The 66,414-nt window shown below is 39.3% G+C and overlaps 4 protein-coding genes and 1 pseudogene across 4 annotated transcripts; 3 read left to right on the top strand and 2 right to left on the bottom strand.

Annotated features, from left to right (window-relative positions):
- Positions 1-23,577: 23,577 nt before the first annotated feature.
- Positions 23,578-25,529, top strand: LOC110200591 (olfactory receptor 52A5-like; annotated as a pseudogene).
- Positions 25,530-34,142: 8,613 nt separating this feature from the next.
- Positions 34,143-35,411, top strand: LOC110200592 (olfactory receptor 52A5-like). Its single transcript, XM_020975960.2, is given in 2 exon segments — positions 34,143-35,134; positions 35,137-35,411. Coding segments are annotated over 2 exon segments (930 nt in total). The 5' UTR covers positions 34,143-34,329; the 3' UTR covers positions 35,262-35,411.
- A 10,414-nt stretch (positions 35,412-45,825) lies between these two features.
- LOC110200500 (olfactory receptor 52B4-like) lies at positions 45,826-47,405 on the top strand. The gene has a single exon (XM_078146616.1). The coding sequence runs from the start codon at positions 46,452-46,454 to the stop codon at positions 47,394-47,396; it is 945 nt and encodes a 314-aa protein (XP_078002742.1). The 5' UTR covers positions 45,826-46,451; the 3' UTR covers positions 47,397-47,405.
- A 6,450-nt stretch (positions 47,406-53,855) lies between these two features.
- Positions 53,856-54,581, bottom strand: LOC110200553 (olfactory receptor 52B6-like). Its single transcript, XM_078146615.1, has one exon. The coding sequence runs from the start codon at positions 54,579-54,581 to the stop codon at positions 53,856-53,858; it is 726 nt and encodes a 241-aa protein (XP_078002741.1).
- A 10,646-nt stretch (positions 54,582-65,227) lies between these two features.
- On the bottom strand, positions 65,228-66,175 carry LOC110200498 (olfactory receptor 52H1-like). The gene is given in 1 exon segment (XM_020975882.1): positions 65,228-66,175. A coding segment is annotated over 1 exon segment (948 nt).
- Positions 66,176-66,414: the final 239 nt, after the last annotated feature.

The following is a 66,414-nucleotide window of genomic DNA, read 5'->3' as shown; positions in this document are numbered from 1 at the left end:
AATCCCTATACTACCAATACAGACCTCAAAACGCCCTGGAGGACACAACAAATGTATTATACTAGAGTCCGATCATTTTACTGCCCTTCCTTTTAATTAGCCATTACCTTTACCATCACAATTGCTCAGACATAACATTGATTCATAAAAAAAAGAATAACATTTTAAAAAATGCTGCCATACCAAATACTCATAATCTGTCTACATGGAACAAAAAAACCTTTTCAAATATAAAGACCAACTTAGTTGACAGGGGAAAGCAGTTATCAAAGTCATATGAAAGCAACATTGTTATCTCTTTTGTTTTGTATGTTTCTGGTGTTTTATAGAGGATTCGGTCAGGAGAGGTTTGCCTTCATTGAATTACAACAGAGTAGTTACTTTATTAATTTGTGAAATTGTTCATGGAACATAAACTACAAAAGAGCAATAGCAAGATAGCAACTTGTCCAGTGGTGTGACCTTGGGGAAGTCACTTAACCTTTTGATTGCTTAGTTTTCTAATCTGTAAAATATTGAGGATATTAGATTTGTTGGCCTCTCAGGTCTCTTCCAACTTTAAATCAACATCACCATTTTCTTAAAAACACTTCTTCCCACAATATCTTGATAGGGTATGAAAAGAAATGGTGCATATTGTTTGTCTGTTGGTTTTTATCCTAGCTCCTACTACATAACTAGTCTGCCTCCATTTCTAGTTATCCAGCTCTGTAATAACAACTACAACAAAAATAACAATAATAACTAAAATTTAACACTTATGTTTTATGCACTGTGCTAAACATTTTAGAAATATTATCTCATTTGATCTTCCCAACAACCCTGGGAGGTAGGTGTGATTACTATCTTCATTTTACAGTTGAGGAAACTAAGACAGGCAAAGTTTAAATGATTTATCCAGGGTCACACAGCTAGTAAGTGTCTGAAGCTGGATTTGAACTCAAGTCTTCCTGACTTTATGCCCAGTGTTCTATCCACTGCCCCACCTGGCTACCTGTATGACTATTTTCCTGGGCAATATCTCACATCTGATTAACTCTCATCATGTGCCCCATACTATCATATCATGTCATATTCATGACATCTTACTTAAGTAAAGTTCAAAATTATATAAAATTCCATGAGAAAAATAGGAAGGATTATGACTGACTGGGGAGGATATAGTATACAGTATGGGTAGTTTTTTCATTAGTGGAAGTGGAGGTACATATGTGGGCAAGTAATTTCAGCCATAGAGAGCTGCAGGAGCCAATGCAGGTAAATCAGAAACACCGGCTATGTTTATAAGGGCCAGGTATCAGACACAACAACATTCACAATGCTCTGAGTTCTGAATCTGTTTGGGTGCTCATCTCACCTTAATCCTACTTAACAGCACACCCTCTTTTCCTATGTGACAACCAGAGAGAGCTCAGAAAATGCTGATTCACGTAAATGGTAGCAGATAAAATGTGGTTAATGGGCCTTCACCATTGGCCCCTTTTCTAATCCCAGCACTCATGGATCACAGAGAGACTTAGAACAGAAAGCAACCAAGTCCCTGAGGCATATGCACATTCTTACACACAAATTTCATGACATTCTTTGGGTTGCCAACCCCAGGTGTCCATACTCTTATTCTCTTAGCTTTAATACAAGAAATCTTTCTCATACTCCAGATGCTGATTTTTCAACGCACTCTGTTTTTGACTACACTGGCTTTCTTACACAAGTGCAAGGCATACAAATTCCTCAAATTATGATCTTTCTCTCTCTCCCTCTCCTTGCTTTCCCTTTTCTCTTCCTTCTTTCTCTCCATCTTCCTCTCCCCTTCTATTACTTTGCTTCTTGGCCTCTCTTACGCTCTTATACAGCTTTCCTCATCCTCAACCATCACTGGCTTATTCTACACAAATGTTAGCACTCTGCCCCTAATTCATATCACCACAGACAGGACCCTAGTTTCAATCAAGATGACTCTACACACAGTGAAGAGAGTATGTCCTGTCACATTTTAAACAGTCCCAAGGATTTATTGGCATTTTAAAGTATTTATGGCCCCAACACCTCCCATGTTCAGCTGTTTCCTATTTGAATGAATTTTTAGAATATAAAAATGGTTAATAATCTAGATTGACTTGATTTTGAAGTATGTGGAGGGGTAGTATACGAGAAAAGTCTGGAAGAGGTAGGGTTTTGTCAGGTGGCTAAAAGCCATGAATGCAGAGCTAAAGACTTTGAATTTGATTCAACAGAAAATAAGGAATACTTGAAGGATTTGGATTAGGGGAGCAACACAGTCAGATTTATGTGTAAGGAAGATAAATTTGACAATAGTATGAAGAATGGTTTGGCTGGGGAAATAGGAGAAAAACTAGTTAGGAGGTTATTGGAATGATACAATTTTATAGTAATTAGAGACCATACTATAGTTCTTGGAAGTAAAAAAAAAAAAAGGAAAACAATTTGAGAGATAGAAAGGAATTTATGAATGATGTGGTGGAAAACTGTAGAAGATAAAATAATCAAAGATAAAATAAAGGCTTTGAACATGGAAGACTGAGTAAATAAATGGTGTTGCCACTGACAGAAATATTAAAACAGCAGAAATATGTTTAGGTAAAACTAAAATGGTTCAGTTTTAGACATACTGAGTTTGAGGTGGGAAAAACAGTCAATCAACAAACATTTATTAGACACCTACTATGTGTCAGGTACTTTGCTAACATGCTGATAATACAAAGGAAGGTTAAAAATGGTTCCTGATGCCACAAAGCTCACATTTTTAATGAAGAAGCAATGTGTAAATAACAATGTACAAATAAGGGGTGTGTGTGTGTGTGTGTGTGTGTGTGTGTGTGTGTGTGTGTGTGTATTATATATATGATGGATATAATCATCAGAGGAAAAGGCACTGGAATTAAGAGGGATTGGGAAAGCTTCATATAGTAGGTGAGCTTTCAGCTGGGTTTTGTAGGAAGCCAGGGAATCCATGAGGCAGAGATGACAAGGGAGAGAATTCTATGCATGAGGAACAGTAAATGAAAACGTGGTGGTTGTCAGACTCCTATGTGAGAAAGAGCAATGAAGTCAGGGTCACTTGATCAGAGTACACTGCATGAAGTGAGGTGTAAGAACACTTGAAAGACAAGAATTTGGCTTTGGCTTTGAATGCCAAACAGAGGATTTCATATTTGGTCTTTGAGGTGATAGGGAACCACTAGAGTATATTGAATGGGGTTGTGGCTAATATGTTCAAACTTTTGCTTTAGGAAGATCATTTTGATAACCGAGGGAGGCATGGACTGGAGTAGGCAGGGAGACAGGGAGACTAACCAAAAGACTACTTCAGTAGGCCAGGTCTGAGGTGATAAGAGTCTATACCAGAGCAGTAATGGTGTCAGAGGAGAAAAGATGGTGCATATGAGAGATGTTAGGAAGGTCAAATTGGAAGTGCTTGGCAACAGTAGAACTAGAGAGAGAAGCAAGAGTGAGAAGTCCAGGATGACAATTCATATGAGATTACAGAGTTACAGAATTTCAGAAGTCAAATTTACAGAGGTCATCTGTTTCAATGAACTTCAATATTTTTATTCTTCATTAGTGTGTGATCTCATGAAATGATTACTCTTTACAACAATGCTGATTCTAATTGATCCATGCCCCCTCATCCTATTTAACTTTTGTCCATTTCCTCCTATGAATTATAGCGGGTTTATTCAACATGCATGGAGCCTTCTTCCACATCTTTTGCTATTGAGTAGCTACTAATGTAACATATAAACTATCCATTGATTATCCCCCTTTCTTGCCACATGACTGGCCCACCAGTGTTTGGAGTCACACATTGCCAGGATAACATCCTTTACACAACTTGTCTGTGCAGTGTTTTATTGGTTACTGTCTACTCTTGCCTGCCGTGTTTCTTTACATTGCTCTTAGGAGTAATTTTCAATTTTAATTTTATAGAGACTGTGGTTATCCCATGATTCCCAACCATATAGTGTCATCAGAAGATGTTTATTATTTTTTTTTACTTTTATTATTTTTAAAAGAACTTGTCTGATAAAAGTTTGAATCCAAAATATATAGAGAGAATTCACAATACATATGTGTATGTGTATAACCAAGAACCATTCCTTAATTGATAAACAGTTTTCAAAGAAAAAATATAAACTATTAAATTATATTTAATAAATATGTAATTGACTGTCAGGGTGTAGGGTGTGTTCAGAAAAGACTATTACATCTGGTGTAAGGGCTACTGAGCCCTTTTCAGGGCTGCTTTTCATATCTGGTATCTACCTGATCCGCCTAAGTCTCACCTATGGCTACAAGAAGCTGTAGCATACATAGTGGCTGCATCCTGGCAGACTGTTTTGGCAGACATAGTAAACTGTTTTGGCAGACGGGCTAAACAAGACTGAGGATAACCAAGGAGTCTCAAACCCATTGGTGAGTTAGGGGGGTGTCTACCCCAAGCATGTGAAGACTTCCCCTGGTGGAATGAATGGATAACAATTTGTTCCAACAGTCATGAAGGCAGCTGAAGCAGGTGTTGTGGAGTGCTTAGGGCTTGGTTAGACATCAAAGATGCCAAAGTTATCCACTGCATCTCAAGCCATCACCAATCATTTTGACTGTGTCCTGCCACTGGACCATGATGACTCTGGAAGAGAGAAGACAATGACTTCATACAACTCTGCCTCACTTAAATCCAATTTGTGTATGAATCAAAAGACATCATCCATATAATTTTATCATTTTTACCTATCTCAAAGTCCTGTGGTAACAGGCAAGTGAGAAAGAAACAGGTGTAGATACACTGGGAGCTATAGTCACAACCCTGCACACAGGTGGCTCAGGCCTTAAGGTCATCTTAATGGAAGCAGCAGTGGAATTCACCAGCCCACCTGGGTGTCTGAGCAGCCTTTTAAGGACTGCACTGCTCACCACCTGGTGTGAGGAAGGGACTAGAAGAGGTGCCCCAAATATTGTCTGATTACCCAACCCTGGCCTGATTACTGTGGCAGGCAGGGATTCCACCCTATGTTTGAAACACCAAAAAATGTACAAAACTTCTGCAAAGATAATTTTACTCACAATCCATATGTGGAATGTGTTCACTCTTACAGACAACACAAAATCCAGTACACCTGAAAGATGAACAGCTCTTGTTGTGAGAGAACTCAGCAGGTATTATATCCAAATATTAGCCTTGAGTGAAACAAGGCTGGGAATGAAAGCTAGCTTACCAAAGTTGGAGCTGGATATACATTTTTCTGGTGTGGCCACGGTGAAGGGGAGAACCATGAAGCTGTTGTAGGTGTTGCAATCAAAATTAATCTAGCCAACAAGCTTGTGGGCCTACCAAAAGGAGTGAATGACAGCCTCATGATAATGTGATTGTCTCTTGCAGGAAAATGCCATACCACCATCATCAGTGCCTATGCTCCTACCATGACAAACCCCGATGAGGTCAAAGAAAACTTTTATGAAGACCTAGAGACGCTCATGATCAATGTGCCAAAAGAGGACAAGCTTATAATTCTAGGTGACTTTAATGCTAGAGTAAGCTCAGACTACTACATATGGCAGGGAATCCTTGGGAGGAATGAAGTTGGAAACAGCAATAGCAATGGTCACTTACTTTTGTTTTAGTTTTTATTTGGTATTTGATATTTAAAATATTTATATTTGAAAGTAAAATTTTCTATTCAGCTCTGGTTTTTTCATCAAGAATGCTTGACAATCCTCTATTTCATTGAATATCCATTTTCCCCCTGAAGGATTATACTCAGTTTTGCTTGGTATGTGATTCTTGGTTGTAGTCCTAGCTCCTTTGTCCTCAGGAACATCATATTCTAAGCCCTCTGATCTTTTAATGTAGAAGCTGCTGAATCTTGTGTTATCATGACTGTGGCTCCAAGGTGTTAGAATTGTTTCTTTCTGTCTGCTTGCAATATTTTCTCCTTGACCTGGGAGCTCTAGAATTTGGATATAATATCCCTGGCAGTTTCCCTTTGGCAATCTCTTCCAGGAGGTGATCAGTGGATTCTTTCAATTTCTGTTTTACCCTATGGTTCTAAAATATCAGGGCAGTTTTCTTTGATAATTTCTTGAAAGATAAAGTTTAGACTTCTTTTTTTGATCATGGCTTTCAGGAAATCCAATAATTTTAAAATTGTCCCTCTGGGATCTATTTTTCAGGTTAGTTGTTTTTCCAATGAGATATTTCACAATCTTCTATTTTTTCATTCTTTTGCTTCCTTTTTTTTTTTTGTTTCTTGAATTCTCATAAAGTCATTAGCTTCCATTTGCTCCATTCTAATTTTCAAGGAATTGTTTTCTTTGGTGAGCTTTTGGACCTCGCTTTTCCATTTGTCCAGTTCTGATTTTTAAGGCATTTTTCTCCTCATTGGCTTTTTGGACCTCTTTTACCATTTGGCCTATTTAGTTTTTTAAGGTGTTATTTTCTTCATTTAAAAAAAAATATGTCTCCTTTGGCAAGCTGTTGACTTGTTTTTCATGATTTTCTGGCATCACTCTCATTTCTCTTCCCAATTTTTCTTCTACCTCTCTTACTTGATTTTCAAAATCCTTTTTAAGCTCTTTCATGGCCTGAGACCAATTCATATTTTTCTTGGAGGCTTTGGATTTAATAGCTTTGATTTTGTTGTCTTTTTCTGAGTGTGTGTTTTGGTTTTCCTTGTCACCATAGTAACTTTCAGTAGTCAGAGGGTTCTTTTTTCATTGTTTCCTCATTTCCCCAGCCTATTAGTTTTTTTTTTTTTAAACTCTTTGTTAAAGTAGGGCTCTGCTTCCAGGGTGGAGGGTGTACTGTTTCAAGTTTCAGGAATTTTGTGCAGCTGTTTTCAGAGATACTTCTAGGGATCTGTAAGTTTTCAGTTCTTCCAAGGTCATATGATATAAATAGAGGTATTTACTCCTGTTCTGGCCTGTGCTGTGGTCTGTGAGTGACCACAAGAACTCTTTTCTACCCTGGAATTGTTAAGAATGTTCTCTTTCCACTGTGCCTACAAGCTCTGCTTTGCTAGTGCTCCTTCTTGCCCTGGGACTGCCACCAGGACTTTCACCAACATCTGAGTACAGGGAAAAAAACAACAGAGTCCTGCCTCAGTTCTAGCAAAAAGACTCCTGTAATCCCCTTTTAATCAGAAGTTTGACCCCCTTACCATCTGTAGGCTGGGAGCTCCAGAAGCAGCCGTTGCCACTGCTGATTCAGTGGCTTCCTAGGCCTGCTCCTAGTTTGCTGGGGCCTGGTCTGTACTGGCATGGCCTATACTGGTCTATGCTCCTCTCTCACCCTGGTGCAACAGATCTTTCATGCCAACCTTCCAAGTTGTCTTGGGCTGGAAATTTGCTTCACTCCATCTTTTTGTGGGTTCTTCTGCTCCAGAATTTGTTTAGATTCATTTAAAAAAGGTATTTGGAGAGGTTTGGGGGACAGTTCAGGTGAATCCCTCTGTCTTTATTCCACCATCTTGGCTCCACCTCTGCAATGGTCATTTGCTATTGAAGACGTGTGCATCACATGACCTTCTCATCACCAACACTGTCTTCTGTTTACCTAAACACAATAAAACTTTTTGGATGCACCCTCACAGCAAACATTAGCATTTAATAGACTATGTCATTGTAAGGAGAAGAGACAGGATGTGAGAGTGACAAAGACATGTATGACACAGAGTGCTGGACTGATCATAGACTTATCCTCTCCAAGCTTAATATTCACATGCAACAAAAGCAGCAGCCCTAAGGCAAGATGACTAATAGAATATTTAATGTCAACAGAGCAGAGTACTTCTCTGAGGTCATAGCTAACTTGGATAGAAAGTTGAGCCAACACACCATTGGCAATAATGGAGCAGAAAAGAAGTGGGCAGCTTTCAGAGATTTGGTGTACAGAACTGCATTTGTTCATCTGGATTAGAACACTTGCAAATATCAAGACTGATTTGATGAAAATGATGAGGAAATTCAGAAGCTGTTAAATAAAAAATGAGAATTCCAGCAGGACAGTTCATCCATCTCTAAGAAAGGAGCATTTAATTCCATCAAAAATAAAGTACAAGCTAAACTCGGAGAGACGCAGGATTCCTGGCCCAGTAAGAAGGCAGACAAAATTCAGTTTTATGCTTGTAGTAAAAATCCAAAGTTCTTTTATGATGCCCTGGAAGCTTATTTATGGGCCAAAGACATATGGTACATCTCAACTACTCAGGGCTGATAGAGCCACATGGATTAGTGAGAATGATATGATCCTGGAGAGATGGGCTGAACACTTCCATAGTGTTCTCAACAGACCATCATTAACCAATGCTGAAGCCACTGACTATTTACCTCAGGTTGAACTCCATTCCTCTCCAGTCAAATTTCAAACTGAAGAAAAGCTTTTGAATACCATTAGGGTCTTCTCCTGTAGCAAAAGCATCTGGTGTTGATTATATTCCAGCTGAGATTTACAAGATGGTGGGGGTCATTGCTCACATAAAAACTGACTGAAATTTTCTGGGTTATATGGCAAGAGGAGGTTATCCGCCAGGAATTCAAGGGCACCTCCATTGTCCATCTCTATAAAGGTAAAGGAAATAGATTGTCCTGTGATGATCACAGCAGGATCTCTCTCTCTCTTAGTCATTGCTGGCAAGATTCATCTGGAAGGTGGTCATCTACCTGAGAGTCAACATGGCTTTAGAAAGGGTCAAAGAGCAGTCAATATGGGATTTGCTGCCAGACAACTCTAGGAGAAATGCCAGGAGCAGAAAAGAGGTCTGTACACAATATCTGTCAATCTGATCAAGGCCTTTGATGCTGTCAGTTGTGAGGGCTTATGGAAAATTATGTCAAAATTTTGCTGCCAAGAGAAGTTCATCAGTATTGTATGTCAGTTTCATGATGGCATTCTTGCTCAGGTTGTGGATAAGGGACAATGCTGTCCTGCTTTCCCAGTCACAGGTGGAGTAAAACTAAACTGTGTACTTGCTCCCACGCTTTTTAGCATGATGTTTTGAGCTATGCTATCGGGCACCTTCAATGAGAACAAACAAACAGGGCTTCAAGGTTAGCTAACATATTGATGGTAAATTATTCAACGTGAAAAGGCTACAAGCCAAGACTAAAATGGAGGGAGAGTTGGTACATGATTTTTTTGTTTGCAGATGATTGTGCACTTAATATAGCCTCTGAAACTGAGATGCAACAAAGTATGGATCAGTTCTCTGCTGCTTGTGCTAATTTTGGCCTAACAATTAACACAAAAAAAGAAGGACAGGTGCTCTGCCAGCTAGCATACCACCACCCATATGTAGGGCCATCAGTCACAGCAAATGGAGAAGTTTTGAACACTGTGGATAAATTCACTTTCCTTGGCAGTATACTTTCTAGGGATGTACACATTGACATTGAGGTTGACACATGCAGTGCAAGAACTAGCTCAGTGTTCGGGATTCTCTGAAGGAAAATGTGGGAGAGAAGAGGTATTAGACTGACTACCAGACTGAAGGTCTATAGAGCTGTTGTTCTGACATCACTGTTGCATGCCTGTGAAACCTGGATGGTATTCCAGCAGAGTGCAAGGAAACTAAATTACTTCCATTTGAATTATCTTGGGAAAAGTCTGAAGATAAGCTGGCAGAATAAGATACCAGTCACTGAGGTCCTTTCTCAAACTTAACTGTGAAACATTCAAACTCTGCTGTAGAGAATGCAACACTGATGGGCTAGCCACGGATGTTCAAATGCCAAACATGTGCTTGCCTAAAAGACTATTTTATGGAAAACTCACACAAGGTAAGCACTCACATGGTGATCAGAAGAAGGGATATAAGGATACTCTCAAGATTTATCTTAAGAACTTTGGAACTGATTGCATGACATGGGAGACCCTGGCACAGGACCACCCAGCATGGCACACCCTCATCAAAGAAGGTACTATGCAGTATGATAAAAGCAGAATTCCAATAGCTCAAAAGAAATGAGATGCACAAATTCAGAGAATCCACCCCAAATGTTCACATGGACTACTTGTGCCCAACCTGGGGTAGAGCATTCTGAGCTCATACTGGTCTGATCAGCCACAGTCAGACACACTGTAACTTGACTCTAACAAAGTGATGTCATTTTGATCCTCTTCAAGAATGAAGGACAACAACCAAATAACTATCAATAAGAAAAAAAATGATCCAAATCTCTAAAAATAAAAAAAGTTCTGATTTAAACAATGAGGTTTCACCTCACAGACAACAAATAGGCATGAAAGATATAATAATAATGAATCTTAGGATGGACTATGGGGATATTGGTACAAATTAATTAGAAAGCAATGCACATCATTCCTGAAAGAAATTTGCAGTTAATTATACAAAGAATATATGTGTGAGTATACATGTACACATACATATATATGTACAGACACATGTCTATGTAGTATGTGTGTATATACACATATAACCTTAACAGCTAGAAACATAACGGGTGCCTGTCAGGGGAACTGCTCAGCAAATTGTGATATGTGAATTTAGTAGAATATTATTAAGCCTTAAGAAATGAGGGATTTCAGAGAAAAATCAGACCTTTATTAACTGATGTAGAATGAAGTGAACAGAACCAGGAGATACATAATGAATAATGCAAATGAAAACAACATTAAAAGGTAACTGAATCCATAACAATTTCAGGGAACACACTTTTTTTTTTTTGTAGAGAGGTGGGGAACTATGGGAACACAATGCTTACTATGTAATTAAGACTCATTTATTTTCTCATTTGATCTAATTTACTTGTTTTTCTTTGATAGACTATGGGGGTTATAGATAGAAAAAGAAAGCGAGTATAATAAACAAAAGCCATAAAGAATTAGAAGCAAATGGTAATTTGTTTCAGGGAGAAGCATGGAATCATTACAAGCACTGCAGAGTTTGTCTAATTCAATCCTGCTCATCCTTCATTCTGTTCAATTCTGGGTGCAGCTCATTGTCTAGCCTGAGTCTTGGCACATTTTTAAATATTCATAATATATAGAGATTAATAGAAATATATAAAATAAAGTCATTCTTCTACAGACTAGCAGTCAAAGGATATGAGCAAATTGTTTTCAAAGGAAAATGTAATCTATTCAAATCAATCCAATTATAATCAACAAATATATGTTTGAATGTCAACAGCTGCATTAAAATCATTCAGATCATAAATAATGAAACTCAGACTTGTTAACAGTGAAGAGGATTCTCTGATAAATGAGCACAATGGATTGTCCATTCAACTGAATGAATTAGGTATTCTTTGTCCACTGGCTTTTTTATTTGCTTTTCCTGTATAGATAGGCCTAACTCTTATGAGTGATTATGATTATCAGTCAGTTATCTCTCCAGTGCTCTAGGGCTGGAAGCATCAGCATAATGTCATCCAAAAACAGGAGCATCTGAAGGCCCTCATAATCTGTAGTTAACCTTTCTATCTAGACTCTTCTCTGGACTTAATCCATGATGACAACATGTATCTCCCATTTTTATACGTCATTTGTTACTCACAATAAGAGAGTATAAACAAAATTATCTCTGCTGCTACATCTTTCAAGGAATCTTCAACACACATATAGGAGGGACAGGGTGGAAGAAAGGCTTTTAGATTGGAATTATCATCTAGCTTGTCAAATGTGTTCTTTTTCTTTTAATTTTTTCTATTTTTTCTTTTTTTTTGATATAAATTTATTTATTTGTAGTTTTCAACATTCATTTCCACAAATTCTTGAGCTCCAAATTTTCAACCCATCTCACCCTCCCCCCAACCCAAGATGACATGCATTCTGAATATCCCTTCCCATAGTCCATCTTTTCTTCTCTTCCCCCTTCTCTTATCCCCTTCCCTTCTATTTTCCTGTAGGCAGGATAGACTTCTGTACCCCATTTCCTGTATTTCTTATTTAGTAGCATGTGAAAACTTTTTTTTAAATATGTTTTTAAAACTTTAGGTTTCAAATTTTCTCTCTTCCTCCCCCCACCCACCTCATTGAAAAGGCAAGCAACTCAATATAGGTTGTACATGTGCAGTTATGCAAAACACTTCCATAGTAGACATGTTGTGAAAAACTAACTCTATTTCCCTTAATCCTATTTTTCCCTCCCATTTATTCTATTCTTTCTTTTGACCCTGTCCTCCTCAGAAGTATTTACTTCTGATTACACCCTTTCCAATCTGCCCTCCTCTCTATCCCCTGCTCTCTTGTCCCCTTCTCCCCTATTTTCTTGTAGGGTAAGACAATTCCATACCCAATTGAATGTGTATGTTATTCCCTCCTTAAGCCAAATCCTATGAGAATAAGATTTACTCATTCCCTCTCACCTTCCCCTGCTTCCCCTCCACTGTAAGAGACTTTTCTGTTTTTTTTTTGAGATAATTTACCCCATTCTACCTCTCCCTTTCTTCTTCTCTGAGTATAATCCTCCCTCATCCCTTAATTTTATTCTCCAGATATGACCCCTTAATCTTCAACTCACCCTGTGCCTCTATCTATCTATCTATCTATCTATCTATCTATCTATCTATCTATCTATCTATCTATCTATCTATACATATAATTTTTTTCCTCCAACTACCCTAATACTGACAAAGGTCTCATGAGTTATAAATATCATCTTTCCATGCAGGAATGTAAACAGTTCAATCTTAATAAGTCTCTTATGATTTCTCTTTCCTGTTTATCTCTTAATGTTCCACTTGAGTCCTGTATTTGAAAGTCAAATTTTCTATTCAGCTCTGGTCTTTTCATCAAGAATGCTTGAAAGTCCTCTATTTCACTGAATGACCATTTTTTCCCCTGAAGGATTATACTCAGTTTTGCTGGGTAGGTGATTCTTGGTTGTAATCCTATCTCCTTTGCCCTCCGGAATATTATATTCCATGCCCTGTGGTCCTTTAATGTAGAAGCTGCTAAATCTTGTGTTATCCTGATTGTGTTTCCACAATACTTGAATTGTTTCCTTGCCCTGGGAACTCTGGAATTTGGCGACAATATTCCTAGGAGTTTTCCTTTGGGGATCTCTTTCAGGAGGAGACCTGTGGATTCTGTCAATTTCTATTTTGCCCTCTGGTTCTAATGTATCAGGGCAGTTTTCCTTGATAATTTCTTGAAAGATGATGTCTAGGCTCTTTTTTTGATCATGGCTTTCAGATAGTCCAATAATTTTTAAATTCTCTCTCCTGGATCTATTTTCCAGGTCAGTTGTTTTTCCAATGAGATATTTCACATTGTTTTCTAATTTTTCATTCTTTTGGATTTGTTTTACAGTGTCTTGATTTCTCATGAAGTCACTAGCTTCCAATTGCTCTATTCTAATTTTTAAGGAAGTATTTTCTTCAGTAAGCTTTTGGACTTCCTTTTCCATTTGGCCAATTTTTCTTTTTAGGGCATTTTTCTCCTCATTGGCTTTTTGGACCTCTTTTGCCATTTGGGTTAGGCTATTTTTTAAGGTGTTATTTTCTTCAGTATTTTTGGTGGGTCTCCTTTAGCAAGCTGTTGACTTGTTTTTCATGATTTTCTTGCATCACTCTCATTTCTCTTCCCAGTTTTTCCTCTGCTTCCCTTACTTGCTTCTCAAAATCCCTTTTGAGCTCTTCCAAGGCCTGGGACTGATTCATATTTTTCTTGGAGGCTTTGGATGTAGGAGCTTTGACTTTGTTGTCTTCTTCTGGTTGTATATTTTGATCTTCTTTTCACCAAAGTAAGATAATATAGTCTGACTCTTTTTGCGCTGCTTGCTCATGATCCCAGCCAATTACTTGAGTTTTAAACTCTTTGTTAAGGTAAGAGTCTGCTTCCAATGTGGAGAATGTACTGTCCCAAGCTTCAGGGGTTTGTACAGCTGTTTTCAGAGATACTTGTAGGTACCCGTAAATTTTCAGTTCTCACATGGTGGTATGATAAGGGGAGAGGTTGTTTACTCCTTTTCTGGCCTGTGACCACAAGTATTCCTTTCTGTCCTGTAACTGTGAGGAGGGGCTCCTCTCCATAGCCACTGCAAGCTCCACCATGCCAGCGTCCTCTCACCCAGCACTGCCACGAACTGTGACCCAGATCCAAACATGGGCAAAGCAAGAGATTCCTGCCTCAGCACTGGCAAAGAGATCCCTGCAGTCCCTCTCTGATCAGCCACTGGATTCCCTCTCAGTCTGTGGGCCGGAATCTTTGGGAAGCAGCTGCCCCCCCCTTCCCCCCAGGACCACGCTCTTGAGGAATGAAGCTGAGACCCTGCCTTCCTTTCTCAGCATCGACAGAAACAGACTTTTCTCACTGATCTTCTAAGTTGTTTTTGGCATTAGAGGGTTGAGGAGTCTGGAAACCTCTACAGCTGCCCGTGATTCACTCCTCTGAGGCCTGCTCCAGGTTTGCTGTGGCCTGCGCTCCCACGCTCCACTGTGCTGCGCTCCCAGCCCGGCGTGATACACCTTTCTGATCAATCATCCAGGTTGTCTTGGGCTGGAAATTTGTTTCACTCTGTCTTTCTGTGGGTTCTGCTGCTTCAGAATTTGTTCAGAGCCATTTTTTATGAGTGTTTGGAGGGGGTTTGGGGGAGAGCTTAAGCAAGTCACTGCTTTCACTCCGCAATCTTGGCTCCACCCCCCCCAAATGTGTTCTGATAGTCAAACAAACATGAAGCAGAAATCATATGTTCTCTGCACCATTTAGTTATTTGAATGGCTGTAAATATGTCCTTTATAGAATATTATTGTCAAAAGCCTTCCTCTTCCCTTCTTGCCCTACATCAAGGATGAATTCTATAGATTTAAATTATTCTCATATAATTTTTGTAGGAATGAGAAAGTAAATACATGAATAGTTAATAATATTCTTTCCATTACTGTTTTTTTCTTGCTAACAATTTCCACAGTTTTTTTTTTCACACACTGTTGTTCTCTCCTCTTTCAAGTACCTTCAGAATAACTCTTTCAATGATCACAAAATTGTGTCACTTCCTGCATCAACTTTTTCTCTGTATGCTCAGAATGGTCCAAGAGCTTTTCCCATCTTTGCTTTCTCTAGTGTTATTTTTATTTCATCGTGCATCTAGTTCAGAACCATGATGCTGGAGTCCAAATGTGACTGATTATCTATCACTGATGGATATTAAGAGGATGATATAAGAGTCCTTATGTATCTTTTCCATTTTTCATCTATCTCCTCATCTTCAATTTTAATCTTTAAATATCCTTAGGCTCATTTTGCTTTGATGGGTCTCTGGTCAAGCATCCTATGGATACATTTTCTTCTTCTGTTGTTTCTCAAGCAGGCATGAATAAAAATCCCCTCTATAATCATACTGACTAACAATTATTCAGGTATTACTTAAAATATCTGTTGATAATTAAACCATTACTTCCCAAGGAAGTCTTTCCAACTTTTGGACAGCTCTGATGATTCAGATGCTTAGCTGTACTGTAGAATATGCCCTTTCAACTCCTTCTACCCACTGCTTCTAGGTCTACATTCTGGGCCAAATCAGGAGAAGAGTAATCCCCTCTTTCATCAGACACCTCCCCATGTTTATGAAGAAAGCCACCATTTTCTGCTTTTGTTGTTATTGTTATTGTTCATCATGCTAAATGTGATTGGTTCTTTCAGTCATTCCTTACATGCCATCATCTCTGTAGCTTTTATCTTTCTGATCACCTCCCTCTATCCTCACTAGTTTTAAAAATCTTTTTAAAATGTTGAGCCTAGAACTGAACATACTTTTTCAGATGTATTCAGACTGGAATGGAAAAGAACAATGCAACCTAAAATCACATGAAATCTCTTGCTTGTCAGGTCATATGGTACACTCATATTGATCCTGTAATGTACAAACAAAACTTGTATATTTTGATATAAACTATTGATTAGCTACACCTGCCTCCATCCTTTGTTTAATTCTATTCACTTTTCAAGCCAAAGTGCCAAATGTTAACTTTATCTGTACAAAATTTTATTCTGTTCTAACCTGTCAGGAAACTTTTGGATTGTAACTCTGCTATTCAATGTGTTAGGCATCTCTCCCAGCTTTGTGTCACCTGCTAATTTGATAAGCATTCTATTTATTCCTTTAAAGTCACAGATAAAAACGATAAAAAGCACAAAGTTTAGGTCAGGTCCCTAGCATACTCCATTAGAGACCTCTGTCTAAGTTAACATCAGTCCATTTATGACTATTTTTTGTGTCTGGTTGCAAAATTAGTTTCGTTTCTACCTAAAATCCTATTATCTAGAAGCCATCTCTCTTCCTGATCCACAAGGATAGCATGACAGACTTTGTCAAATGATTTGTTGAAATTCCAGGTATATATCTATATTACTCAAACTTTATACCAGTCTAGTGACTATCAAAAAAGTAATGTGTTTAATTTGACATAATTTGCTCTTCATAACATGGTTCTGATTCTCTGTGATTACTGTTTCCTTCTGTATATGTGAGAAAGCATCCCTTCGATACTATACTACAGGTGTTTTTTTTTTCCCCCTCTTGGACAAAGAAGTCAAATTTGCAAGCCCAAAATTTGAAGAATTTACGTTTCCTTTCTTTAAAAAATCAGATTTTTTTTACATTTCTAGTCTGACATCATCTTTGCTATTTTCTGTGATCTTTGAAAAATTAACTGTGTCTCAGCAATCACCACTGCTAGTTCTTTCATTAGGCAGAAATGTAGGAATTCTAGGTCTTATGAATGAATGACTGAAAAATGGGAACATGATAAGGAAGTGAATCCCCAACACTGAAGGTATTCAAGTGGAGGTTAGAAGGCCACTTCTAAGGAAGGTATGAAGTAGATTCCTGCACTGGGTAGAACATTGCACTAGATTATTTTTGTGTTGTTTTCCAATTCTGAGATTACTTTATTCAGTGATTTCCTCCCTAATATGCTCAGCACAGTTCTAAGCACATGGTAATTATTTGAGAAAGACATCTTTAATAGAATTAAGTTGATCCAGGTTGAGTTGGAGGAGCTTATTATGTGATATCAAGATTGATCTTTCACTGAACCTAAGAGATGAGTGAATAGATTGACTTAGAAGATTGGAAACTGACTTCACATGCTTTGAAAATAGCCCTCTTGGGATTCAGGAAGCAGGAACAGAAATATCTCTGCTGCTGAGAAGCAGCATTTATTTGAGTTTAGGACAAAGGAGTGGGAGGTTTAGTGAAGAAGGAGGAAGCACTTAGGGATTTCTACAGAATCTAAGAAAACAGGACCTGCTTTAAAATTATCTGATGTCCCAGGTGACTGAGTTAATTACCTCATACCTGGGCCTCACCCTCCCTAAACACACAATCATTTGGTTTATTTAGTATTAATAACCAAATGGTCTCCTCTGGTCTAAGTTATTAGATCCCAGTTGTCTTCCAGAAGCACTTAATCTCTAGCTCAATGCATAGTACAACACCTGGAAAATAAATATACACTTAAATTCTTCTTGACTTACTGCAGGTCCTGAATGAAGGTAAGTCTGCAGATTCTGAGCAGCTGTCAGGGGAAGGCAAGGGCCAAGAGAAGAGTGGAGTGAAGAGAGAGCACAATGCTAAGTTATCTAGAGTCTTCCTGACCAGTGCAACGTGGAGATAGGTAGATGTGTAGTTAAAAATGGCTGAAAATCTGCTGAGTTCTAGGTTTGATCCATGCCTTTGAGTTAAACACTGCTTGCACAGTGCTCTTTTAAAAGACAAATTTTTGTCAGGCAGACCATTAGGTCTGGTGATACATGTTGATTATTAGTGACTTTTAAAAAAGCAGTTTCAGTAGAGTAGTCACAATGAAACTAGATTGCCCAATATTGAGAATTCAGTCAAGTTAAGACAAGTAAATAACCATTTATTAAGTAACTACTATATGCCAGACACTGTGAGAAATATTGGAGATGCTAGGAAAGTAAAAAACAAAACAATAACACTACCACCAAAAACAAAGAAAACAAAAAAGTCTGTCCCCAAAGAGTCCACAATCTAATGAATCGACATGCAAACAATTATTTGCAAATAAGACATATATTCAGGCTCAATTAGAGATAATCTAAAAGGGATTACATGCCTCACATTAAGCAGCATTGGGAAAGGCTTGTTGCAAAAGGTGTGATTTTAGCTGGAATGTGAAGGAGTGGTTGGTGAGGAAATAGAACAGAAGTCTGACTCCAAAGGAAAAAAAAAATGAGGGAATGAATAACAAGGTAAAAGGAAGAGTCTTTGTTTTGTTTTGTTTTGTTGTAAGGTTAGGAGAAACAAAAATGTTTGTAGGTTGAAGTATAGGAGCTACTGGAGGAGGAATACTGAAGTTTCATGAGTGATGAGAACATTGAAGAGTGGAGATTCCAGTGGCAGTAGGAGGTAAGGTCAAAGGCATCAAAAGAGTTAGCTTTAAGGAAAGAATTCATCCCTTCATCCTCTGATAGAAGTGAACTGTTTTCAAGGGGTCATAATATGCACAGTTCCAAGATAGCATGAAGGAGTTAAAGCTGGAAGTTTAGTGTCTTAAATGCAAAAGAGTAAATTATTATGGTGGTGGGGTGGTCAATATGTGAGGCAGCCAGTAATTTCAGGCATTCACTGTTGTTTAGTTAGTTATGTCTGACTTTTCGTGACCCCATATGAGCCATATGAGGTTTTCTTGACAAAGACACTTGGAATGATTTGTCATTTCTTTCTTCATCTCATTTTATAGACGAGACAGTGAGGCAAACAGGGTTGAATGACTTGTCCAGAGTCACACAGCTAGCGTCTGAAGCCAGATTTGAACTCAGGTCCTCTTGACTCTAGGGCTGGCAGTCAATCCACTGAGCCATCTAGCTGCCCATTCCAGGCATTGAGGATAGCCTAATAAAATGCTCAGAGGAGAAAAATACTATCTTATTTGGGGAAGAGTAAGGAGGCCAGTGTTACTGGATCAAAGAATATGTCTTAGGGGTAAGGTATAGGAATAGTGGAAAAACTTAAGGCAGGATGACCAATTAGAACAAATTTGAATGTCATTATAATATAGTCCGGGTGAGGGTTTGAACTACAGTGGTGGCAATATGACTAAAGAGAAGGAACTGAAGCCTAGAGCATTTATGTTACATGTCCAGGGGTACACAGGTAGTAGGTATCAGAGATAAGATTTGAAGCCAGGTCTTCCTCCTTCAATCTGTTTTCTAGTTCATTATGAAGATTCCCTTTGTACGCCACATTTTCTGTAAAACTATAAATTATAGATTGTGTAGACATTAGCCCATTTCTTTTATCATTAGTGACTAATAAAAGCCACTTTGACCTTAAGCCTAATAGAAAAAAAGAGAAGATGGACATTCTACAGAGTTAGGCCCAAGGACGGCTGATAAAAGTTTTTAGAAAACCTAATTCATAAGAACTTGAGCACTGTCATTACCAATTATAATTATATTCACATAAATATATCAGTTTAAGGACTGCAACTATAGGAAATGAAAAAGTTCCCAGATAAAATCTTTATTCTTTTTCCCATTAACCTCTCCCATATATAATTAAAGCCTTTTCAGATAGCAAATATTTGTTTGCAAATTTAAGTCCAGACTTATTTTGGAGGCAAGATAGGGGACAACTCATCAGGCATCCCTTTGCATGTTATATTCATCCCTCAGGTTCATACCAGCAATAAACTAGGACTATCTAACATGAAATAAATTCTCTCATAAGGTCACTGCAAGCAGAGGTTGAATGACTACCTGTCAACATCATTATAAATGGGGTTCATGATTCAGTGAGACCTATTAGATACCTCCACACTTCTAATAACTGTTTCAATTAAAAAGTATTAGGATTCTCCATGTAGGAGAAATCCCCACGTGGAAGGAAATCATCTGTCAAAATGATGATTTACCATAGGCCATTTTTGTCCAACTAATTAATATCTGACTAAGTACCCATCTACAAAGCACAAACAAGGGATTAGTCAGCCCCTGCTTGAATATCCTAAGGAAGGAGAACCCGATAAATCTCAATACATTCCATTTTGCTTTGAGTCAGTTTTAATGGTTAGAAATGGTGTGTTTTAATCAAGCCAAAATTGACCTCTGAAATTTCCACACAGTACTCTGAGTTCTGCCCTCTGGGCCAATCAGAACAAATACCTGTTTCACAATACAATCTTTCAAATAATTGAGTTTTCCCTTATTCATTCTCAACATTCCCAGGTCCATCAATTGTTCCTTCCATGACATGATTTTAAGGCCTTTAACTATTTTGATTGCCATTTACTTTTTCGCTTGATCTCTAATTTATTAATATCTTCCCTGAAGTGCATTCAAAACTGAACACAATACCTTAGGTGTGTTCTGATCAGAATGGAGCACAGTGGAACTGTCAATAGCTACATTGTAGATATTTCTCTCTTGATATAGCCTAAGATTCAATTAGCTTTAATGGTTTTTACATCATGCTGTCGAAAAATCTGGAGTTTGCAGTCTACTACAACCCCCAGATATTTGTCATATGAACCGTTATCTAGCCAAGTCTATGCCATCCTATACTTGTGAACCTCAACTTTTGAACTTAAGTGAAAACTTTTTCATTTTCCCAATAAAATTTCACCTTATTAGATTTGATCCAGCCTGCTGAGATCTTCTAAAATTATTTTTCTTTAATACATCTTGTCAGCTAAATCTGACATTTATACCTATATACAAATCATTGATAAAAACATTAAATGGTGTCAGGGCAAGAAGAGATCCCGATTGATGAGTTTCTTGTATATCTACTTTGGGGCAAGAGCAAAATAAGACACAGATGGATAGTTTATAGAACTATCTCCAAGGCTGTAGATGATTTGCATAATTGTAGAGTTTAGGACACTGGAAAACTGTCCTTCACCCACATTACATTCCTTGGGCTCATACCTGTCCCCTCTGCCCCCCAATACTGAGTTATCTCTAAGAATTCTCAGCATGTAGTTTATGTCTAGCTGGAACTACATAGATGTGGATAAAAAGTTCCCAGCTCCCATGCAGAAAGCATAAAATATGCATGAGTATGCATACTTAAAGTATCAGTGCATATCAAGTAAAGAACAGTATTTCTTTACCTATAGAAAATGCAGAAAATACGTAGAGGATGCACAGTAGTCTATAAACAATAAATGTAACTTTGCTTTTTCTCCACTAACTCCTACCTTCCCACCCCTTAGGGAACGTATAGCACCTCACATTCATGGCTCCTCTTTGGACTGTTTTTAGGTTTGCTAAGGAGGCAAATCCCAAATCCCTGACATTCAGGTGAGTCCCTTGATTATCCCCAGGAAATTATACACTCATCCAGCATCATGATCCAACTCTAGAGATTGGCTTCCCTTTAAAAGGAAATACTCTTGGCATTTCCTAGAAGATCTGCACCATTTGAATTATTCACAGTGATAGTGCATGACATAATCCATATTGTTTTCTCCTTCACGTCATGGATGTACTTTTCTTCTAGATACATGGGTTAGGTTTTCAGTACTCCTCTCTACAAGGAGTGGTCCTGCCCAAGAGCTTCTCTGCTCTCTCCAGGCAGCTGGGATCTTCAACTCTTAAACTTGGAATTGAAAGCAGGCTGGTCCTAAACAGAAATTCCCGTTCTCTCTCTAGAAGACTGGGTTTCAGTAACTCCAGCTATTTGTTGGTATGTTTCTACTCCCTCGCAGCCTAGTGGGGGAGAGCATACACTATTTCTACATACTTCTGTCTCTGCTTCTTCTGGGAGGAGTCCAGACATTCAGATCCCAGAAAATTAGGATCTAGATGCTCTTAATATCCCACCACTAACCCTGCTGTTGATCTGAGTGAATCAATTCAACTGACTGGTTGGTCAGTCTCTGGTTGGCTTTTCTACTACACGTGTTTCTCAAGGACCAAAGCCCCCTATGATGTCTCTGGCCTTTGACCTATGCTCAGAGAAAAGAAAAAGGGGGAAAAGGTTCATTTAGTCCGTTGTCTCCTTTTTGATAGGTTCTACACAAATGGGAAGGTCTCACCCAATGTGCGAAATCAAAGAATTAATTACCTATCACTCATTTGTTGTTGTTCGTCATTCAGTTATGTCCAACTTTTCATGACCCCATGGACTATATAGCACACCAGGCCTTCTATCCTCTACTATCTCCCCAAATCTATACAAGCTCATGCTCATTGCTTCCATGATACTATCTATCCCATCTTATCCTCTGCTGTCCACTTCTCCTTCTGCCTTCAGTGTTTCCCACATCAAGGTCTTTTCCAATATGTCCTATCTTCTCATGTAGCCAAAATATTTAAGCTTTAGTGTCAGTATTTGTCTTTCCAATAAAGAGTCTGAATTAATTTCTTTGACTGATTTGATCTCCTTACTCTCCAAGGAACTCTCAGAAGTCCTCTGCAGCACCACAATTTGAAAGAGGTGGAGCTTAGTTTTCCCTATGGTCCAACTCTAACAGACATACATTACTACTGGAAAAACCATAGCTTGGACTATTGCCTTTTGTTGGCAAGGTGATGTCTCTGCTCTTTAGTATACTGTCCAGATTTGCCATAGCTTTCTTTCCAACGAGAAAGCATCTTTTAAATTTATGGCTACAGTTACCATCTGCAGTGATCTTTGAGTCTAAGAAAACAAGATCTGACACAGCTTCCATTTCTTCTCTCTCTGTTTGCCAGGAAGTGACGGGACCAGCTGCCGTAATTTTACGTTTTTTTTTTTAATGTTAAACTTCAATCCACTAAGCTATTACTGATACTCAATCACTAATCTTCCATTAAGTATGAATGGCTTCATAATGGTCAATGAGTATATTCACATGCTTCATAGATTAGTTGGTCATGGTCATCTCCTGCACATTGATAAACTGGAAAACATTAAAAAAAAACCAAATGGTGAGGGAAAAGGAAGCAATAGAAAAAGATCAGTTCAAGGAACTGCTTATGGCTTCTTGGGTAAGAGAAGATGAGAAGCAGTGTTGTACAGTGGATAGAGAGTAGGTCAGAGAGTCAGGGAGGACTGGTTCAAGTTATGATTCTACCATACTTATTGTTTAACACTGGGCATATCATTTAGCCACATTTAACCTCTTTTTTGTCCTAGTCAACACTATAAAAAATATTAATTGTGGAGTATTTCCTCTCTGGGCAGCTAGGTGGCACAGTGAATAGAGTGCTGGGCCTGGAGTCAGAAGTTTCAAATCTAGTCTCAGATATTAGCTTTGTGACCCTGGACAAGTTACTTAACCTCAGTTCCTTATCTGTAAAATAAGCTGAAGAAGTACATGGGTAACCACTCCTACAGTGGCTTTGCTAAAAATCCCAAATGGGGTCACAAAGAGTCATACATGAATGAAAAAAATGACTTAACAAAACCTGCTTGTCTGCCTTAGAAGAGGGAATTTTCACTCTAGTAATGAAATTGCAGGTACAGCCTCAAAAGAGATCTAATCGTTTTCACATAATTGAAAGCACTTAATGAAGAAGAAGTTTAAATATGTTGAGTCCCACAGAGCAGAATTAGGAAAGTGTATAGAAATTTCAAAGATGCAGATTCAGGTTTGATATAAGGGGAAAAAGTCCTAACAGTTGAAGTATAATGGGCTACCTTGGGGGACTGGGTGTGCTTTCACTGGAACTCTTCAAGTAAAAGATGGAAGATCACTTGTTGGGAATATTGTGGAGAGGGGTTCTTTGCTTACATACGGACTGTGCTTGATGACCTCTGAGTTTTTTCATTTCTGTAAGTAATTCAATGATATGATATATCTGCATATCATATGAGTATACACATTTCTTGTTTTCAAGTCAACAGGACAGAAGAGGAGAGATTAACTCAGGAAACAGCCCCAGCTGGAAGTCTTGGAACTCTTTATTGATGTACTTTAAACTCTCCATTAATGGCCAATGGCACAATCTTCATGCCATCTCTACTTTCACTGATTGGGATACCTGGCCTGGAAGCTGTGCAGTGCTGGATTGGAATTCCATTCTGTGCCATGTATGTTATTGCCATGGTTGGAAATTACCTGCTCCTGTTCATCATCCGATCTGAGAGCAGCCTCCACAAGCCCATGTACCTCCTCCTGGCCATGCTGGGGATCACTGACATTGCCCTCAGCACTTGCATCCTGCCCAAGATGCTGGGCATCTTCTGGTTTAATCTGAAGGAGATCACTTTGAGGTGTCGCTGCAGATGTGGCTCATTCACACATTCCAGTGCATAGAGTAGGCATCTTATTGGCCATGGCCCTGGACAGATATGTGGCCATCTGTGAGCCCCTGAGGCACACTACTATTTTCACCCCACAACTCCTCACCCAGATTGGGGTTGTGGTGACATTAAGGGCTGCTCTCCTGTGGCCCCATGCTTGTGCTTATCAAATGCCGCCTAAAACACTACCGACCAAAGTCATCTCCACACCTATTGTGAGCACATGGCCATTGTGAAGCTAGCTGCTGATGACATCCGGGTCAACAAGGCCTATGGTTTGTTTGTGGCCTTTACCATCCTAGGCTTTGACATCATCTTCATTACCCTGTCCTACATTCTGATCTTCATTGCCGTGTTTCACTTGCCGCAGAAAGAGGCTCGGCTCAAAGCCTTCAACACTTGCATTGCTCACATCTTTGTTTTTCTTGAATTCTATCTCCTTGCTTTCTTCTCTTTTTTCACTCATAGGTTTGGGTTCCACCTCCCTCCCTATGTCCACATCCTTCTCTCTAACCTTTATCTGTTGGTTCCACCTCTTCTCAACCCCATTGTTTATGGAGTAAAGACCAAGGAAATTAAGAATCGCATCTTTAAAATGCTGCACCATGGGGGCAGCTAGGTGACGCAGTGGATAGAGCACTGGTCCTGGAGTCAAGAGGACCCAAGTTCAAATCCGGTCTCAGACACATAACACTCACTAGCTGTGTGACCATGGGCAAGTCACTTAACCCCATTGCCTAGCCAAAAAAAAAAATGCTGCACCATTAGGAGCTGCCCTAATCTTTGGAAATTTTTGAATAGTCAACATTATTGGCTCTCAACATCGTTCAGAAATATCCATCTTTCTCACTTATGCTGTTTCCTGAGATATGAGTCTTTCAACAGTATCTACAGATTTTTACAACTCACACTTACAACTCACATAGCAGAGTCTCGTTGTTATCACGTGGAATGAGCAATTAAAAGGTTATAGTGCAATAGAGTCATAGAGAAATGAATTCAATTCAATTTAACAAAATTTGTTGTTTTTAATGTGTATTAGATACTATGTTAGATTTTAATGGGAATGCAAAAGTTAGCAATATAACCTGGGGTCCAAGCTTGATGTATGTGAACTAAACTCTCCTCTTTGGCAGAGGATCTACTCACCCAATGCTGTTTTCCTGTGTAAGGGGCAGATTTGGTGTGAGAGCTTGGAGTAAGAAAAAGCCTTTCTTTCATGCTACAGGCAAAGACACATGCAGTTACAGATCCTCTCTGGGGAGAAATAACAGAGATAAAGAGAAAAGATTTTGCAAGGCAAACATGTGGAAGAAAGCCCAGACACCCTCCTCAATATGTCTCTAATTTCCAGCTAGCCTTTCTAGAGATTTTGGCCAATGTTCCCTTGTGTGAGATTGGGGACTCTCGATTGAGCTGAGATATCTCACTCCCAGGTTGATAGCTCATTTGTTCTGTGTATTATCTGATATATTCTGATCTAATAAAGGAATGAATTTATTTTAAAAAGCAATTATTAAGTGCTTACTATGTGGAATGCACTGGGCTAATCTCTGGGGATACAAATACAAAAGCCAGTTCCTGATCTTGAGAGAGATTCTTTAAGGAACTTACATGCCAAATGGGGATACAACATATATGGAAAGTGTCAGCTTCTAGTAACATGGAAACAGGATGTGTTGGAGCCTGCTTTAACCAGCCTCTAAAAGAGCCTGTTTTTCCATTTTCTAAATCCTTAGATAAATGTGTTTATATACTATTCATTATTTGTGCTAGTCTTTTATGCAACTAGCATTTGGTGTAAGAGTCAAACCTTCATATTAAACTTAAGGTTTTTACCTGTTTTAGGAGTAGTAGCCAGGAAAGCAACTTCAATCTAAGAATAAAATAATTTTCCCTTGACTAGAAATATTTTAATAGGTGGAGCAAATAGATATAATTCTTGTCTAGTTCTTCTCTCTCTGAAGAGAATAAAGCAGGCAGCCTTGTAGGCCCTTCTCCAGTTCTCTCTAAATGGGAATTAAAGGCTACCTTGGAGAGACATTGGTGTGATCCCAGGTTCCATTACTTTCTGTTAATTCCCTTCAGCCTATGTGGACATACGCAAAATTTACATGGGCAACATGCACCCTACAGCTAAAGTAATTCCTGCCATGTGTCATTTAGTACCCGATAGGAGTTTATGATACGTATTCAATGACTATTAACCAAGGCACAGATGGAAAATAATTCATATGAAGTCCAAGCAGATATACTTTTACTAATGAGGGATATAGATGAGGGGTGGTGATAAGGAAAGGATTTATGGAAGAGGTAGCATTTGGACTGGGTTTTAAAAGATGAAGATAATTTAACTGGGAGAGAAGACAATGTGAGCAAAGGTAGGGGCTGAATAATCCAGGTTTACTGGACCCTAGAGTATATGAAGGGCGGTAACATAAAGTAAGGTCAGAAAGGTGGTCCCAAGATTTTGCATTGCCTCTAATGCAGATAAAGCCATAGACACTTTATTTGGAAGGCATAAAGTCACTTAGTATTTCTGATTAGAAGAATCACATGACTAGATTGGCATATAACAGAAGTTAGTCCAGCAAAAATATGAAAGCTACCCTGGAGGTAAGAGAAACTGTAAGCAGGAACTGCCCATAGTATATTATTGCAAAAATCTAGGTAGGTGGGATTGAGGGCATTTATTAGAGCAGAGGTTTAGAGTCAGGAAAAGGAGACAGATGGAAGTATTGTTATGGGGACAGAATAAATAGGACTTATTGGAAACGAGAAGGAAGAGAAAGAAAAGAGGCACCAAGGTTTAGAGCAGTTTATAACAAGGCTTGGACCTGAACCAGTCCTTTTGTTGGTAATTATCTTGACTCCAGTCAAGTTCAATAAAAGATCTCTGGACTCTTCAATCCTGGATATTTCTACCCTGAGATATTCCTTTCGCTAAGATTAGGAAAGAATAAACATGAATTAATCAATCCATCAATCAATCACTAAGTGTTTATTAAGTGCTTACTGGTACAGGACACCGAGCTATGTTCTGGGGATACAAATACAATTAATACAAAAGCAATCCCTACTGGCAAAGAGTTTACATTCTCATGGTATCAGATAATAGCCCATATATAAGTACACATATCATATATAGAGAAGAAATAGAAATAAAATAAATACAAATGAATACAGTGTAGTTAAATGCAAGACAGGGTAAAATCAACTGTGATTTGTATTGGAAGACCACTTATCTGAGACCACACTCTACAGAAGGTATAGCTAAGTTGCCATAATACCAGAGTAGTAAAGGACTAGTCCTTCCCTACCTGTCCTTGGAGTCACATGATGCTACTTGGAAAGTCACAGTCAAGAGAATCTTAGAAGCTGTCTGTTCTTTTAAATGGAGTCCATTGACTCTATCTCTGTAATCAGTAAGAAGTCTATCTTGTTAGAGTAGTTGTCCTTTATCCCTGTGTAACATATAGCCAATAGCTGGCACTCAAAGCTCTCACATAGTTGACTAGAAGTAGGAAGGTCATCTTTAAGCCTTTGTTAGATGTACATTCATCTACCACCTCAAAACATTTGTTAATCTCTTTTCTTCTCTTTCTCGTTGACAATACCCAATTGAAGTCACTGTTAGAATGCACCCAAACTGTTGCAATGGAATGCTGAGAGTTTTTGCCTCTTCTACTCTCCTTTTCATGCCCGTCAGAATTATCCTTCTTATAAATGGATCAGCTGAAAAATCAACATTGTCTCCTTACTGAATGTTTATTAAAGAAGCACTCATTAAGTGGAATGCACTGGAATAATCTCTGGACATACTAAAAGGAAAGTAAGTAAGTTTCTTATCTTGAGTGGTCCCTTGAAGAACTTGCATGCCAATTGGGGATACAACACATAAAGAAGATGTCATCTTTTAATCAGATGGAAGCAAGGGTGTGCTAGAACCTGCTAAGAGACTATTGCTGAAGGAAATCAACAAATGCTATAATTAAGGGGTTGATTTATTGTTTTGTTGGTTGTCAACCAACATAAAAAATGTGATAGGGAAAATGTTAATAATGCAGATTACACTTAACAGTGTGTCAGTAGCACTTTTATCCTCCCCTCCCTAACCAAGCTGGTTGTTAAACATTTCCCAACATACCCTTGAAAAGAAAAGTCCCAAAGTCTTTTGGATACAGCTATAAAGTGAATGGTAATACATCTTTAATGTCATTTACAATTCCTCTCAAGTAAAGTTCAAACTCCTCTGCCTTGTGTCCAAGGCCCCCCCACAACTTGATATCACCCTACCTTTCCATCCATATCTAATATAATTCCATTTCATGCATTTGGCATCACAACCAAATTCGACCATTCCCTGTCCTCTGAAAACACATATGATACTCTCATCCCAACTTAGAGACTTATCTTCTTTCAGGCTCTTCCATAGTCCAAATGTGACTGTCTTTCTTTCTTTTTTTTTTTTCCTATTCAATTCCTAAGTATCCTTTAAAACTCAAATCAAAGACCATCTCTTTCAGGAAGCCTTTCCTAAACCCGTAAGCTCTTCCTCCTCAGATCTAACAGCACTTTGTGGCCCTCTGATATACTGATAATAGCTAACATATATAGAAGCATTACAGAGTTTATAAAGCTCTTCTATTTTATATCATTTGATCCTCACACCAAACCTAGGAGTTTGGTACTATTTTCTTAATTTTATAGATGAGGAAGCTGAAGTTGAGAGATGTTTAGTGACTTGCCCAGAGACATAGCCAGAAAGTTTCTGAGGCAGAATTTGAGCTCAATTTTCCCTTATTCCAGCTTCAGAACTCTATCCTTTGCACCACCCTGGTTGCCTCAATACTAGGCACCTATATGATATGATATAGTTTTCAGTTGGTTAATTATTCCACTATAGGACTAAAGGCAGGGACTGTGTCTTACCTAAATGCTGTATTTTCCTCAGTAGCTAACATACTATTCTGCACATAGTAGGTACTTAATATATGTTCACTGATATGGTACTCATTCCCCTGCTTGTTCTATTCAATGATATGTTTACTCTAGGTCCCTTAGATCTGATAGGTAAGCTTTTGCCTTATCTTACTGAGTCCTAGTACTCTGCCACTTTCTGGAATGTGATTCTCAAAGCCACTGGACTATTACCTCCACTTCCTTCCTGTGAGTATTTAGACTTGGTCCTTGGGTTCTTTGGCTCAGATGGGTCAATTTTTTCCTTGTCTTGCTGGGGTCAAGACTGCATGACTCTTCACAGGACTTCTTGGACAACTCTATCACACATCAGGGAACCTACTACCACTCCTTTCCATCTTTCCTTTTATATACTGTCTTTTCTCATTGGAATATAAGCTTCTTGATGGCAGCTACCACCTTGTTTGCTTGTATTTTATCCCCCAATCCATAGCCCAATCCTGGGCACATAGGAAACATTTGATAAATACTCTATCTTTCTGTCTGTATGTTTTTGTGTTTTAGTCTCTGAGCTGGCTTGGTTTGCTGGGTTCAAAGATACATTGCATCTGCAACCTAATTACAATGTCTTTTCAAGCACTGCTGCCACAGACAAATGCTTTTCCTTGTTCTCATTTACCTCTTTCTCTCTTAGCCCTTCATTGACATGCTCTAGGGTTCCTGTAGTACATTTTGGGTGATTTATTTACAAGGCAAAAAAGGAATACACGAATTCATAATTAGTCTAGCAAAGTAAATAATTGAGATCACATGTAAAAATATTACCCAGACCCACACTGAGTGGTACCAAAACTTTTTTAGCCTTGTCCTAGGGAAATACAGTATAATGTACAAAAAACAAAACAAAACAAAACAAACAAACAAAACAACAACAACAACAAAAACTTTTCTTCAAAGACACAAACTCATACTCTGGCACTGTAGTTTACCATCTCTGTAAACCTGGGCAAATTATTTACTCTCCCTATGCCTCAATTCCCTCATTTGTAAAATGAGAATAATAATGCTTGGACCCTACCTTCTTGATAGGGTTGTTAGGTGGAGAATGTTTTATACACATTAAAGTGCTATACACATTAAATTTAATATAATTATGTTAAATTATAATTATATAAATTATAATTAAATTAAATTATACACATTATTAATTATACACATTAAATACAACTAATGAAAGGAATATATAAGATCTATTAGTCCATCCTAGCATATGGTCCTCCTTAGGTCAGAGAATGTCTGCCAATACATGTTGCTTTCTTTGTGATCCTTGATGACAGTGATGACTTCCCTTTCAGAATATGCTCAACTCACTTTTCATATTTGCTCACCTGGGGCCTCTTTGTTAAGCACATAAACTGATCCTGTCCCAACACTATGTTTAGATAATCATGAGGCCTTCTGATATAGCATGGGGAATGGAAAGGTGGGTATGGAATATACTACTAATATTACTTCATAATACTTAGCCAGCCACTAATTCTTTTTTCCTCTCAAGGGAAAACTAAGTAAATGCAAAACAGTATTCCTATCATCCACAAAATATCAGCCTTCAACCTGAAATGCAGATTACCCCCCAAATTCCTGATGCTATGACAATGAAAAATTGATGCCTTCCAAAAGACACCCCTTATTTATGGGGATGTACGCGAACAAATAATGTAACAAGGATGGAGAGACATACACACAGAGAGACAAATAGAGATGAAGAAACACATAGTGAAAGTAAGACAGATGGAGATAGAGGTTGAGAGACAGACCTAAATTTAAATTGATCCTCCCTTGTGAGAGACTCCTAGGATTCTATGCTCCCTCATGCCAAACTTGACCCCTTGGGACTTGTAAAGAGGAGAATAAATTATCCTGTTGCTTTCATCCCTTTTGCTCTAGTGTTTTCATAATCAGTGGCCATGTTTTGCTTGGTGAGGTCACCACTTGAGGCTCGTAAGGAAACCACTTGAAACTGGTATGTTGCTTAATCAGGTATCTTGCTTGGATGGAGTATGAGAAGAGGATATGGTAGTGATGCATGACGGAGGAGCTTGTTCAGAAATAAATAGCAAGGCAAATTTATAAGGACCTAACAGGAAATTTAGGACTTCAAGTTTTTTCCTTGTATAATAACATTTTAGGTCTGGAAAGGAACTTAAAAGACCATTGAACACAGCCCATTTACTTTACAGATAAGCAAAGTGAAGCTGAGAAAGGTCAAATGACTACTTGCTCAACAGTTGCAGAGTAGGCTAATGTATGAAGCGGGATATGATCCCAGTTCTGGTCCTGATTCCAAGTTCAATGCCATATCCATTGTGCCACAATGCCATTTGTGCTCATAATGAGTAAAGGAAACAACAGCTACATGCATTGTGGTCTCACAGCAGAGACAGTAGATTTCCACTCTTCTCTGAATATCCTCAGAGAAAAAGGCATCCTTTTTTCCATTCAAAGAGACCTCTTCTTTAACACAGGTTTTTAAAGCCACACATAGCCTTGCTCTTCATTTCTTTCTCCCAGGGCCTTTTTCAAGTGATGAGCCCATAAGTCAGCAATTTTGAGTGATAAACTCTTTGCCTATACTATCTCAGACCTCAATGGACAAAGGCTATGTTAAATCTGTATGTTATACCAACCTTAAGTCAAAGGGTTTGGTACAGGAAATATTCTGTACTTTCCATTTCAACTCCACTCCACCCCCATGTCATCATTTCTGGCTACTGCCAAGAATAACCCTCAGATGCAAGTGACTGCTGTAGAAATGGATACGCTGTTGGCTGCTGGTTCATTGCTTTATCCTCTTAGTGTCTTGACTAAGACATCTAGGTGGCACAGTGTTCATAGTGTTGGACTTAAAATCAGGGAGGTCTAAGTTGGAATCCTACCTTAGACATTTCCTAGCTGTATGATCCTGGGGAGGTCATTTAATCTTCCTCTTTCAGCCTCAGTTTCCTCATCCATGAAATTGGGACACTAATAGATTACAATCCACTACAACCTCCAATTATTTTTCAAAGGGTCTACTATCTAGCCACATCACTGCCATCCTATACTTCTAAACTTGACTTTTAAGTAAACATTTTTTTTTTCATTTTTCCATTAAAATTTCATCTTAGTAGGCTTGGTACAACATTATAGCCCGTTAAGATCTTTGTTTAAAAAAATTCTGCTTCTGATATATCTTTTTAGCGAAACCTGTCATCTATGCATTTATCCAGTTATTGATAAAAAATGTTAGATTAGCAATAAGCCAAGAGCAGAGCCTGGTTGATGAGTTTCTTACATATCCACTTGGGGGAAGAAAAAAAATATAAGCCAAATATATGTGATTTGGGTGACTTTCTCCTAGACTGAACCTCATCTGCATAATCCAGAGTGTAGGATTCCAGGTAACCTACCCTTCCCCAAATCATGTCTTTGACTCATTTCCTCCAACATAGAGAATTGCCTCTGGGAATTCTCAGCATACAATTCACATTTAGCTGGAACTCCTCAGCTGTGGATACATAGGTCTCTGGCTCTCAACATGCATCCATGGTAATAGTGTATATCTAGTACAGCACAGCACCCCTCCCCCACTTAATGCAGAAAACACATGGGGGACTCATAGTAGCCTATAAACAATAAATACAATGCTCCTACCTCTAAACTAAGTCTCATATTCCCACTTTACCTCCCTTAAGGAACATAAAATACTGCAGACTCATGACTCCACCCTTTTGTACAGAATGGTCAGCAAACATACTTAAGTTTGCTAAGTAGGCAGCTTCTCTAACTTATGGTGAAGACTCTGCTTACTCCAGGAACCTATATAGGCCTCCAGCATTATGGGACCACTCTAACAATTAGAGCCTTCCTGAAGGGAAATATTCTTGGCAATTAACTCGCATGCTGAAAATTTAACAATTGATTTCACAATTCAGTTAGAACTGGCTCCAACACACCATTAGTTACACACTCAATAGTCATCCCTTCAAGAGTCTGTACTGTCCAATACCTTCTCTTCCCTCTGCAGATAACCAGAATTTGCACCTCTCAAACATAGGATTGCCAGTGAGATAATTTAGAGGCTGGTCCTGTACAGAAATCCCTCTCCTCTCTCTAGAAGGCTGGGGTTCAGTAACTCCAGCTATTTGGTGGTGTATTTCTACTTCTCTGTAGCTAAATGGTTGAGAGCACATGCTATTTCTATATGCCTCTGTCACTGCTTCTCCTGAGTGGGTTCCAGGAGCTCAGAGCACAGGAAATCAGGATCCAGATATTCTCTATATGCCACTATTGATCCTACTCTTGCCATCTCTTGGTCAGAGAGGCAGCCAGCTCAGGGGCTGGTTGGTTAGGCCACAGTTGACTTTGTTCCCCAAGTACCAAAGTCTACTCTTGTGACTCAAAGGGGTTGGGGCGCAGGACCCCTGTGATCTGAAAATCCTTATAAAATTTTTGGTCCTCCTTCTGTACCAGAGAAGTCTGATTTTTTTTTCTTTTATGAGGTGTTTACAATACCTTATTGTAAAATTTGGGTTAAGTATTTGGTTATAGGCTATATGTAGATCAATGTTAAATAAAAATATTTCTGTATTGTCTGCTGGCCTTTACATGTTGTCTGCAGCTTCCACAAAACTCCCCTCAAAATTCCCATTTAATTTCTTATACTGATCCACGATATATCAAAATCATGATAGGAAAAGTCATGATATGGCAAGCATAACTGTAGTCTCTTAACTGATTAGAGAATGGAAAAAAGAAGAAATGGTTAATTTAGTCTGTTGTCTCTTTTTTATAGGTTCTGCACAAATGAATACCTCATGCCTATAGACAAAAGCAGCAGAATCAGGAACATGGATGGAGATTTCAAAGATTCAGATTCAGATCCTAACATCTGAAGAAGTAGAATGGGCTACTTTGGGAGATAGAGGGCGTGTCTTCACTGGAGGTCTTTAAACAGAGGATGGATAATCACTTGTTGGGAATACTGTAGAGGAATACTGTTTACATATAGATAGTGCTAAATGTCCTCTAGCTAGATATAACTCTGTGACTGATTTAATGATGTGATGTATTTGTAATTATATGAATATACACAATTCTGGTTTCCAAGTCAACAAATCAGAAGAGGAAAGATTAACACAGGCAATAGCACCCCCCAACCCCAGAAGCCTTTTTGAAATACTTTAGCCTCCTAATGGCTAATGGCACAATCTTCATGCCATCCCTACTTTCACTGATTGGGATACCTGGCCTGGAAGCTGTGCAGTGCTGGATTGGAATTCCATTCTGTGCCATGTATGTTATTGCCATGGTTGGAAATTACCTGCTCCTGTTCATCATCCGATCTGAGAGCAGCCTCCACAAGCCCATGTACCTCCTCCTGGCCATGCTGGGGATCACTGACATTGCCCTCAGCACTTGCATCCTGCCCAAGATGCTGGGCATCTTCTGGTTTAATCTGAAGGAGATCCACTTTGAGGCCTGTCTGCTGCAGATGTGGCTCATTCACACATTCCAGTGCATAGAGTCAGGCATCTTATTGGCCATGGCCCTGGACAGATATGTGGCCATCTGTGAGCCCCTGAGGCACACTACTATTTTCACCCCACAACTCCTCACCCAGATTGGGGTTGTGGTGACATTAAGGGCTGCTCTCCTGGTGGCCCCATGCCTTGTGCTTATCAAATGCCGCCTGAAACACTACCGAACCACAGTCATCTCCCACACCTATTGTGAGCACATGGCCATTGTGAAGCTAGCTGCTGATGACATCCGGGTCAACAAGGCCTGTGGTTTGTTTGTGGCCTTTACCATCCTAGGCTTTGACATCATCTTCATTACTCTGTCCTACATTCTGATCTTCATTGCCGTGTTCCGCCTGCCCCAGAAAGAGGCTCGGCTCAAAGCCTTCAACACTTCCATTGCTCACATCTTTGTTTTTCTTGAATTCTATCTCCTTGCTTTCTTCTCTTTTTTCACTCATAGGTTTGGGTTCCACATCCCCCCTATGTCCACATCCTTCTCTCTAACCTTTATCTGTTAGTCCCACCTCTTCTCAACCCCATTGTCTATGGAGTAAAGACCAAGGAAATTAGGAATCGAATGGCCAAAATGATTCACCTTTAGAATCAGTTATGATCTCTGGAACTTTTTGAACATCCTAAAACATTGTTGATAAATAGCTGACTTCTCAATTAAGTCCTGAAATACAAAACCTTTCTCTCATTTTGTCAGATTATCACAATACAGATTGGTGAGTATAACAATCTCCACATTATCAAATAAAAAAGACAGAGAAAACAGAGCAATTGGCTCATAGGGAAATCATTTGAATTCAATTAAAAATTTTCCATTAAATGTTTAATGAGTTCTAGGTGCTTTGCTAGGTTTTAAAGAAGATATGAGTTAGCATTGTAATTTGGGGTTGAATCCCATTGCATTTTCTTAAGACTCTTCTCCCTGGTGGAAAGGATACTGACACAATTGTGTTTCCCTGTGTGAACAGAAAGCATTGCTGTGAGAGCTTGGGAGAATAGAGACCTTTTTCTCTTTTGGACTTTGAACCAGACATGTGGTTCCATACCCCCTTTGGGAATAATAATGGAGAGAAAGAGAAAGGACTTGAAAGGCAGACATGTAGAAGAAGGCCATTTCCCTCCCCTCTTTGCAATATATTCCTGATTTCCAGCTTGCCTTGAGTGAGATTGAGGACACTATCTCTCTGTCTCTGTCTCTATCTCACTGTCTGTCTCTTTCTCTAGGTCTACCCCCACCCACCGTTCTCATGGCCAAAACATACTCTCTTCTGTATAGTATTTAGTGTATAGTAAGGGAATGTGATGAATATTCAATGTCTATAAAACCAACAAAAAGATATGAAAAGCACATAAAAGAGGCACAGACAAAATATATTCCATGTGAGGTCCAAGGAGAATATGTCTTTATTAATAGAAGTGTAGAATTATTAATGCATGAGGGTGTAAAAAAGAAGTGCAATCTAAGCTGGGTGTTAAAAGATGGAGAAATTGATTGGGAAAGAAGACATTGTAAGCAAAAAGCACGGAGGCTGAATAGTCAAGACTTACTTGATATACCTAGAGTATATGAAGGACAGTGACATTAAGTTAGAAGAGTAGGTGGTTTCAGATTTTACAATGCCTATAATGCAGTTAGAGCCATATAAACTTTATTTTGAAGGCAACCGGAAGTCACTTGGAATTTCTGAGTAGACGGATATTATGCTTATAGCTATGTATAACAGAGGCTAGTCCAGCAACAGTGTAGAAGTTTTGCTGGAGATGGGAGAGACTAAGCAGGAAGAACCCAGAGTATATTATTGCAATAGACTAGGTAGGTGGGATTGAGGATACTTATTAGAGTGAAGGCTTTGGGTCAGGAAGAGGCTACAGATGGAAGTATTGTTACAGGGGTAGAATCAATAGGATTTATTGAAAATGAGAGGGAAGGGAGAGGGGAGTGTCAAAGGTAACAAAGTTTTAGAATAGATTGCAACATAGGGAAAGGGTGGCAGTGCTGACATAAGATGAAAGAATCAGAAGAAAAAGCTGGGTTGGGGGGAAAGACAATAAACTCAAATTTGGACATGTTGACTTTGATGTCCTTGTGGGAATTCGAAGTATAGATATCATGTAGCCATTTTCAAGGATGATGATCTGACACTCAGAATAAAGATCAGGTTTGTAGATAACAGATTTTGTAGTCACATATAGAGAGATGAGTTAGCTAAACATGGCACCCACTCCCCTTCCTCATGGTACAGTGTAAAACACATCTGTTCCAAGAAACTCTCTGACCACTGTTGTCAAGGGCACCACCATCTTCTAAGTAGCTCAGGCTTGCAAACTAAGTGCCAATCTGTACTCCTCACTCTCACCCCCACCATGTTAAAAATATTGCCGAATCCTGTTATTTTTTTCCCTCCATAACATATCTTATCTCTGCCCCCTCCTATCCTCTTTGCTGTTTTTGAACAAGAAACTCCATCTCCTAATACCAAGCAGTTTCACTGACTGACCCACATGCCTGTAATTCTCTCATCATCTTCTTCTAATTTCCTTCAAACCCTAATTAAAATCCCACTTCTACAAGAATCCCATTTCTGATTCCCTTACAGCTAGTGCCTTACTGCTATTGACCGTCTCCAATTTATGCTGTACATACCTTGTCTGGTTTTTGTGTATTGTATCTCCCCTTAGACTGTGAGCTCTTTAAGCAGACCACCTTTTGCTTTTCTTTGTATCCCTAGAGTTTGGCACAGTGCCTGGCACTTAGTAGTTAATTAATAAATGCTTGTTGAGTTGACTGATAAAGAAATGGACTTTCCCCCTTAGCATCAATTTAGCTGAACCTGTTTGCTCAGGGATGATCTTTCAGCGCTAGCCAATGACATCTCATCACTGTCCCTCTCTCCATAAGAAATAATAATAGCTCCCATTTATACAGCACTTTAAGGTTTACATAATGCTTTCCTCGAAAAAAAAAACATGCCATTGAGCATTTTAAATAATGATACAAAAAGTGATGTGCCTGACATAGGCTGACTTGCATGGTACACAGAGTAAAGAATATGAACTTGTTCATTGTCCACAATTATCTTTGAAGGAATTTGTTGAAGGAAATATAGATGCTTAGCCTAAAGAAGAGAAGATATAAGGGGGACATGCTAGCTCTCAAGTGAAGGAAAGATTAGATTTCTTCAGTTTGGTTGCAGAAGGCAGAGCCAGGAACAATGCATGGAAGCTACTTGGAAGAGGCTCATTGAGGCTTTTGGTGTAAGGAAAATTTTCTGACCAATTAGAGCTGTCCGAAAGTGGAATGACTGTCCTTGAGTGATGGTGGGTTTCCCTTCTTTGGAGGTCTTCCAGCAGAGGCTGGATGGCCATGGGTATGTTATAGTAGGGGTTCTTTTTCATATATGGGTTGGACTACATGGCCACTGAACTCCCTTTTAACTCTCAGGTTTCGTGATCCTATGATTCTCATATTTCCAAGTGAGTCAGATCCTTGGCTTTCCTGAGAAGGATAATTTTGTCAGACACCTGTAAAAGTCTTGAGCTTATACCTAAGAAGAATGGCAAGGATACTGTTTGCTATCCATGTGTCAAAATGTTTTGGAAATACCATTTCCCAGAGTTAAGGCCCAGCAAGGAGGCTGTGCCCTGTGCTTGGCACAACAACAATCCTTTATGCTCTGGATGATTTCGCCCTTTGGCAAAATGTATTGCACCAGGTGTTCATTCCCCCTATTTCCCAGGGCCCTGAGAGTCAACATCCACATGACTCTGACATGCTCACACTCCCCGTTCCTTGTACTGTACTCCCGTTCCCATCACAGAACTCTGGGTCTGTGTAATCATGACCCCCACAACTTGGGACAATACTGTTTCCAAAGGACCCATGAGAACTATAACTCAAGACCCCAAAATGATTATGTCATACTCTATCCCAGTATGTATATAAGCACTGCCTGTCCCCCAACATGGTAAGCCCTCTTGCTCAGGAGGATTTCCACTTACAAATGTTTTCCTCACTCTGAAACTAAGTAAACTACTGCTTGATTCCTGCCGCCCCTGCCGCTGGCTCCAGCCATTCCCAGGTCAGAGACCAGTCCAATCTGGACTGTATTCAAAATTCTGTTGACACATGTCATTCCCAGCCACCACTTGTATAGCATGCTGCCTTAACTCTGGCCATCATGCTCAACATCCCTGCCCCAAATAACTTTAAACTCTTTCCTTGGAACACTGGGATCTGATCAATTAGCTTTTGTCTTATCTTTCCTGGAACCAGATCTCTCTGTCACTTGTTGCTACCCCCGTTTCCAGCTTCCCTTTGGTTGTCTTCCTCAATTATAATGTAAACTCATTGAAGGCAGGGACTATATTGCTTTCTTGTATTTAGATCCTCAGTACTTGATTGGCACATAATACCACTTAATCACTGCTCTGTCATTTAGTTATTTATCTGTCCTCTATCTATCTTTTCTTTTGTGCATCCAATATTTCATCCTTGTGGGCAGTTTTTCCCCTGATAATATTATAACCTTTTACTTCTTTCTTTTTCATATTTGAACAACTGAATGAGAAAACTGAAAAGAATATTTTAATTCCATCCCATCATAAAATTTAAAACTTACAGAAAAGGCAGACATTCTCAGTTGAGTCTACGAGAGTTTGTTTGACATGCTCATTAATTCATAGGTTTTCTCACAATATTCTAAAGGTCCCATGACTATCACTCTATTGGCAAAAGGCAGTTCTCCCCTCCTAGTGTGTTATATTATTTTAACTAAGGGATGAAATCTGGAGGTTTTCAGATTTTTGAAGATGTTAATTATGAGGCTGCAGCTTTGTCAAGAGGATTATGCCTTTTCACTGTCAATTATGGGGAATTTTTAGCAGCTGTCATCACAGGTATTAAAAAATACTGAGGAGGATTAGGAAGACCAAGACTTTCAGGATCTGGAAGGGAGATTGGCATAGGACCTTCTATCTTTGACATGGGCAGGAATTCATAAATTGGATGCTCTATGATGTAAACATGTGATTTAGAATTGGATCCACCATCTGTGAACTAATTCTGTCCACTGAAAGTTCTAGCACTCCTTACTGAAGCACATTTGTCTCAACCCATTTCAAAATTGGTTTGGGTTCCACACCTGTGATGGCACAAAGTTCTTTACTTTCTATCTTAGGTTTTGGCAAGCTAACTTGGTGTCCATGTTGGTGAAGCAATCCCTTTAGAGGCCTTCAAATAGATTGGCTCTTGAACTTCTCCCAAGTTATGGGCTGGAGACATGGCTTCCACTGCCACTTCTGCTACAGCCTCTTGGGTTGGCCACACTGCTTCCACTGCATCTGTGTGTGCTGCAGCTGCCTCCCGTCCCCCAATGTCCACTTATTCTGAATGATTCTTGTCCATACCTTTGTAGGCTTGGCTGTCAGGCCTGAGGAAGACTGACCCCATATTGCTGAGCTCCTGAACGCCCTGAGGCAACAATCATACAAAGCTTGCTAAGCTTAGGACAAAGCATCATGTTGATGCTGTTTCCTAAATGTTTGTTGAATCGTTTCTCAGTTATGTCCAACTCTTCCTGACCCCATTTGGGGTTTTCTTGCCAAAGAAACTGGAGTGGTTTGCCATTTATTTCTCCAGCTCATTTTACAGATGAGAAAACTGAGGCAAACAGGGTTAAGTGACTTGTACAGGGTCAAACAGCTAGTAAATATCTGAGGCCAGATTTGAACTCATGAAGATGAGTCTTTTTGACTCCAGGTTTGGCACTCGATCCACTGCTCTTCCCCAAACATGTTCTTCCCAAAACCAGGTCCCCATGCCTTATTCCTATTTTTTTGTTCTCACTGAACCCATATATTCTCCCCAGTAACTGAAATCTACTATAAGCCCTCCCCCTTTTCCCATCCATGCCTGATATTTTGGGCTCTCTTCTTGGGTATAATAAGCCTGCTACATAACCAGCTGCTTCATATCCTGTTTATCAGACACTGAGGACACTGGGAGCTGCATAACCTTCAAATATGTGAGCCCAATAAACGTGGTGTTTGCTCTGATCCCAGCAGCATTAGTGTTGATTCCTTTGTAACCCTTCTAGCTTTTTACTGCTTGTGAATACCTTTTAATAAATCCTCTACTGGGGATGCTCCCAACATGCCAGAAGGTCTCTTCTGGTTCATTTAACAGATCAGTGGTACCAGTGTATGAACTGACTTGCTACTGTTGTCTCTGTCTGTTGTCTCACTGACACAAAGAAAGAAAAACAGAATCTTACAGGTCATTTAGCTCTTACCTGAACAAGAATCCCAACTCCAACCCCCCTGATAAGTGAGAATCCAGCTCATACTCAAAGACCTCCATCACGACCTCCTAAAGCAGTCTGTTCTATGTTGAAACAGCTCTGAGTATTAGGGTGTTTCTCTTGACATAGAACCTAATTTGCCTCTGTAACTTCCATCCTTTTTTTCCTGCTTCTCTGGGGCCAAACAGAACCAATATAAACAATTTAATCTTTGATTCATATAGTAGATCTACAAAAACTTCAATATCGCTATTAAACTTTTTCCGTTTCCTATGATTCTCATTGCTTTTATTTGAATAAAGAAACTTCCTCCACTAAGGCAGGCTGACGTATCTGTAGCTTAGTGTCTCAGAGAGTTGCTTAGTCCTAGAGCACTGAGAAGATAAAGGACTTGCCCAAGGTCACATAGGGTCAGAGGCTGGACTTGAACCCTAATCTTCTAAGACTGGCTCTCTATCTACTATGGCATACTCTTCCTAAAATACTATATCTGGAACTGAAGACGTCTTTTTTTTTTTTTAAAGAAGCCTGAGATTGTATTGGCTTTTTTGGCTAGTCAAGATGATTAATTGATGTCAACTATGGTGGATCGAAGAAAGGTCCATCCTTTTTATAGATGCTATCCTTTATCCTCACCTTAGATCCACCTGGTCCCCTCTTAAAGAGCTTTGAGGAGTATCTCAGAGCATCAAAATCCAGCAAGGAAAGTGTTAAGGAACCTGAAATGTTTGTCTGTAGCTGAATGGCTTTAGTGAATAGAGAAAATTGAGTCAGAAATCCCTGGGGACAGGAGGATGGGGCCATTGTCCCTGAGGAATCCAGAGAGATGATAAATCACCCTGGGGCTTCCCCTCCCCCTGACTCTCTAGCTACTGTCCATACTGGAGCTGGGTTCTCATTTCTGAATGGGACTGATTGATTTCCAGACCTGAAATATTTGAGCTGAGATAAAGAAGATGAGGTATGTATGAAATCCTAATAGCAATTAGAACAAGTTTATATTTCTATGTACTTTGCACTTATTATCTTATTTTACATTGATCTCATTTGTCTTTATGGGTATTATATCATTTGTTATTCATAAAAACTGTAGAAGACAGATGATACAAAAAAAAATTTAACTTCATTTTACAGATGAAGAAGCTATACAGGCTAGAGGGTAAAATGACTTGCTAACAAAGTGATTATGAGAAAATGGCAGAGCCAGGATCTGAACCCAGGTCTTTTGATTCCAGACCTAGAACTAGTTCTTACATGATTCCATCCTGTTCTGGCTATTTCTCTTTCCAATTCCCACTCTTGGGAAACAGCCTGAGGAAAGACCTAGGAAGGACTGGGGCAAGAAAGATGAGGAGTGGCAAGGAGGGAAAAGGGTCCTAGGTCCATAGGGTCATCATAGAAAGGTGAAGACCATCTCTGAAGGCTGACATAGATAGAGGAATTATTATCAAAGGTATTTTATAGAAGATTCCTGCTCAGTTACAGATGCTAAATAATTTCTGAAGTTCTGTTTGCTCTGCATTTTGAAATTCCGTGATTACACAGAAGGATTCCTGCTTGAGATTCAAGGACAGTGGATTACAGCTATGGTTTTATCTCTAACTTAACTTTTGTCTCTGTGACCTGGGGCTAGTCATTTCGCTGCTTTAGGTTTACTTTTTTCTCTTGTGTAAATGAGGAAGATGGGAAACAGCATTTCTAAGGTCCCTTTCCCATTCTCAAAGGGCATTTCAATGGGATTGTCTTATAAAATTGTGTTTCTCATTTCCTACACTCACGCCTGGGCTGAGGAAGGGGCTGTCACCCCTGGAGACAGGATAGCAATAGAATGTCATCTGGAAGTCCTTCCATTCTGAGAAAGCCCTGGTTCAGTATAGAATAAAAGGTCAAAGCTTAGCATTGAGATGTAAGTCTCAGGGCTGGTTCAAGAAGCTTAGGTGCATATGCGTACGGATGTGCAAGTCTATGATGGTACAAGCATGTATGTCTGTGTGTGAAAACGTGTCATTGCATGTTTCTGTGTGAATGTAAATGAATGTCTGTGTTTAAATGAATGTGTGTGTGCTTCTCTCTCTCTCTCTCTCTCTCTCTCTCTCTCTCTATATATATATATATATATATATATATATATATGTATATTTGTTAATCTGTTAAATGCAGACAGCTGAGGAAGCTCAGAGTAGTTTATTTGTGGAAAAAGCCTCAGAGAATACTGTAAGCATTGATACCCTTTGACTCCTTGACCTGAACTTCTGGACCATCAGAACCTTCTACTGTCTACTGCTTCAATCATCCTTCTTCTCTCTAGATCTCCCCAGAGACCTTCCACTTTACCCAACCCCTTCAGTCCTAAAAGTACTTGGGAGAAGTCCTCAAACTGGACACATTTCTATGTCATCTGTCTCCAAATTCAACCCAAGTTAAGAGCAGAAGGAGTTAGGAGGAGAGAGTAGGGAGTAGGGAAAGGAGAAAGGGGTGGGAAAAATTATCTAATCAGTCTTTACATGGGAAACAAGGAAGCGTCAGCGACTGGAGCCTCATGACACTGAGCTCTAGGACCTGGTCTTCTAGGGAGAAGAAAGTGTGTTGGGTGATGGTGGTAGTGGGGTGTGTGTGTGGGGGGGGGGGTGTGTGAAGGGAGCCAAACCCACTCCTAGATTTGCTGTTGTTGTTATTCAGTTGTTCAGTCATATCTGGCTCTTTGTGACCCCGTGGACCATAACACACAATGATCTACACTGTCACCTGAAGTCTGTCCAAGCTCATGTTCATTCCTTGCACTATCTATCCATCTCATCCTCTGCCATCCCATTCTCCTTTTGCCTTCAATTACCCCAACATTAGGATCTTTTTCAATGAGTCTTGTATGTGGCCAAACTATTTAAGCTTCAGCTTCAGTATTTGTCCTTCCAATGAATAGTCTGAATTAATTTCTTTAAATATTGGCTGGTTTGATCGCCTTGCTGTCCATTGGACTCTCAAACATCTTCTCCAGCACCATAATTTGAAAGTGTCTATTCTGCTCAGCTCTCTTTATAGTCCAACTCTCACATCCATACATTACTACTGGAAAAACCATAGCTTTGTCTATATATAGCCTTTTGTTGGTAAGGAGAGGTGTCTGCTTTTTAATATGCAATCCAGATTTACCATAGCTTTCCTTCCAAGTAAAAGCATATTCTAAGTTCATGGCTGTAGTCACCATCTTCAGTGATCTTTGAGCACAAGAATATAAAATTTGACATGACTTCTATTTTTTCTCCCTTTATTTGCCAAAAGGTGATGGGACCAGATGCCATGATCTTAGGGGTTTTTTTAAGTGTTAAATTTCAAAGCCATTTTTACGCTCTCCTCTTTCACCCTTAGCAAGAGGCTTCTTAATTCTTCACTTTCTGCCATCAGAATGATTGCAGAATGATTCTGCAAACAGAAGATTGATCATATAGGGATATAGAACTTCAAAGACCCTTAAAGATTATATAGTCCAACCCATCATTTTAGAGATGAAGAAACTGAGTCCCAAAGAAAGTAAGTGTTGGCCAAAATAATACATTTAGTGCAATGCTGAGGTAGGACTTGAACCTAAGTTTCCTGAGTAATAGTCTACTTTCTTTTCACTGCTTTTCCTTACTTGCTTTGCTAAGGTAATATAAGGACTTTGGAGAGATGTCATACTGTCCTTAGCCAGTTAAATTATAGTCATTGAAAATATAGTGTTAAACACACCATTGAATAGCTTCCCTTCTACCACATCCCTATGACCCTGGCTCTCTGGTGACACATTGGCCACTTCTATAATATAAAAATGTCACATGGGGAAGTTGTAGCTTGAAAATAATTCTATGAGAAAGATCTAGGAGTTTGAAGGACTACAAATTCAATGAGGTAACATTGAAAGAACAGCCATGGCATCCAGAATGAGGGAATTAACGAGCAGGCTCAACTCTACATTGGTCAGACTACAACTGGGTGTCATGTTCAACTCTTGCTCCATATTTTGGGAAGGCCCTTGACAAGCTTAGCTGTATTCAGAAGAGGATGAGTGGAATGATAAAAAAAAAAAAAAGATAGGTGACTATTCCAAATAATGATCTGGTTAGAATTGGGGATGGCTATCCCTCGTTTTCATGTGTATAAATATTGATTGCTGAGTTTGTAGCTATGTGTTCATAGTGACTGATACACACCTCAATCCTTATTCTCCTAAAACAGGTGACTCATGTGACTTGAAAGTCTTAACTCACCTGGATATAGGGTACAAGGAGGCGGCCTAGGGACCATGTTAGACCCTCAGGGGAGGCAAAACATTGTCATAGCCTATCTTTGGCCTCTAGCTATGTATGTGTGTGTCCTGTCTCCACAAGGAAAGGGAGCCAGGCTTCTTTTGCCTCCCCCTGACAGCACAGTCTAGTGCGAGGCCTGAACTTGCAGCAGGTATTCAAAATAGACTTATGGGAAAGATGTAGGTAATCAGTACTGGGAAAATCTATTTTGGTTGTGCTGTTCTTTTCTTTACTCCGAAGGGTAAGGTCTAAGAAGTAGGGCAAAAAAGGCTTATATTTGAAGGATAACAGTGATTTTCTGCAGATGTCCCCAAGTTTCACTATCTTGACTTTTGCATTCATCTGAGAGGACTGAAAATATGCTTCTTCCAGCCATAAGCCACTGGAAAGTGCATTGAATTAGGAGGCCAGGTAGCCTGGGGTCTAGAGCTCACTTAGCTACTACATACTTCCCTGTGGGGCCTTGGAAAAAAGTCAGTTAACCCCTTTAAATCTCATTTTCATGAATTCTAAAGTCCTTCTGTGACATAATATTCTACAATTCCTCCTGAGGTAATGAACCTTGCTGAGCTGACACAGGGGATCTTCTGATTGGTCCCCCCACATTGCTGGAAATTTCAGCCATCTGCCATCTCAGGAGCAGTGAACATCCAACATATCTCCTTATTCTACATGTTCACATCTAGTGGCCAAAGAGGGTAATTATATGGCAATGAAACTTTCTAAAGTTTTTCTAGACACTAAAAAAATGTCACAGCTGGAAGAGCCAACTAATGAAAGGCCATTTAGTCTATTCTCCTCTCCCTGATTTAACAGATGAGGAAACTGAAGCCCAGACGCCAGGAGTGACTATTCAAAGACCATAGGTCTTTCCAGGTGCTGGAAAAAGTACATCTAAAATCCAGGTCTCCTGACACCTAGCCAGCAAATGATACACTTTCCCCATTGTCACACAGTTCAGTTTAATTTAACATATATTCACTAAGTATTAATTACATGTACTTCAGTGTGCTGAATTCCAGGAATAAAAAAGACCAAAAAGGAATTACCTCTGCCCTCTGGGATCTTATCTTCTACTGATAACATGAATGCAGATGAGCAGATTCAAAATATCATGAGTGCATGAAAAGCCTTCCCCCATTTCCTGATGTTATCTTTGTCCACAGGAATGTGACTCAAAGTTGACCGTTCCTGGTCATGGCCTCTCCCAACCACACAAGTACTAGTCACACTGTATTCATCTTGCTGGGCATCCCTGGACTAGAGGCCCAGCACTTATGGATCTCCATCCCCTTCTGTTTCTCTTACCTAGTTGCTCTCCTTGGCAACAGCCTCCTTATCTTTGTCATCATCAATGAACGCAGCCTCCATGAGCCCATGTACCTTTTCCTCTCCATGCTTGCTGGGACTGACCTCATCCTCTCTAACACAGCTTTGCCAAAGGCTTTGGCCATATTCTGGTTCCAAGCTGGAGAGATCTCCCTGGATGGATGCGTCACTCAGATTTTCTTCATCCATTCCACATTCATTGCCGAGTCAGGAATCCTATTGGCAATGGCATTTGACCGCTATGTGGCCATCTGTGACCCACTGAGATATGCCACTGTCCTCAGCCGCAGGACAATTGGTTATGTTGGTCTGGCTGTCATTGTGAGGAGCTTTTGCGTGATTCTTCCTGATGTGTTCCTGGTCAAGAGGCTACCCTTCTGTCGCAGCCGAGTACTCCCCCACACCTACTGTGAGCATATGGCCGTGGCCAAGTTCGCTTGTGCTGACATCCGTGTGAATGTCTGGTATGGCCTATCTGTCCTCCTTTTCACTGTTGTGCTGGATGCCCTGCTTATAGCTATTTCTTACATCCTCATACTTCGAGCTGTCTTCCGCCTCCCATCTCAGGGAGCCCGTAGCAAAGCTTTGGGCACATGTGGCTCCCATCTTGGGGTCATCTCCATGTTTTACCTTCCAGGAATTTTCACTATCATCACCCAGAGGTTTGGGCGCCATGTTCCCCTTCACACCCACATTCTCCTGGCCAACGTCTGTATGCTGGCTCCTCCTATGCTGAATCCCATAATCTATGGGGTGAAGACCAAGCAGATCTGGGACCGTGTAGTTAATTTCCTATTTTCATGGGGAAAGTAAAGCTGAGAACTTCACTGGCTAACTGGTGTGGACAGTTTGAATCACTCAGAAACTCATTAGTTTTATGATCCTGAATAATTAAATTAACTTCCCATAGTATTCAGGTCCCATATCTGTGACATGGAAATTATATATACAATACCTACTTCACAGGATTGTTGTCAGGAAAAAATATAACAAACCTTAAAACACTAAATGAATGTGAATTATTTTTCTTTATTATGGGTAGGTGACTTTCCTCAGGTTGTAGAGAACTTCTAATTCTCTTAGCCACTCACTGGGCACCTTGAGTTAAGAGTTCAGCTAATGGTGAACAAAATGACTTTCTATGTCTATGGCAAAAATTGGGTTTCCTTGGACAAAATAATCAATTAGGTGGGGACAGCTAGGTGGCACAGTGGATAGAGCACCAGCCCTGGAGTCAGGAGAACCCGAGTTAAAATTTGACCTCAGATACTTACTGTGTGACCCTGGGTAAGTCACTTAACCCCCATTGCTTCCAAAATTAAAACAAAAAACAAACAAACAAAAAAAAGCAATCAGTTAGGAGTCAAAAGCCACAGGAGTTGCTGGAGAGACAGAATTCCTGCTCAAGTAAGGAGTGAACTAAGATTGTGTTGGTGTCAAAATGCTTTCAAATTGCTTCTGAAAGCTTCTTAGCATCTTCAGTGGAATTATGTACTTGAGTATCTGTGATCCCTCCCGATCTGACTTCTAAAATATTTTACTTCATGGGATCCTACCAATCTTTCCTCTGAACTCTTTGAAATATGATTTGCAGAAATCTAGCACACATGTCCGACTGTGCCAAGATTGCCTCTTTTTCACAGACTCTTGAATGGTGTCCCTCTAAAATTCTAGGCATCCACCTCAAGACCCATTCCTCTTTGTTAATGAGAACTTTATTCCAAAAATATTTTCCCTGGCTATTTCTCTAGCGCTATTCCCTCACATTACCTATTCTGCATTTATCTTGTATGGTCTGATTGATGTTGTTTCCCTATTAGAATGAAAGCCCCTTGAGAATGGGGGGGGTGTTTTTTGCCTTTTGTTGTATCCCCAGTACTTAGCACAGTGCCTGGATCACAGTAAGCTTTTATTTAATAAATACTTTTTGACCGACTGTTTGATTACCTAAACTTGATCCATGTGTGTATAGACACTCGAGGCCATGGGTTTTACTACTGGTTCCTGTCTTAGATTTTGTCTCCTGTGAATGTCTAGATGTCTCAGTTGCTATTTTTCCCTTCTTTGCAGTTACTCTCTATAGAATGTATTTCATAGATTTACATTCCTTCCCCATCATTTTTATTTTGAAGTCCTTTTGATTTGATTTGAAAGACATGTGTGAAAATTGTCTTGATGAGTGGAGTACAAATGGAATGTGAGTAAATAGTATAGTATGATTATTGCTATCTTGGACTGAATTTATGCAAGAGTAGTGTACTACATTGGGAATATGAGTCCTACTGTCACCTGGTTAGAAGATCTTGGTCATAAAGTTTGGAAGAAATTTCCAAGCTGAAACATGGCCAGAAGAGTGCATTCATTTCTCGGAACTCAGATTTTAGAAAAGACATACATGTGCTAAAAAACTTACAGAAAAGTATAATCAAGATGGTAAAAGGATTAGCAAATCTGTCTTACAAGTATGTCAGCCTGCAAGTATAAGTGGGGATTGAACAGGATATGCATAAAATCTTTTCTGATTCTGGCAGACCACTTGTAAGCTTTGGGCATGATAAAGCCTGCTTCTTCCTAGGACTTAGAGTTGAAAAATCCTGTTTTGAGATGATTATTAGCTGCCAAGAGGGACAAGCCAACCTCTCAGTGGACCACTGCAAATTAAATAACTTTGTCCCTGTCACTTTCTTCCCTTCTAGTTGTGATCACGTCAGGTCTGTTTGGAGATGCTTCTCATGAGAACTAATAGGGAATGGGGGCAGGGAGGACAGCTTGTCTTATTCTCCATTCTGACTGTCATGTAGCTATAAGCACAGCCTCTAAAGCCTATGATTGCCATTTTCAAATATTTGAAAGATTTGTCATGTCATTTGTCAAGGAATAAACATATCAGGGTTATTGCTAATGAGAAGAACCAGCTACAATGAGAGGAAATGGCAGAGAGGGGCAGATACACTTGATATGAGGAAAAATGGGGATGTTCAGCTTGAAACGGATGAAGACCTAGAAACAACATTATAGCTGTCTTCAGCTTTAACTCTCCAAGCCTCAGTATCTTCATCTTTAAAATGGGAATAATAATATTGGTATTATTTTCCTCACTGCATTGTTTGGAAGACTTCACGAGAAAATGTATGTAAAGCATTTCTTGAAACCTAAAGCCCTAACTAAAGTATTTTCAAAATTGTCATGTGGAAAACTTCTCTCCAGAGGGCAGAACAAAGAGCAGAGGTAGGAGGAAGTTGCAGAGAGGATGTCAACTTGGTGTAGGGGGATGGGAGGAGACTTCTTAACAATTAGAACTGTTTAAAATGGAATGGAATAGGTGGTCTTAGGATGTGATGAGTTCACCATCACTGCGTCACAAGTTAAATGATCTCTTGCCTGGAGTGTCATGGAGTGATTATGGGTTACACCAGATAATCTTTGAGGTTTCTTTCCACTCTGAGATTCTGTTATTCTATGATTTTGCCTTTGTAATTCTTTCTCCTAAAGGCTTTATTAGATGTCTCTATACATTAACAGAAGTCTATGCTGAATAACATGGAAATAGGCCTGTTGGGTCCAGAGAGAGATTTATTCACTCAATAAAAAAGATAATGAACAAGAATTTGAAGAAAAAAGTAGTATGTATAAGATAAAATCATTTCATAAAAGACCAAGAATCTCCTGTAAAATATGCCAAGCTGTCATCTAACCTCTGCTTGAAGACTAAAGGTGGAAGGGGTAGGGGTGGGAGTGAAGAGGGATGGAAGTCACTATCTTCAGAGACAGCTTATGACACTTTGGAGTGTCCTTAATTTTTGAGATAATTTTACTTACTATTGATCTTTTCTTTTTGTTCATGGTTCTTTTTGGTGCTAGCATTGGTATACAAAGATAAATAAGACACAGCCTATGCTTGCAAAAAAAGCTTACCAAAATGGGTGTGGGGTGGTATGGCATCTACAGAAATAATATGATGCAATATGGAATGTTATGAGAACAAAAGAAAAGCTGACTATTTATTAACTAGTAAGATAGTCACATACCAATGAAATCACAGGCCTTCTTCCTAATTCCTAAGACAGTAATAGAATGTCAAAGCATTGAGAAGACTTTAGAAGGGTACTCATTATTTTATAGATGACAATCACTATGGGTAACCCAACTAGTAAGCACCCTAACTGACATTAGAACTTTTGTTTTCTTAGTCACAGCACAACAGTCCAGAGACTGCATAAAGCACCTGCTTTATGCACTATTATAGACAGTGCATGGTAATAACAGCTGAAGCACTGAACATGTGCCATGTTACAGGAGTGCACAGTCACACAGATGAGTAATGAACAAGGGAGAGAATGTATGCTGTAACCAACATGAATGATTCAGGAACCAGAATATTGGTTCAGGAAATACGTACTAACAAAAATAGTTAGCATTTATTTGTTGTTCAATCATTTCAATCATGTTTGACTCTTTGTGACACCATTTGGCTTTTGTTTGGCAGAGATACTGGAGTGGTTTGCCATTTTCTTCTCCAGATCATTTTATAAATGAGGAAACTGAGGGAAACAAGGTTAGATGACTTGCCAAGAATCACACAGCTAGTGTCTAAGGCTGGATTTGAACTCAGGTCTTCCTGACTCTAAGCCCTACACTCTATCCATTGTGCCACACAGCTGCTCTGGCATTTATAGTGGTTTAAAGTTCACAAAGTGCTTTACATAGATTATGTCATGAGATTCTCATAACTTTGTGAGGTAGGTCCTATTATTATCTTGATTTTCAAGGCAAGAAAACTGAGGCTGAGAGGTTGAACTCAGATCTCTTTGCCTCAAAGTCTATCAACTATACCACCTAGCTGCCTCTCCTGAGTGATGTAAATGCTTAACAGCTAGCTCTCTGAAAAGGCCCAATACACTTTTAAGTTTTAGTTTAATCTGCATTATTAATATTTTCTCCATCACTTTATTTAAAGTCTAGAAAATCAATAAAACAATAAATCAAACCCTGATTTGTAGTATTGGCTGGATTCTGACATGTAAATGCTCCCACTGAAAATTAGACAATTAACTCTTGTGAGCCACTGCAAGATGGCTCACCACACCCCTGAGTTCCAGAACAGAAAGTGAGTTTGGTCTGTGGTCATTAGACAAGGCTTTATGAGGAGTTGGAACTTGCATAAACTTTGAAGGACAAGTATGACATAATAAAGATCCTGGGTGAGTTTTTCTAGTCAAAATCTGAGAGAATTAGAATTAGATCAAGCAATGACTATTAACAGTTAAAGATAAGGAACAATCTCCCTCTCCCTCTCCCCACCTCTCTTTCTCTCCCTCCGTTTCCCTCCCTCTCCCTCTTCCTCTCTGTCTCCCTCTCCCTCTTCATGTATGTATGTATACATATATATATATATGTGTATATATATACATATACATACATACATACATACATACATACATACATACATACATATATACACGTACATGAGAGGGCAGGATGGAGTTGGCAACAAATGAAAAACTTTGGTCCCCAATCAGTCCCCTTTGGGACTCTTCAGGAGCAGTCCCCTTTAGGACTAGTCAAGCTTCAAGTCTTCTTCAAGGGCCTAGACGTTCAGGTGCTCCTGGCCTCCAGGTTTGAAAAGGAAGATGAAAGAGGCCAGCACTTCAGTCTGCTAAAATGACTCAGAGAAGACAGGAGAGGAGCTGGCAGTCTCTGTTATGTCCCTCTATCCAGTTTGCTACTTTAGGGACTTTGAGGATTTTCCTCTTGGGTGATATCTAGGACTCCCTCTCTTGGTTGAGCTGAGTTATTTTTCTTCCAATAGGAGAGCTCCTTCATTATGTACTGTCTGGCATATATTCTTCTATGTATACCTTCTCTTGTTTCTGTTTCACTATGATTCTGATAAATGTGTTTCTTTGCTATTTTGATATGTGTGATATTGGGTGGGAAAGGAGGCAAGCCATGGATATAGAGTTTGGGGTACCACTTCCCCTCCAAAAAGACAAAGCTATCAGAAGGTAGAAGCAACCTAATCATATCTCCCAGATTAATAATATTTAAGGGAGTAGATAGATATACTTATAGCCTGGTAACTCCTCTTTCTGAAGAAAGTAGAATTCTGTTTTCCTACTGGAAGGAATAAAAGTTTCCCTTGAAAAAGAAGCTAGAGATGTCTACACAAACTGACATATAGATAATTTAATTCCAGGTATTGAATAAGTGATGATAACATAGATAACACTGAGTGTGTACATCTCACATAGTAGAACTTTGTGGGTAAAGTGTAAAGATACAGTACCAGAGGCTTTCTGTATGGATGGATAGACTTAAAAGTGCTAAGTTGGGGAACCTGTTATATTCCTTTAAGTAAGTCCAAGAAGCTTTCCTGAAGGTAACAGCATTCAGCAGCCACTTGAAGACAACTAGGTAAAGGGTTTAGTGAGCTGGTAGAATGGAAGATGTTATTGATATGTCTGGAGAGCAGACAGTGGGAGGAAATAGAGGATAAAATGGAGTACCTATTGGTAGAGATACAGAAAAAGGTATGGTAAGGTAATTAGGTAAAGATATGGATGTAGATGGGTTTAAGAATAGGGATCAGCATGGATTTGTAAATGGATTGGAGTTGGAGATGATGCTGTGGATGAGAACAGGGATTTCTATAGTGATGGGTTTTGGACAGAAATGATAAATATTGGCATAGGGTTGGGATCGGACTACAGGTGGGAAGGAGGATAAAAATAAGGACAGAGTTAGGAAAGTGATATGATTGGAATAGGGATAAGGCTATGGATGTGGCTTAATATTGAATGGATGCTAAGATAGGGTTGGGTTGAGTGGAGATAGAACTGGAGATTAGGATGGGGTTGGAGTTGGGGATAGGTATGGGATGTCTTACTTTATGAAGGAGATATGCATAGAGTTAGATAATGGAACAGGATTGAGAAAAGAGTAGGGATGAAGCAGTCTTGAATTTGGGCACAGGGAGAGGACTGGGATGGAAAAGACAATGTGCTTGGATTTGGAGTGAAGATCAGTGGTGTCAAACTCAAATGGCAATTGATCTCTGAACCCAAATATTTACTTAGAAAAAGCCACAAATTAACAGTATCTATATTGTATTATTATTTATTGTGTTAAATATTTTATAATTACATTTTAATCTGGTCCTGGCCTTATTTGTGAGCAATTTAGGCCCACAGGCTACAAGTTTGATACCTCTGGTGAAGATAATTCTAGGTTTGTTGGCTTCCACCTTGATAACTTCCCCAGCTGTAAAAATATCTAGACTGCCCCTTCCCAAATCTGTTTAGTTCTTACACCATAAATCACAGGGTTCAGCATGGGTGGGATAACAACATAGAGGTTGGCTAGGAGGATATGGACATAATGGGGAATACTTTTCCTACCAAAGCGGTAGGCAAAGACAGAAAATACAGCAGGCATGTAAAAGAGCAGTATAACACAAATATGAGTGCCACACGCTCCCAGTGCTTTGAGCTGAGCTTCATGTGATGGAAGATGGAAGACAGTGCGTAGGATGAGTACACAGAAGACGGTGATAAGAATGATATCTAGACCTGTAGAGAGCAAGGCAGCTGCCAAACCATACCAGACATTGACAGAGATATCAGCACAGGACAGCCGGGCAATGCCCATGTGCTCACAGAATGTATGTGAAATTATATTGGTCTGGCAATAAGGTAACGTTTTGAGGAGGAAGACAGATGGGAATATAATGCAGAAGCTGTGTGTAAGTGTGGCCCCAGCTATCTTTCTGATGATGCTGGGAGTAAGGATAATGTTACAGTGTAAGGGTGAGCAGATGGCCACATAGCGGTCAAATGCCATGGCCAGCAGGATGGCTGAGTCAGCCACAAAAAGAAAGTGGATACAGAACATTTGGGTGAGACATGCATCAAAGGAGATGGCTTGGGTCCCCAACCAGAAGATGGTCAGAGCTTTGGGCATGGTGGAAGTGGAGAACAGGATATCAGCACTGGCCCACATGGATAGGAACAGGTACACGGGTCCATGAAAGACTTATCTGGGAGATGATTACACTGATCAGGATTCTATTCACTGCCAAAACATCCACCTACCTGATACAGAAAGGAATAGAAAGCCAGATGTGCAGGTGCTCCATACCTGGAATTCCAATGAGAAAGCAGACAGCAAGGTGGGTAGCAGTGCTATTCAGAGGAGGCATTGTGACTTTTACAGTTTTGGAGGTGAGGTATTCATTAGTCTATATATTTTCACCTGCATGAGAGAAGAAAACTAGGAAATTAGTTATGGGCTTTGGTAAAAGCTATGGAATCTTCAAACAGTGCCAAATTCTGGTTACAACTACAGACAGCTACAGCATGTATGAATAGCATCTTTGGCTATAAACCAAAGACCAGTCTTTAGGTGATTTGCACAGGAAGACAGGATTTGTAAATAGTATTGGTCTCTGCACATGTTGGGAGGGCGGGGGGCACAGCAACAGACTCAGGATTATAGGCTTTGCTCAGTGCATAGATAGAGAGGTAGGAGTGTCACCATATCTGTTTTTTAATCAGCTAATATAAAGGTAGTGATCACAGCTCATAGGAACATCTTTCAAACTACAGAATATTGATAGTAACTGATTGACAATAATGATAATGCTTAAATCAGAAGCTCCCTGTAAGGACATCTGTATTGGGTCAGATTTTTTAAAGATACCTTGTTTCTGAAAATGTCTTGACTTTAGTATTTGGTAAAAAGATATCCAAGAGCCAGGTAATCCATAGGTCATAGGGAGCAGAAAAAAGCTATAGAATGAGTACTAGATTGTTATGATTACCTGTAGCAATCATCACAGTATGAGAATAAATTAATGACATTGACTGATTTCTCTTTTTCTCAAATATCTATTTTTCTTTTTGAAAAACTCTAATAGACTATGAAGTGGTGAGTACAATGGAAACATTCTTATACCAGGAATCAAGAGAATTTAGTTTTAGTCCTGGCTCTGCTACTAATTTGCTATATGAAAGTCACTAGAATCTAGGGATCCTACCAGCTCTAACCTGCCATGATTTCACTATGCAGAAACAAATTTTACTCTCCCAGCAACCTTTCCAGCTAATTGAGTGAGCTGGAAAAGGAGGGAGGGATAGGAATAAAGATAGGGATAGGAAAACTGAAAGGGGGAGGAAGAACCAGAAGGAGGAGAGGGAGGGAAGGGGAGAGAGACAGAGAGAGAGACAGAGACAGAGAGAGAGACAGAGACAGAAAGACAGAGGCAGAGAGACAGAGATAAGAGGAAGAGGAGGAGGAGGGAGTGGTGGTAGTGGTGGTGATTACCTGAGCCCTTCTAAGGATAAAGAGGAAGGGCTACCTGCTGTCTGTTGCATCAGGACCTGGACTGAAAGAGTGGGCCTCTCAGTATCTCATTCTTAGGAGGGGTAAGAAGTGATTATATCCCTTGGAAGAAGCCCATATATCTTGGGTAGTAGCAACAAAGGTCAGCAGCTAACCAATTCCTACTCCCTTCTTTCTGTGTTGCCAAGAGCCAGAGGGTGTTCTTTGACTGTCTGGATATATCTGAGCATCTTTGAAGTGGTCAGGCAAAACAAAATGAAATGAATTAATTTTTCATTGAAAATGGGATTGTATTTGTGATTTCACCAGTGTAGAGTATTCCCTGTAAGGAACTTCCTATATGAATACACACAGTCCCCCTCTCTACAACTTACAGTCTTACAGAAGCCTGGAGGTGCTTAGAGGTAAAATGACTTGTCCAAGTTCTTACAGACTATGTGTCAGAAGTGGGACTTTATCTCAGGCTTCAAGGCTGGGATATGCTGCCTCTAGCTTCTCATTAATACAGCCTTATTTTCCTCCCCTTACATTTCTCTCTCCTCCAGCCCTTGGGAAGAGGCTGCAGCAGGAAAGATTCAGGATAGAACATAATTCTGTAACCTCACAGGTGAAAAGGACTTCAGAGACCATTGAGGCCAACTTATACCTACACAGAATATCCTCTTCAACACTTCCAAAACTGGTTATCCAGCCTTCACTTGAAGACCTTAGGTAATAATGATCCCGTCATGTCTAGAGGCAAATGAAGAACTTCCTATTATTTTTACTTGAGAATGAGGCATATGGTTGAGAGACCAACACAGACACACTCAACCACCACCACCATTTTATTAAGCATTTACTATGTGCAAGGTACTAAACAGACAACACAATGAAACAAATGAATCATCCCCTCTAGGAACTCGCATTCTGCTGGGGGGCAGGTGGATATAATGTGTATATTCAGAAGCATATGCACATTTATATAATAATGCACTGATATGCTTACCTATATATTAAACATACACCTAAATAATACTAGCATCCTCCCACATGAAACCATTCATGCATTTACAATAACATGCATAAACACAGATACAATGTGAGTATTTCCCATTATCAGAAGTGTTTAAGTACAGTCTTGATGGCCACCTTGCAGAAATATAGAGAAAATTACCATACCATGCTGAAGGGTAAATTTGATTACCTTTACTATGCTGACTTCCTTCCAGAGTCTATGGTTCTATTTTTCATAATTTTAACATTCAAAATGAAAAAGCAGATGACATTGCCTTCTAATAACTCATCTCTTTCCTTGATTCTATAGACAGGCATCAATAATCCATGTTCCACCAACAGAATACAACAGAATAGCCATTTTCTGGACCTTGTCGTTATGGTGCTACTACCATCCTCTTCTAGCCCTTTCCTTACCTAGCACATCTTTTACAATATTTGACATGCCTTTGAATCACCAGTCGCCAGACACTTTGCATAACATCCAATATATTAGCAATTCTTTTGGATTTCAAATAGTGGGGATTTCAGCAAATATAGGGGGCTAAATCAAGGAAGCCTAGGATTATCAGAAACCTGCAGCATGAAACTTGGAAGATACCAGTAGCACTCAGACTGGGACACCCCAGGGTCTGAGGTCCCTAGTACTTTGTTCTAAGATGCCATGAAGGTCCTGAAGATATTCTATTCTGAACCTCAAACATCCAGTGAGGACTAATTCTGGGAGGTAGAGAGTCAGCTCTGGAATCCAGGTGACCCAGGTAAAGAGCAAACAGGATTGACCACTCCACCCAGAAATGCATCAGGATGTACAGCCTGAATTGTTACAAATCCCCAGTTCAGTAACTAATTGAAGAAATGCGGAAACTGAAGAAAACAGCGACCACTATAAAGAATTATTGTAGATCCAGAGATCTAGAGATATCCAAAATTCAAACCCAGAAGCAAAAGTAATGCAAACAGAAACTCAAAAGAAAAAAAAAACAGATTTCCACAAAGACGACATGAATACCTAGAATAAATGAAGCAAAGAATAACAGAGGGGATTAAAACTCTGAAGGAAAAATTTGGAAGGAGAATAAATAACTTAGAACAAAAAGTGGTAACCTTATCCAAGAAATGGTATCCCTGAAAACTGGAATAAACCAAACAGAAATCAATGAATCCATGAAATAGCAAGAAATATTAGAAAATAAATCAAAATATTTAAAAAAATGGGAAAACATAAGATATCTGATATAAAAAAAATGAATGACCTGGAAAACAAATCAAAGAAAGACCACTTAAGAATATTTGCAATCCCTCAAACATGATTTTTAAAAAGTCTGGACACTATAGTTCAAGAAATAATAAATGAAAACTGCCCAGATCTATAAGAACCAGAAAGCAAAATGAAGATAGAAAGAATTCACTGATCACCTTTTGGAAGAAACCTCAAAAGAAAAAGGACTAGAAATTCCATAGCCAAAATCCAGGGCTTCCACATCAAAGAAAAATTACTGCAAACAACTTGAAAGAATGAAGTCACACACCAAGGACCCACCAACAAGATTACATAAGACCTGACAGTTTCTACTATAATTGAGAGATTTTGGAATTCTATCTTTTGCCCAAATGCCAAATATGTTTGCTTAGAACTAAGATTAATTTACCCTACAGAGCTGACTATATTTTTATAGGGAAAAGATGAACCTTTACTGGAATATAGAACTTTCAAGAATTGCTGATGAAAAAAAAATCAGAGCTACATAGAAGCATTGCAATGCAATATTCAGGACAGTGTGTACTATCTTGAAAGGATTATTTTGGTTGATCCACTGTGAACATATATCTCTTTTTGTGAGTGAAAATTGAAAATAATGATTTATTTTTATACTCTTTTGAAAAAGAAATATTGGAATCTATATTAAGAAGAATCCTACTTTGCCTTCTGTCATTCCTTTCCCTAGCATTTTTTCCTCTTTAAGTGTTTCTATTTCATATATTATATAACCATTTCTCTTCTCCACTTCCCAACATATAACAAAATCATGATATGTTAAAACTGGAAGGGAAATTAGAGCTCCTTTAGTCCAGAAATAAAGCCTAGAATTCAAAAGTTTTTATGACTATTTAACTATTTAGAACAAGTAGAATCAAGTAGTTTAATAAAATAATAAATTTAAGTATGATTCATAATTAAAAGAAAATAAGAAGAGACATACACAGAAGTGCTCATAAACTGTTCTTTTTTGCACCAATCTAAATAAATTGTTCTTCTCACCTCCATGCCCTAGTCTGAGTCTGGGGTTGAGAGAGGACTGGGCAGAGGCTAAACCCACTCTCAGAGCTCCCTCAACTCAATTACTGCTCAACTACTCGTTTCTGTCTCACTACAGTTTTTCTGCCATTTCCTTGAGCCATTTAAAGTGTACTGTTCTTGCCCTCAAGCTCCCTGGACCTACCTTCTCTCCCTGTAGTGTTCACCTATTTTGAATCCCTCAGGTAATTGCATTTTCTCTTTTTCAATTCTGAGAAAGATCAAAGCTCATTCCCACTTTTCAAAATGATAGGAATGACTGTTTAATTTTTGTCTTTGCATGACACACAATTGACAATAAATGCTTGTTAGGCTGTATTGAATTGAATTAACTGTATTGACCTGATAGTTGGAGTTCACAGAGAAATGAAGACAGAGGGGAAAAAAAGGAACTTTCAAGTTCTGAATCCAATAGAGAACAAAGAATATGAAATAAAATTTTATTCAGTTTCTATTGGATAAACTTGAAACCCACACAGCTTGGATTCCAAGTCAGGCACTTGTAGGCTGCCCCCTCCTACCCTCCTTTTTTTTAAAAATGTACCTATTCTCCCTGATTCTCTAAATCTTTGACTAGGTAAATAAAACTATTCCATGGATGTTCTCAGATCATGGGGCACTGCTGAAGTAACCGAGTTGAGAAGAACTGCTTTGCAGACCTGTCTGACTTCAAATGGAAATTCCCTGCTGTTTCCTAGGTTCTCAGTTTCTTGTGATTCCATAGTATGGCTCATCCAGTCCTCCTCTATTTAGTACTAAAATGCCTGGTTGAACTTATTCAAGAAATCCAATCAGTGCAAGCTTTCATTGTCCCTCTTCTTTGCCTCAGGGAATCTCTAGCTCTAACTTTTTCCCCTTCCCTCCCATCTCAGAGAAGAGTTTCCTACATCTATATTGCCAAGGTGAAATGTCACCCCTACTCCTACAGACATTTTGAGTTCTTATCCCTATTCATTCTCATTCCTCCAGATTCTACCAGGACTTCATACCCATACTTAAAGCCACAGGCCTCACATACCTTACCTCCTTTGAAACATCATTCACTTGACCAAAATGACATTTATGAAACACTTTAAAGTTTTCAAATTACTTTACATACATTATTTCATCTTTCCCACAAAACAACACTGTGATATTATTGCTCTATTTGTTATCACCCTCATTTTCCAGAGAAGGAAACTGAGATTCAGAGAAATGGAATAATTTGCTCATGTTTGATATCAGAAGTGGGATTTGACTCCAGAGGTAGACTGATTTCTTACTCTTATTTTAGCACTTCATCCATGAGGACACATTGCCTCCTCTCTTGTTGATACCACTACATCTTCTCAGTCACTTTAGCTTGAAGGCACAGTCATCTTTGACTCTTTCCTCTCTTACCACACCCAATCATTTACCTTGTCCAGATAATCTGTATCTTTCCATTCCTACAGGAACAATACTTCTCTGCCTAGTCAAATCCTACCCACTGTCCAAGGCTGAGTTATGTCTTACTCCCTCTAGGAAGCTTTTTTTGCTGATCTCTCCTCCTACTTCATGGGCAGATGTTCTCTGCCTTGCAATGTAAGTACATTTAATCTTTACCTTGTAGTGTTCACCAATTGTGTCATAGATGTGACCTTTCTCTACAACCAAGAAGAAGTGTCTTAAGGTCAAACTGGGGACTAACACTGAAATTGTCCACAACATCTGATAGAGTGCTGTGCTTGGAGCCAGGAAAAATCACACCCCCCACCTGCTTCATAGTACTTTATTTTTTCCAATACATGTAAAGATAGTTTTCAACATTAACTTTCATAAGATTTTGAGTTCCAAATCTTTTTTCTCCTTCCATCCCCTACTTCCTCTCCTGTCTTCTCTCTTTCCCCAAGACGGCAAGCAATCTGTACAATTATATTAAACATATTTTCACGATTGTCATGTTGTGAAAGGAGAATCAGATCAAAAGGGAAAAACCATGATAAAGAAAAAAAAATAAAGAGAAAATAGTATGCTTCGATCTGCATTCAGACTCCACAGTTCTTTTTCTGGATGTGGATAATCTTTTCCATCATGAGTCTTTTGGAATTGTCTTTAGATCATTCTATTGTTGTGAAGAGCTAAATTGATCAAAGTTGATCATCGTACAATGTCACTATTACTGTGTGTAATATTATCCTGCTTCTGCTCACTTCACTCAGAATCAATCAATCAAGTCTTTCCTGGTTTTTCTAAAATCTGCCTGCTCATCATTTCTTACAGCACAATAGTGTTCCGTTACATTCATATGCCACAACTTGCTCAGCCATTCCCTGGTGGATGGGCATCCCCTCTATTTCCAATTCTTGGCCACCACAAAAAGAGCTGCTATAAATATGGTGATACATGTGGGTCCTTTTCCATTTTTTTAATGATCGTTTTGTGATACAGACCTGGTAGCGCTATTGCTGGGTCAAAGGTTATGCGTAGTTTCATAACCTTTTGGTTATAGTTCCAAATTGTTCTACAGAATGGTTGGATCAGTTCACAATTCCACTAAGAAGGCATTAGTTTTCCAATTTTCTCACATCCTCTCCAACATTTATCATTTTCCTTTTTTGTCATATTAGCTAATCAGATAGGTGGGAGGTGGTACCTCGGAGTTGTTTTAATTTGCATTTCTCTAATCAATAGTGATTTAGAAGGGGCAGCTAGGTGGCGCAATGGATAGAGCACGGGCCCTGGATTCAGGATGGACCTGAATTCAAATCCGGCCTCAGACACATAACACTTATTAGCTGTGTGACCCTGGGCAAGTCACTTAACCCCACTGCCTAACCAAAATAAGAGTGATTTAGAGCATTTTTATCCATGTGAATATAGATAGCTTTAATGTCTTCATCTGAAAACTGCCTGTTCATAAACTTTGACCTTTTATCAGTTGGAGAATGACTTGTATTCTTATACATTTGACACAGTTCTCTATATATTTTAGAAATGAGGCCTTTATCAGAAATACTGGCAGTAAAAATTGTTTCCCAGATTTCTGCTTTGTTTCTAATCTTGGTTGTACTGGTTTTGTTTGTGCAAACCCCTTTTAATTTAATTTAATTTAAATTATCCATTTTGCATTTCATAATGTTCTCTATGTCTTATTTGGTCACAAATTCTCAGGAAGACTCATTTTCCTGAGTTCGAATCTGACCTTGCCACCACCATGAGCTAATTTCCCCCCATTCAATTTTAGACTGCAGAATTAACAGGATTATAGTACTGAGAGCTGCATAAGGACTTAAATATCTTGTCCAATAGCCTTATTTTATAAAGAGATGTCCAGAGAATTGAATTGGTTTGTCCAAAGTCACAGGGTAACAAAGTAGAGATTCAAACCCAGATTCTCTGAATCCAACTATCCTCTACTCTCTTCAAAACTGCTTTCTCTCCCTTTCTCCCTTTCACTCATTCCTTTTCTCTAACTTTTTAAAATCTGCTTTCAAAGCCCCTGTAGCACAAACCCGAAAAGGATGGCATTATCACTTGTTTCCAAGGTTCCTCACCATTTGTATTTCAGCACTCAATTCCTTATTTATTTTTAGTTTTCAACATTCACTCCCATAAGATTTTGAATTCTAAATTTTCTCCCCCTTCCTCCCCTACCCCTCCCCAAGACAGTATGCAATCTGATATAGGCATACATATACATTCATATTATTTTCACAGTAGTCATGTTGTAAAGAAAAATTAAAACAATTCTGAGATTCCACTTCACACTCCTCAGATTGGCAAAGCTGACAAAAACAGAAACAAAACAAAAACAAAAACAAAAAAAATGACAAATGCTGGAGGGACTGTGGGAAAACAGGTACTTCAATGTACTATTGGTGAAGCTGTGAATCACAGTTCCAGAAGACCCATGATGAAACAGGCTACTCACCTACTAATAGATGATGGATTCAGAATACACAGATTGAGAACTTTTTGGGGGACATAGACAATATGGGAATTCATTTTGTTTGGCTAGGGCTTGGTTTTTTGTTTGTTTTGTTTTTGCTTTCTTAGTAGGAAAATAGAATGAGAAGGGGAAAAGTGGGTCTTCATTTAAAAAAAAAATGAAAAACCTCTTTTTGTTATCCTTGGTTTTTCTTACTAGGTCAAACTGGCTCTGAATTTTACTATATTTTATAATATTTTTCAGAACCATACATACTTTTGTACTCATTTTGTATTATCGGTCCTTACTTATATCATCTGTAGGTGGTCTTTGTTTCATTCAAGTTGGCTGGTGACTTCCCTGTGTATCCGCATTAACTGTCTCTTTAAGCTCATTTTTTTTCCTTATCAGAATTGGGTAGACAGTCAAGTATGAATTTGTTTCTTTCAAGTCTCAGTTAAAGTCCCATATCCTACAATAAGTTTTTCCTGTTCTCCGTCAGTGCTACTGCTTTCCCTCTATTGATTATCTCCAATTTATGCTTGTTCACAGCCATTTTCATATTGTCCTCCTCCCTCCCACCATTTACTGTGAGACCCTTGAAGGTAGGGTCTACCTTTTGCCTTTCCTTGAATCCCTAGAACTTAGCAAAACATTTAGTATATAGTACACACCTAATAAATATTTGTTGACTATCACTACAGAATGTAAGTACTTTTCTGTCATGCCCTGGTGAATTGGAGTGTCATCCATTCACAATCACTACTTTTGGTACTTTTTGGAGCTGATTTTTATAACATCCTTCTTATTGCTTCCGGACAGGCACAGTGGCTAATTACTGGTTTAAGAGGTACCCTATGATAATATGAATAGAGACTAATAATAATAGCTTCTATACATATGTATCACTTTAAGGTTTCAAAAGCTTTTTAAATTTGTTAACTCATCAGATCCTCACAACAATTCTGTGAGGTGGGTGCTACTATGCCTATTTCGAAGATAAGGAAACTGAGGCAGAGAGAGGTTAAGTGATTTGCCCCACAAAAAACAGTGTCTGAAATAGGATTTGAACTTGGGTTTTCATAATTCTAAATCCCACTCTCTATTCACTGGACCGCCTAGTGGCCTCAATAGAGATAGATTTGGGGCCAGAAGACTGAGGTTTGAATCAGACACTTGGTAGATATGTAACCACGTCAAGACATGTAACTTCTCTGGACTTCATCTGTAAATGAGTGGGTTGGAATCTAGGAAGCTTAGTCCCTTCCAGCTTTAAACCTTGATCCAGTTATGATCCCAAAATGCCATAGCCCATGAGGGGAAATGAAATTTTCTTACATAAATGGGAATACCAAATACTTCTTTTATTTTTGAGCTACTGCTCTATTTGTGGACCTGAATCTCAATTTTTTGGCATTTACAGTGACAGAATTAGCAGGGGGCCTCAAGGCAAAGACTCTTGGATGGAGTCTGGGTGAACAAATCTCCAACTGGGAAGTGTCTAGAGTCCTATTTTAGTGTCTGGGTTCTCAGTCTCTGAAACTAAAGACCAACTGACTATAGCTTCACATTTCATTCAAATAATATAAATATACCTCTAATATGTAATGTTGTGCCTGGGTTGTCTTTCACTTTTCTGCTCTGGCTGCTAATTTATCCCAAAATCACCTGTCTGGAAAACACTTATTTCTAAATGGTAGGGAAAAGAGACAGGCTGTCCTAATCACTTCTTTTGATTTCAGTAAGCCACAAGTTCACAATACACACCACTCGAGCAAATAGGCTTTCTCTCTCTCTCTCTCCCTCTCTCTCTCTCTCTCTCTCTCTCTCTCTCTCTCTCTCTCTCTCTCTCTCTCTCTCTCTCTCTCTCTCTCTCTCTCTCTCTCCCCCCTGTTCACAAGCATTCTTAATTTTCTCCCTGAGAATAACTCATCTTTCCTAACTTCCTTTTTATTTCTTTTCCTACCTCTATTCTGTTCATTCCTTGTACGAGAGTTAGACTCCTAAATTTCATAGAGAAAGGGAGCAACTTATGTTTCTGCCTTCCTCTTCATAAGGAAGATGTCACAAAATGATATTTTTTCTTAAAGGTTCACCTCATCTCTTCCTAGTAGTCAGATGTCACTGTGTCCCCTTTGGAGAAAATAGGAGAAGAATCTTATCACGAATTTGCTTGGTCTTCACTCCATAGACAATGGGGTTGAGAGCTGGAGGAACAGCGACATAGAAGTTTGCAAATAGGATGAGGAAATGACGTGGGACTTTGTGTCCAAAACGATGGACAAGGATGGAGAAGAAGAGTGGAGTATAGAACATGAGGATGACACAGATGTGGGATCCACAGGTTCCAAGAGCCTTCTGGCGGGCACCATGAGAAGGAAGGCGGAATACAGCATTCAGTATAATGGTGTAAGAGACAACAATAAGGACAAGGTTAGAGAGCACAGTCATAACAGGCACAGCAAAACCATACCAGATGTTGATGGAGATGTCAGCACAGGAGAGTCAGGCCACACCTATGTGTTCACAGTATGTGTGGGGGATGATGCGTGTCTGACAGAAGGGCAGTCGCTTTACCAAGAACACATCTGGCAAGATGACACAGGAGCTCCTGGTGATGATTCCCACCATAATCTTGATGATGACCTGCTTGGTCAAGATGGTGGTATATCTCAGTGGGGAGCATATGGCCACATAGCGGTCATATGCCATGGCCAGTAGTATGGCAGAATCCATAGCAGAGCTGAAATGGAGGAAGAACATCTGGGTGAGGCAGCCTGAGAAGGTGATTTTCTTGTCACCAAACCACAAGTTACTGAGCAGTTTGGGCACTGTGGTAGATGACAGAATCAGGTCAGTTTGGGCCAGCATGGAAAGGAAAAGGAACATGGGCTCATGGAGGCTGTGCTCCACAGCAATGAGGTACAGCAGGACACAGTTACCGGCAATGGCCACGAGGTAGATAGCACAGAAAGGAATCGCGATCCAGATGTGGAACTCCTCAAGCCCTGGGATCCCCACTAGGGTAAAGGAGCTGGGGTTGTGGCTGCTTAGGTTGAATGTGGCCATGAGGTCTCCTGAACAGGTGATTCTTGGGCCCTGGAGAGAAGCCAAATGCCATAATTAACTGCCAGAGTTGCACTGCACTGAGTAATGTGCCAATGTCAAATTTTCTGTGTGCTTTGAGGGCTCTTCCATAGTGCAAAGATTCTGCAGGGTGTGATATACTGAAGAACTAACACCTCAGTGTTAACCTGGGCACTTTGCAGGAGGAGAATAGACAGAAGATATCTTGTGTCCCAGCAGAA

This window comes from Phascolarctos cinereus, unplaced genomic scaffold (assembly GCF_003287225.1).
Source record: "Phascolarctos cinereus isolate Bilbo 61053 unplaced genomic scaffold, phaCin_HiC Scaffold_726;HRSCAF=1367, whole genome shotgun sequence".
In the NCBI taxonomy this organism is placed as follows: domain Eukaryota; kingdom Metazoa; phylum Chordata; class Mammalia; order Diprotodontia; family Phascolarctidae; genus Phascolarctos; species Phascolarctos cinereus.
Note: the sequence above shows the minus strand (reverse complement) of the source record. Positions and strands in the feature narration are given on the sequence as shown.

Coding starts and splice junctions, on each gene's coding strand:
- LOC110200553 (XM_078146615.1), bottom strand. CDS start 54,581: ATGTGGGCCAGTGCTGATATCCTGTTCTCCACTTCCACCATGCCCAAA.
- LOC110200500 (XM_078146616.1), top strand. CDS start 46,452: ATGGCCTCTCCCAACCACACAAGTACTAGTCACACTGTATTCATCTTG.